Here is a 65740-nt window from a genome sequence, read left to right on the forward strand (position 1 = left end):
AAACTATGCATGACCTTTTGTATAATTCCTGAAGCTTGAAAGCTAGATGTATAGTTGCATACTATTTCCTTGGGATATATTTTTGCATGGGCTGAGTTCTATATTAAATTATATTTATGCTAGTTGGCATTTGTTTGTTACTGTTGTTTACATGGGGAGATTGTTTGTTTTGTTTTTCTCCAATGCCTTTCATTTGATATTGTGACATAATTCTGCTTTAATTGTGCCATACAATTGGAAAACCAGAAGTCTGTGATGGGGAGGAGGGGTTGCATGAAAGCTTATTGAGCATCAAATGTTAAAAAGAGTCACTTACACAACTATTGCTTCCCATGCAGAACCAATACACGTTGTAGAACATTTTGTATTAACTACAATGCAAGGTATTATGCAACATCTGCAATTGTTCCACTCAAGTTTTAAATAAGTTATTAGGGTTGTTTTATTATTATTATTATTAGCTAGACATCAGTTAGCATTTTGGTTATATTAACATAGTTTGTGTTAGCTAGGGTGCAGTTGGCTGTTTTCAAGTTCTCCTCTCTAAAGTCCTCATTGCTATTATTCACACCTTCTTGTATCTCCATATAATCAGACTTACTAATAGTGGAGGCACTTCTGCTTTTCTTTAGGTCAGGGGAAGAAGGGATCTTTGGGCAGCTGGTGACTTGCAAGTATTGAGCTTGCTCCTCTCCTTCTGTCTCACGGTGATAGAAGTAGTTGAAATTGGACACTATAACCGGCACTGGTAAGGCAATTGTTAATACACCTGCAATGGCACACAAGGAACCAACTATTTTCCCACCTATGGTCGTGGGGACCATGTCTCCATAGCCAACTGTTGTCATGGAAACTACGGCCCACCAAAAAGCATCAGGGATGCTGGGAAACTGAGAATCGCTCTCGTCGGCCTCTGCAAAGTAGACAGCACTGGAGAAGAGAATGACACCAATGAAGAGGAAAAATATCAAGAGGCCCAGCTCCCTCATGCTGGCCTTCAGGGTCTGTCCGAGGATCTGCAATCCCTTGGAGTGCCTGGAGAGCTTGAAGATCCTGAAGACCCTCACCAGGCGGATCACTCGGAGGATGGCAAGAGACATTGCCTGCTGACCTTGTTGGCCATCTTCTGGTTTCTCAGCCAGTTCCGTTCCAAGTGTGATGAAGTAGGGGATGATGGCTACAATGTCAATGATGTTCATGATGTTGGTAAAAAAGCCAGCTTTGCTGGGGCAGGCGAAGAATCTCACCAAGAACTCAAAGGAGAACCAAATGATGCAGAGCGTCTCCACTATAAAGAAAGGGTCTGTGAAAGATGTTTGCTGCTGAGACCCCATAGTGCTATTGGAGTAAGAGCTTGGGTTGCTACTGCTGCCATGCATCTCATCATTCTCATCCCGGAACACAGGCAAAGTTTCCAGGCAGAAGCTTACAATTGAGATCAAAATGACCATGACAGAGACAATTGCTATAATCCTGGCTGGCCCAGAGCTTTCTGGATACTCAAACAGCAGCCACACTTGTCTTTGAAACTCATTCTCTGGTAAAGGCCGCTCTTCTTCCTTGATGTAACCTTCATCCTCCCGAAACATCTCCATAGCTTCCTCCCCAAGTTCATAAAACCTTATCTCTTCTGAGAAGATGTCTAAGGGGACATTAACAGGCCTCCTCAATCTGCCACCAGACTGGTAGTAGTACAAAATAGCATCAAAGCTGGGTCTGTTTCGATCAAAGAAATACTCGTTCCGAAGGGGATCAAAATATCTCATTCTCTTTTTAGGGTCTCCTAACAAGGTCTCTGGAAACTGAGCAAGTGTCTTGAGCTGTGTTTCAAACCGCAGTCCCGAGATGTTGATGACCACCCTCTCGCAACATTCATGGTCAGTTTCTGGGTTGTAGGTGTCCTGAGGATGACCAGGCAAAGCTGCTGCTTCATCTGTGGGATCTCCAGTGGCAACTGTCATATTTAGGCCTTTAAGCTAAACTTTTCTGAATGTCTGGTGGTGGGATGAGGTTCAGGGGGACTCTAACACCTGCCAGAAGGGTCTGCGCGTGGGCTTGGAAGTGGCTCATGAAAACGTAGAGAGGATGTAAAGGAAGCCTGTCCAGCTGAAAGAGAGAAACAAATAGCACCATGAGCATTAGCCCCCTCTTTCTTCACAATGTATACAAACATAAATGGGTTGCTTTTAATTTGCATCAAGTGTAGTCTAAAAATACTCCCATCACCCCATGCTATGCCATTTAAGGAAGCGCTAAAAGAAACAAGAATAAATGAAGGGTGCTTTCTCCCTGGCAAACATATCACACAACATAGGTGGGGGTTCTTTCTCCCCCACGGCCAACAGTTTATTCAAAGAACTTCAAAGGCTGCCTAGAGTTTGCTCCTGCCTTGAAGTGTTAAGATTTGCCCATGCGGCACCCGGGACTTGAGCATTCAACTCAAGGAATACCCTGGTGACTCAGAGGTAAACATTAAGCACTCTGTTTCATCAAACAGCATCGTGCACATTTAACATGCTGCATCCCTACCTTAATCTCTTTTGACTTTTGCAGTCCAGTCTCCCTCCCTTTCTTTCTTTCCTTCCTTCCTCCCACCCCTCCTTCTCCGCTGTTTTCTAGTGTGCAAGTGCTTTCCCCTGCTGCATTTCTGTACTGAGGCTCTTCTCTTAACAATTGCCTAAGGAATAAGAGCAAGCAAAAAACAAGGCACACGTTTACCTTGATGGAGGAGAGCTCAGTGTCTCTCACACTGACTCCATGACCTTAGAGAGAAACACAGAGGTTTCCAAGATTCCCATAAGTTCCTCAGGCAATATGGTGAGTCAGAAAGAAAGAAAGAAAGAAAGAAAGAAAGAAAGAAAGAAAGAAAGAAAGAAAGAAAGAAAGAAAGAAAGAAAGAAAGAAAGAAAGAAAGAGGAGGGTGGAGGTTTGCAATGAGGTGGTGACTGGAAAGAATTTTTGGTAGTTCTTGTAGCCCTTTGCTCAGGGCAGTGCCTGTCTGAATTGAAATCCTTCTGTAGGATAGTGGAAAGATGCTATACTCAGCAAAAAACAAACAAACCCTGATGTCCCCAGTGTCCTCAAGAGGTGTGACGTTGCCTGGAAAACCAGCAGTAAGACAGTGCTGGATGGGCTTTAAAACAGCATCTGCAAAGAAGACCAGGAGGGGGGTTGCTTGTTTTTGTCCAAATGTAGCCCTTCCCTCACAGAGCTGCATTGCAAGCTCTAGCTATCTTGGATGAAACAAGGAGAGCAACTGTGGTGGCATAAAAACAGAGCTATATTTCTCTCACGCAGAGACACAAACACACACTCTTACACACACACACAGAGAGAGAGAGAGAGAGAGAGAGAGAGAGAGAGAGCTGTATATTGCTGAGGGTAGAAGTGGTAGTCTACACACCATTCGGCACTTGTGTCGGTCTATGCAGCCTGGCTGGCGCAGGGTCCTCTGCAGTGTGGTCTCCCTCTTGATCTTCCTCCTCTCAGCAAGAGAAACAGTGCAACACGCTCTCTGCCGCGCAGAGCTCATCCAGCTGCGGCCGGGTCCACATCAAAGAAGCTCTGGACTTCATTCCGCATGCAGGACATGTCCTGGAAAGGCTTGGCCCTCCTAAGCACCTGAAGAAGACCCCATGTGGGCTCGAGGTCTCAGCCAGAAGCCCCCGCTGAGATTTCCATGTCCTTAGCACAATGCAGCATTGCCAGCTGTCCAGCCTCTGGCTTGGTCTAAGTGGATGCCCACCTCACTGATAACCACAGGAGACTATTCAGTTCTCTTCTCGGGATACTGCAATTTTTTTGTGGGTTTTTTGCCTTCTTGTTGCTAAGCCCAACCAAAGGATTTTTGCTCCCCAAGAGAGACTCCCTGGCATCCCATCCTCAGCAGTAGACAGCCGCCTTCCTTAACCACTCAGAGTCAGGATTCAAGAACTAAGGGAGGGGAGGCAAATGAAATACCACCTTTTAGTCTTAGTCCTTAAGACAGAGATTTTTGCATGCACCTGACCTGTTATCTTTCTTGATGCCCATCACCATCATCATCCCTTCAGGGTGTGCTTCAGATTCTCCATTCCCTGGATTTTCCCCTTGTCTCCTGTCTCCTAGCCTCCCTTCTCCTTGTGCATTAGAAAAATAGTACAACCCTGACAAAGCTTGCAGCCTTCAACTGCTATACTTAACCCCTTGTTTACCAAGGCAAAATCATAGACGGTTATCATATGCTCCATTCTCTTCCCCCTCCCTCCCTCCCTCTGCCTCCTCCTTCTCCTTTGAATTGCTAAGAGAATCCACCCCCCTTGGGAACGGAGGGTTTTTAAGGCAATATTTCTGAATGCCAAATGGGAGGCATCGTTTACAATCAACCTGATGTGCACAAAATGGAACAAAAACAAAATCTAACCTTGGTTTTTATATTGTCTCTCCCTCCCTCCCTGCCTCCCTCCCTCCCTAATATCACATAAATTCAAGGTGAATCATCAGCAAATGAGAGAGAGAGAGAGAAAATCTTCCAGCAGGTTAATTTTTATTTTGGCATCTTAATAGTGATGGAAATTTTCATTATACAAATGTTATAGTGTCGTCTGTACTTATCATATTTTAAATTCCTCCTCCAGTCTAGGTGCTATTCAATATTTCATGGATCTTTGATCCGCAATTCATAGAAGGACATACATATGTTTGTTTGTACGTGCATGTGTATTCTCATGCATATAGATTTGGCTAACGAAGATGTATTGGGGTCTTTGCAGTGCGTGAACCACATCAGGTAAATGCCTGCAGGGGTGCGGCGAATGGATGAAATCAATCACTGGACAGGCATGAGGCAGGCCACACACTACAGCAATGCTCAGCATAATCTCCAGAGGCAGTGAGGTGCACGCACCAAGGGAAAGGCTGTGCTTGATTTACCCTTTTCATTCAAAATATGAAGCATCCATTTTCACAGTTTGTGGTAAACCTCTATTTAACTGGGGTGTGGGGGGAGGTGAGCAGCGGCTTACAATTGGTTCTGCAGTTAGGCATGCAGCGAATACATAACAAGCTTTCTGTGCTGTGGCGCCCCTCCTTACCTGCGAACAGAGGAAGCTAATTTAAAGGAGACAGAGCTTAGGAGACAAAGAGAGAAATGGAGAGAGTGAGCTTTACAATCCCTGATAACAATTCATATTAGTAAAAAAGAAAAGCTTCGGTGACTTTTCTTTGCTTTTCTGAAGCAGTGACTAATTACCATTAAAAAAAACCACTATGGATATTTGCTGCCACTACAACACATGTAATAGTTTTAGTGACCAATGAGCTTGGTAAAAGTGCAAAAATAATTGTTTCTCAGTCAGGAATTTTCCCTGGTCTGCAGTTTCTTTGCAGCAGGTCTGTATAACCTCCCTATGGGTCCATAGTATGGTCAACGACTCACACATGTGTGTTTGTCAGACCATGGCTGAGGTTGCTCCGAGCCTTGCCTTTGAAGGTGTGGATTGCCCCTGTTGGAAAAGATGGCATCTGAGATGGTGGCTGAGAGGTAATATGATGAAAGCTCTGGTTGTAGTGAATGATGCATGATGGTTATACAATTAGAAGTCATCACTTCATCTGGCAGTCATTGAGTGATTAACATGAATGCATGAATGAGTCCTTAGGCCCAACTCCAGAATTCCCAACTCTACCTATTTATTAGGCATAGGCACCTATTTTCTTGTGCAATAGGTACCAGTTTATTCCTGACAATGGCACACATCCTGAAAATACATCTGTTTGCCTGACAGAAAGCCAGCGTTCTGGGTTTTATATCAAGACTAACAACTTGATATCAGGAGGGCTGTGGGACTCACATCTTGTTTGAGGCCTTCTCAAGAGGCATCTGGTGGGTCAACAATGTTGGACTAGAGAGGCCTTTGGCCTAACCCCGCAAGGCTCTCCTTATCTTTTATTAATTTTAGCAGTACACTGCAAATGAAAAAAAATTCTGAAAAAGTCCAAATACATGTTTCAGTGGCAGAAACAATACACCGTTTGAAATAAAGGAAGCAGTCTGGACTTATTTCCACACTTGGACCATGTAAAGGGCATGAGTTTCCCCAAAGAATCCTAGGAACTGTAATTTGCTGAGGGTGCTGGGAATTGTAGCTATGTGAGGGGTGAACTACAGTTCCCATGATTCTTTGGGGGAAGCCATGTGTGGGTGTGACCTTGATCTCAACCCTCTTATGAGGTTGAACAAGGGTGCTTAAATTGCCTCCATTGACTGCTGGGAGGTTTGCAACATTTGTGGTCATTTATATTTAGCTATATGAGGTGACTTCACCTCTCACTTTCATGTTTCAAGTGTCTCCCTACATCAAGGGAATCTTTTCAGCCAGAGGACCACATTCCCTTCTGGGGGTCACATGGGGCAAGAAGCAAATATGGGCACAGCAACAAAAGTCAATTTTATCTTTGTACATATGGCAATTGTGGCCTCTTTAAGAGACATCTCTGAACTGCAGTTGAAGCTCTGCTCCATTATCTGGGTGTGCTTCCCTCCATAGCTCAGTGGGAACCAGGTGGAGTCCTAGTCTTCCCTTTGTAGGAAGTCATCTGCTGAGTTGCTGAGCTTCTGCTTGCCAATAAATACAGCTATGGACATTTTCCCAATTCCTGCTGCTTAAGATGGATTTCTCATTTGCATTTAGTTCATGAGATGATAAATTTACTATCAAATCCATCTTCTCCTTGAATACGAGGGAGTTGCATCAGCCTCTGCATCATCCTGACCATCTTAACATTGGGCAATGCTCCAAAAAAGTGTTGCTTCTATCTTTATTGCATTCCTCTCCCTCTCTCTGCGATAGCCGAAGAATCTCCATATTTGTTGCTGCTCCCGGGGTCTGAAGAAAAACTATGAGATTCTTGGAATGTAACTACCTTTTCGGTAGGATCCTTTTGATTCAACCAGGGATATGCTTTCTCTATTTTTATAATCCCATTCATCGCATTTAAAACTTCTTAATCTTGACAGCTTTTAAGTCCTTTATGTATACATTCAATTCCTTCTGCGTACCTTCTCACCATCGTGCTTTGTGATATGCTATTAGCCCTGTTTCATAATCCTGAACAGCTTTTATTTACCTTCTGTATTTCCATGTTAGAACGCTCAGATAGTAGTAATATTAAGTCCATAGAGCATTTGTTCAAAATAGATGCCCATTTTAAAAAATAAATCCATGTCCTGGTTAAATAAACCTGGATATATTTTTTAAAATCCTCAATCCCCTAGGGATCCTCAATGATTTACACAATAGATTTACAGATTTGGGAGAAATGTAGCATGTATATATCTTTTAGCATCTGCTCTTTTTTCTTTAACTTTCCCCAACTTTGCCAATCTGTATTATTTCCACAATTTGTTATGTTTTGCACTGTGAGAATGATATTTGAGTGGAATATTCCATAAACCTGGGTAACTGCATTTATTGTGTCTAATTATTATGTGTGTGCACAAATTGTACTTACTGCTAATGATCTATCAAAAAAAAAAAAAGCAGCAGCACAGGCAAAGGAATTCTGTTGGCAAGTAAAGTACAGAAAGGGATACATTTTCTCCGGAGTGTGGTGTTATCACTCTTCCCAAGAACACTAGATTAAATGGATGAGATTGAAAACGACTAATTAGTTGAAACAGACTATCATCTGGCATTCGGCCTTCTGATAAGACTTCTGTAAGACCTGCTTGGCAGTGGAACAGTCTCCCTCGGGAAGTGGTGGATTCTCCTACCTTGGAGGTTTTTAAGGAGAGGTTGGATAGTAAGGAATGCTGATATTCCTTCATTGCAGGGGGTTGGACTAGATGGCCTTTGGGGGTCCCTTCCCACTCTACAATTCCATGATTGTATGATATATATTACACTCTGTTGCTTAATTGTAACTGTGTGTGTGTGTGTGTGTTCTTAGCTTTCAATGAAGGACTGTTTTCATATTTTAGATCTGTTGTTGTTTATGCACTCTTGAAGATTCAGGCCTGTCCCAAGAACATCTGGAGCCAAGCCAGGTCAGCTGAATTGGTTGCCTGGAAATGGAGCCAGGGTATGATTGGGATGAAAACACTGCCTCTTGCCACATCCATCACTTTAACTATAATAATTATTATTATTTTATTATTTGTACCTCGCCCATCTGACTGGGTTGCCCCAGCCGCTCTGGGTGGCTTCCAGCAAATCTAAAAGCATGATAAAACATCAAACATTAAAAGGCTACCAATGTGGGGACTTTATTTCCTAAAGCAAGTTCTTTTTCTTCTGTATCTGTTGTGATCTATATTTTACTCCAGATTTATCTTCTATAGATTTTGTTATCTGTTTTGAGAAGCTCCTTGGAGAAAAAGGTGGAATATAAATGCAATAAATATATAAATACCTCCTGAAACAGCCATCCAGATAGGAATGGAACAACTAAAACAGAGTGCCGGTGATTCCCACTTCACAGACAGCCTCAGTAGAAAAAGTGTCACAGTTGATGGTCTTGAAAATACTATTTGGTCCAAGTAGATTGTGGGACTCCTCCAGTTCTCCACCCAGCATAGGTCAGGCTGATCAAAGTTGTTGTCAATCCAAGCAAGACCTGAGCACTGCCAAATTTCTGTTTTTATTTGATTGATTGATTGATTGATTGATTGATTGACTGTTTGTACATTATGACATATGAACGCTCTGAATGAATTGTGCCTGGAAGCAAACTAGGAGCCAGTGCAGCTGCTGTGATGTGTTCCTCCTAATCCCTGATCCCAGTTAACAGCCTAACAACTATATTTTCATTCCACTGAAGTTTCTGGACAGTCTTCAAAGATAGTCCCAAGTTTAAGATATTACAGCAGTCTAGCCAGCCTCTCTTTGTTCAGAAGGGGTTGCAGTTGGCATGCCAGCTTCAGCTGGTAGAAAGAGAAGCAATGCTAGTCTTGAAGGGATCCTGGGGGAAATACCTTCCAAGGTCCCCCTCCCTCCCTCTCCTCCAGGTCACTCGTTTTCATCTTTCACTCTTCTCCTAGGCTCCTTCCTACTTGTTGCCTGGTAACTGGGTGGGAGAGAGAATTTCATTCCCTACCTAGCATCTGGTAGGCAGCAGGTAATGCAGCAGGGGGGTTAGCAGGCCCCTTTTACTTTCTTCTAAGAAAGCAAGTAAGAGGAGACTCATCCCCACCCCAGGTTCATGGCTAGTACATGGAAGGAAGGAGGGCACCCAAAAGTCTCTGTGGAAAAAAGCTTTGGTGAAATCAACAGGAACCAATTCCTGTCTTACTACTTGCCCACTTCCATGTCAGTCTCCCCCTTCCTCCCCTGATTCAAATGTGTGGCAGAGGCAGACGGGGCCACTACTGCAGCAGGCACGAGGGGTGAACCAATTGTACCTTCTCTCCATTTCTTGTTTCCCAAGCATAATAATAATGATAAAAATAAATAATAATAAATTTATATCCCACCCATCTGGCTGGGTTTTCCAGTTCTCAACATTTCAACATCCATTTGCAATTTTTTCAGGCCTCATGAAAATTCATCCACATTTTAGTGAGAATTTATTATAATAGATACATTTTTGCACCCAGTTTTGGCTAAAATTACATTTTTGTAAAGCATCTTTCCCTCGTGTAATGTGTTTTGTATGAAATTTTCACTAATATATTCATTTAATAAATGCATATGTATTTCTGCAAGTAGATAAATAGGTACCGCTCCGGCGGGAAGGTAAATAGCGTTTCTGTGCACTGCTCTGGTTCGCCAGAAGTGGCTTAGTCATGCTGGTCACATGACCCGGAAGCTGTACGCCAGCTCCCTCGGCCAATATAGTGAAATGAGCGCTGCAACCCTAGAGTCGGACATGACCGGACCTAATGGTCGGAGGTCCCTTTACCTTATTTCTGTACACATTGCTTCACTAGGGACCTATGTTGCAAAGATTGGAGAAGCATGAACTTTGAAGGATGGGACTGTATTTCAGTTCACAAATAGTTTCAGAAAAGGCAAATTCTGTCAGTTTGTCTTTAAATGCAAACAGAATTAAATTTCTCCCTTAGGCCTACCAACCACACACTCACCATCTTCATTTCCCAGAGTTCCAAGCAGGCTCAGAGGTATAGTGCTCTGGGAAACAAAGATGGAGGTCTGAGTGACTGGAGTTTCACTCTGTTCCCCACTCACTCTGGTTATTTTTAAAGGAAAGACATTACGGATGACTGCTACTAACAAAGGCCAGCCATTTCCACCCCTGCACCCTGTGCAGGGGCCCAGACCTGTGGCCCATCACCCAGCCCAAGTAGTGCCACTGGGTGAAAACAAAACTGTGTGCCAAGGAGACAACGTTTGCATTCAGTGGCAAAGGGATAAATGAGAACCATCAAGTTGCAAATCTGATCCCTCAAGGAGAGTGGAGACCCATGTAGAAGAGCTTGGACACCTCCTTCCTAGATAGCCAAGCCAGCCACTGAGAAGCACATCCATCTTGCCTGCAACAAACTTCAGTTTATTGGCTCTTGTCCAATCAATTACCAAGTCCAGGCATCAATTTAGCACTTCTGCTGCCTCACCAAATCCAATGAAAGGAGAAATTTTCAAGCAGAGAGATTGTTCAAAGGGGGGTGGCAAGGAAGAACTGACACTTTTTATTAGAAAAAGAAATTTAGCTTACGTCGCTCAAAAATTATTCCATTGCAATTTACTATTTTTAAAATCCTGAACCACAGAAAGTCAAAAAAGGCAACACTTTAACTTGGAACCATAGGCTGTAGCAACATTGATGCCCCTCCCCCCTTTATTTTGCCTTCTCAAACAAGGACCTTTAGGAGAGAGTTGTGGTTGACTGGCAAGTTGACTCAGATTTCTTATTCAAAAGAACTAAGCTGCCATTTCTGGGTTCAGCCTCTTCACATGTTTCAGCCCTTTAGAAATAACTTGCTTCTCAAACTCAGTTTCTGTGGGGACCAAACTATGCATTACATAAGGTGTATTCATTCAGTCAGTCAGTCAAGCTGCACATGCTGAAATTCCCTCTTCTACACAACTATAACATTGTTTGTAAGAGTGCTGCCTGCCTATTTTTGCCCCCCCAACTGTTTGCCACCTTAGTATCTATATGGTTTCACTTTTCAGCAGCTACAAGGTCATGGGAACACACCTGGATACAGGGCCATCTCATCCATGAGGCAGACTGAGGCAGCTGCCTCAGGCAGCGGAATTCAAGAGGTGCCTTTGTGGGTGTCCTCTCCACACACACACACACACAGAGAGAGAGAGAGAGAGAGAGAGAGAGAGCCTCCAGAGAAGTAGCTGTGGCAGCTTCTAGTGAGATCTTGCAGTGGGCTAGAGTCCACTTCATTACATACATGAGGTGTAGGAATCGGGGGGAGAGGGAATTGGATTCAGTTTGCATTTAAATGTGAACCTACCTAATTCACACTTCCTGAACAATACAAGGACCTAAACAGAGCCATCCCTGAAAATTCACATTTTCCAAATTTTGTAATGCAGTTCTCCTGCTGAGTAACGTGCACAAAAATGCATATACTGTGCTAGTGTCCATAAAAATGCATCTATTAGGGAAAAGAACAGACAAGATGCATTGTTATTTTAAATGAAAGAAAAGTGCATTTTAGGTAAAATTGCATACAAACTCGTGAATATTCAAAAAGATCCACATTAAAATGCTGGTGAATTTTCATAAGGATTTATTTTAAAAATCACAAACTGATGTGGAAATGTGGAGAACTGAATTTAAGGTTGGGAAAAATGAGAGAGAAACCAAAAGGGACAGATTTGTCCATCTCTAATGAAGTGGGGGATGAACCCAAGTATGTCAGCTATATCTGTGCACACACGAGGCTGTAGAGGAAAAGGGGGGGAAATATTCTAGGGAGTAAGGTTGAAGGGGGATGAAATGCCAAAAGCACAGACAATGACAATTACTGTAAAGCTTAAATGTATGTTAAAAAATGTACAGTGATCTTTCACAAAGCAGTGTTGATAATAACACAAACATCCAGGGATAACCTATTATCTCAATTCAGGCCTCAGGTTAAACTATGGAACTTCTTGTGATTTAGTTGTAATTCAGCAGCTTCATGCTGGAGTCTCCCTTGGAAGTTTTTTCAAGAAAGCCCACGCTAACATCAGTAACAGGACATCCTGGGAAGCTGAAATGTTCTCCCACTGGTTTCTGACTATTGCACTTTCTAAAGTCTGATTTGTGGCTATTTATTCTTTTTGTGCCCAACCTGTTGTCGAACAAGAGCTCTGGATCAAAGTACAGATATTAGACGTGTCAAGAAACTGCCTGAATGAGACCATTTCGATTTCAGGCAGCTTATTTTGGCACAATCACTGCCTGTACTCTACTGAAACTTTGCAAGGTGGCTGTTTCATATATACCAGCTCAAGGTGCATGTTGGACTCAGCTGTTGGCTTCCTCTCCACCAGCAGGATTCGTATGGAAGGGGGCAATCCATAGGGAATACTGATGCGCACAAAGCAACAAGCAACAGAGAATGCCCACATTGCAGGAGCAGCTCCAAATAGCTTCCTCATGGCGACCTTATTGTGGAGAAGCCACCTTAATGTGCAATTTTTGAAGCTCCCTAGGGTCTTCTCCAAAGGGAGTCAATGTATAATAACAATTTAGAAAGCAATTTCATGCAGGCCTGAGTGAACTAAATAAAGGAGGAAATGTACTGCTGAATCCAAAGCAAGCTGGGCATTACACACTTGTAGTATCCCTCATTTTTGCTTCATGAATGGTGACCGCCATCGCCACCAATTCACTGACACCTCTGCCGGCAGTGGTGAAATTACTATGAAGTCAGCATCACACATGACATTAACATGCCGTAGTCACTATATTTCTCAGCCTGGTTCTCACCCCAAGAAAATATTAAAAAGTAATGGGGGGGGATGGACCGGTGAAAAAGTTAGCAAGATAAAATTACATATATATCCTGCTTTATTTAATAAACATGACTGTATAAATGATACACTCTTTCCATATGCATTCAGGAGCCGTTTTACTATATAGGATTGCATTTAAAACATCCACTGAACAGCTTTTTGTGTGGCCTGGGTCTCAAATGCATTGCAAGGAGGAACAGAAGGTGCTCAGGACTGGTTATCTGACATACTGTACACACTTTTGCATTGTTAACATTCATTTGCCACTTCCAAGAACTGTTTCTCCAAGAACTGTTTAAAGGTCTGTTTATGAGCCACACTGGAGTTATACTTTGTTTGTTTGTTTGTTTTCCTTTTTCTCAGCTCACATGAGTGGCTTACTGGCATGAGAAGTGTCATTTATGATCCTGAAGGTAGCAGAGAAAGGGACTAGCCTAAAAAAATAAAATATGAAGCTGCCATGGGCTCAAACAGCTACATGAATGAGCCTGGAGACATTGTATGCATAATTGGCTTACAGGACTTTGCAAGGTACTGGCTTGTGTGCAATGCTGCCCTCTTCTGGAATCTGATAGCCTCTTCATATAAATCACTCCTCACCCTCAGTGAATCTCATTGTGCAATTTTCAATACACCGTTTGCACGGTTTGAGTCCCAAACCTTCATCTCTGGGATGGAAGCTCAAAGCTATTCCAAAAGCAACTGTTATTAAGGTCTTCACCTCCGCCAGATTTGGGGGGGGGGGAGATTCTCATGGATACATATACATTGTTGTTCATCCACCAAAATAGGAACTATCCGTAATACAGATGTTTCCTACTGGATTCCACATTGTCACCTTTTTTCTGACATGGCTTTTGTTCCATTAACTACTGTGTGACCAGCAGAAACCCAATTGGTACTGTTTCAGTATGCTGGGGAAAAGCTTTGCCTGCTAATGTTTCCATTTTTTCAGCAGTGGTTTAAATGCACAGGAGCCCCTGCACAGAAAATAGTTGGCAGCTGTTAAATCTGATTCCTGCTCATGGGCTTGCTTCAAGTGGCTGGCCATTTCTTATGAAATGTACTCCAGGTGCTTGCCCTCATAAGTCCAAATGCATAGGCATGGAAACAAACGGTGTAGTAGAGGTCTTGAGCAGTAGCCTGGATAAAACAATTCTGAGGATGTCAGGCAAGCAGGAGACCATACGATAAAGATATCACGAGGAGGCTACAAGTTTGGACACCTCAGCATTTATTCTGCATTCTAAAAGCACTTATGAGCTCTTGGCACCAAAATATCTGAACAAAGCAATATATACAGTCTTGTATTCACACCCCAAGGTGCTTAGAGGAGACAAAGTGTTCCACTAAATCTCCTTTGTGGCTGAGGAGATCATAAGTGAGAGCATCTGCATAAGTTAACATTCCACTAGGGCCTGTGTCAAGACAGTCCCAAGCCCTAGTCCAGCATCTTAAACCCAAAACACCACCAACTGAGACAATTGCATTTTTTGAAACAGCCATTCATGGCTCAACATAGTTTGCAGATTTTTGGTTATACTATTCTATGGCAGGCTTATACTGTTGTTGTTGTTTTACATTTTATTTAAGTTTTTCAGTAAATGACCATTAACAAAACTAGCAAGTAAACAGTGTTTTGTTTTGCGCACGTGCCTTTGCTGTTTATTTCTTTATTTAAATTTATATCCTGCTCGTCCTCCCAAAGCAAAACAATACAATTAAAAATAAAATGAATAGAAACATTTAAAAACACAAAGAACATCAAAAAACATTTCCGTTGTTTTCTAATGCCTCCTGAATGTTAATAATGAGGGAGACACCTGCCCAGGGTGTCTCATTTCTGCCTGTCATGCTTTTATTAAAGGAAAAGCATCTATCGGGGCAAGGGGAGGGGATGGCGGTTCAGCTTCCAGAATTGTATGTGTACGTGTTGTTTCCTATTCTCTGGCACTGGAATTTTTTATTTTAAAAAAATATTGTTTTAAACTGACCAGATGGTAACCCTACCTGGAGATTTGACTTACTTGCTCATAAAGCAGAAGATGAAACTAAGAGATGCTTAGAGGCATATGATGTTGCATAGCAGCAGGCTAAAGGGCAAAACTGAAATATACAGGTCATCAGACATCACCAGACCAGAGCCACAGGTTTTCTCCCAGTTTTTTTTCCATGGGAAATCAACAAATATTGATTCTTTGCCCCCAAACAAACAAACAAAAACCCCAGTTTGTTCTGTTTCTTTATGATTTACCATGAAGCATAAGCACTCAATGATTGTTTTAAGTGAAAAGGTTATTTGTCAGAAATTATCTTCTCATGAGTTTAGATTGTGATGGTTTAGTGTTTTAAATGGCCAATCCTAAAATATATTCTTGGCTAGCCCTGAGTAAGTACAGATGGAAGGAATACTCAGCAGAATCTAATGTGAAGCACTTTGAACTCATGGAAGCTCTGTATAAATGTTAAGTGCTATTACATTTTACACTTGCAAATATAACGATCATCCCTCTGGAGATCTTATGATGAAAGGTGGTATATGAATTGTTGTTGTTGTTGTTGTTGTTGTTGTTGTTGTTGTTATTCCTGTATCTTTATATGGAAATACACGAATTGTCTGAATTGAGAAGACGTGACTCCACTGTACTGAAATCCAAATGACTCCAAAATGAAATCTCCGGAGTGGATAGATCTTTTGTTATTTTCGTAACAAACCAGGGTAGGCCTGTTCATCCCATGCATTGATGAACTATGGGCAATGTGGCTCAATACAGTCTTCTCTGAATAGTCCCACTTGACACTTATTTAGTACTTTCAAGTGTTCAAAGTACTTTGCATATGTTTTCCTTGCAATGCTTGCAACAACCCTGTAGGGAATTACTATTATCCATTTCATCATGGATTTGAAGGAGAGAGAGAGGATTATCTAATATTAGGGAAGAAGCAAGGTCTGAACTGGGGGTCTTGCTGATTCATAGCTCTACCACAATAACAAGAGCAACAGCAACTTATAATGCACCTGAAACTTTCTCGATGCTATTCAAACATTTTCTTAAAGCGAAAAGTCAGTCCTTGTGCACATGCTTGCAATCAAATAGACATGATACAGAAGCGGGAAATAATAATAATAATAATAATAATAATAATAATAATAATAATAATAATAATAATAATAATAATTTATTATTTCTACCCCACCCATCTGGCTGGGTTTCCCCAGCCACTCAGCACAGCTTCCAACAAAAGATTTAAAATACATTAAAACATCAGTCATTAAAAACTTCCCTAAACAGGGCTGCCTTCAGATGTCTTCTAAATGTCATAAAGTTGCTTATTTCTTTGACATCTGAGGGGAGGGCATTCCACAGGGCAGGGGCCACTACCCAAAAGGCCCTCTGTCTGGTTCCCTGTAACTTGGCTTCTCGCAGTGAGGGAACCGCCAGAAGGCCCTTGACGCTGGACCTCAGTGTCTGGGCAGAACGATGGGGGTGGAGATGCTCCTTCAGGTATACTGGGCCAAGGCCATTTAGGGCTTTAAAGGTCAGCACCAACACTTTGAATTGTGCTCAGAAACACAGAGGAAAGAGGAAAACAAGCACTAAAGCAGAGCTCTTCCTGGCAGAGAGGAAGACGCAGCTTCTTCTTCTGTGGCTGATGGATGGACTCAGCCTGATCCTCTCCTTGCCACAATCTATTTCCTGGGAGGAAAGGGGTTCATCTTCCCATAGTGCAGAAAGTGTGATATTTTCATTCACAGGGGAGATGGCAATTCAACAGAAGCAATTTTAGCTAACCACTTTTGCACAGCAGGAAAATGGTATACGCCTTATATGTGTTGCCTTATATATGGTCAAATCAGATGGCTTGTCCATTCAGCCCAGTGCTGCTGACTCTGACGGACAGGCAGAAGTCTCCCATAACACCTGATTCCTGGACCTTTAAATTAGAGAAACCAGGGATTCGATCTGGGACCTTGTGTGTTCATAGCATGTGCTTCACCACTGAGCTATGACTCTTCCCTGGTGTGGTATGAGGGTTTCTTTTTAAAAATATAACTCCAGGATTCAGATGATTAAGATGTGAGAGCCTGCCTTGCTAAATGCTTCTGTTTTTCACACATCCCTTATAGTTTTTATATATAAAATGTGTGCGGCTCCTGTCTATTTGAGCATGCTGCAGATGGTCTTCAGCAAAGTGTCTCTTCCAATTTCTTTCCATCAGCCACATAAACAAATGATAAGAATAGCAAAACCCGTCTATTTTTAGTCAGAGACAGCAAAGTCTTCTGTTATCAATATGAATACCAAACAGAACTAAGCCATGAACCTAAGCGAGAATTAAATCAAATTCTCCTTCCAACGCAAGTCCATCAGCTGAAGTCAGTCATCAACAGTCAACACCTGGACAGCAGACTGAGCAGGCCCAAAAGCTGCATGGCCCTCCCACGATGGTGAGATGTGTTGTATTTCTATGTAAATTAGAGTGATTTATTTTTAAATTTGCATCTACAGTGGTACCTCAGGTTAATAACTTAATTTGTTCCGGAGCACCGTTCTTAACCTGAAACTGCTCCTAACTTGAGGTACCACTTTAGCTAATGGGGCCTCCCGCTGCCACTGCGCCGCCACCATGCGATTTCTGTTCTCATCCTGCAGCAAAGTTCTTAACCTGAGGCACTATTTCTGGGTTAGTGGTGTCTGTAACCTGAAGCGTCTGTAACCTGAAGCGTCTGTAACCCAAGGTATCACTGTATATATTAATGCAGACCTTATCCTCTTTTGAGTTTTTTGGGTGATGAGGCAGCAGCCACCCTGCTTGCCTCTATCTATGGATGCAGAGAGAGAGAGATAGACCCGGGAACTTTGTGGATTGGGCCCAGTGTGAAGAAACAGCAGGGTTCCATCAGATTGAAAAGTAGCCCCAGTGGTATGTAGTGGCGGAGGAAGCCTCTTGGGCACCTGGAGTGGCATGCACCATAGGGGCAGGGCAAGCAGCACCCATAGGGATGGGACAGGGTGCGCAGTACCCATAGGGCCAGGGGCACCATGGGGCCTTGGCCTCCCTACACTTGGGGGGGAGGCAGTGGGCGTACAGCATGGAGCCTGCAGGCTCCTAAGGCGTGTGGCTCGGGCACGCTGCAGGCCCAATGGTGAGTGCCATCTGCCATTTTGTCACCCCCCTCAGTGGGGACACCCAGGGTGGACCACACCTACTGCACCTCCCCTTGCTACACCCCTGGTGGTATGGTATGAAGTGCATTCCCTGCTGAAATATGAGAGGGCCCATCCAGATCACTTTTCTGCCAGCTTTTGCAGATGTGCCTGTTTACCCAGGCATTCCTTCGATTTCTCTGTCTGAGTTTCCTGTTTTCAATTGCAGTATTGTTTTAATGGCACGGTTTTAGTGTGCCTTTTCAGCGAGGAGGCATTGCCATTATACTCACTGGTGCAGAGTGCTGCCATTTTGTGCTAGCACCCATGTCATTTTTGCAAAAAGGGGGAGAGGGAGAGAGAGAGAGAGAGAGAGAGAGAGAGAGAGAGAGAGAGAGAGAGAGTTTTAATTAGGGATTTTTTTTGTTTGTTTCTGCAACTTAGTTTTATACAGTGGAACCTCGGGTTGCGGACGTAATCCGTGACGGAGGTGTTAGGGTGTGAAACCTAAGACGCTGGCAAGTTAGCAATGTCATGTGACTTTAAGTAGTCAAGCTCGTTAAGTTGTTAAGTTGCTCAGTATATAAAGAGTGTTTGTTTTCTCTGCCTGTGGGGCGTGAAGCAAAAATGTCCGAAAGCTCCGGAGGTGTTTCTGTTATCTTTCTGCAATAAACCTGTCTTTGGAAAGACAGGCTTCCCTGTGTCGTTATTTCTTTGCTGCTGAGACTCTGAAGCTTGTACTGCAACAAGAATCTCTGCACTGGACTTAATTAATACTCTGCAAAGAGAGCTGTTGCTGGTGGCGCAGCGGAAGCGTTTACTGGACCAGTACACAAACTCTCTTAGGTTATGGATCCTTCTACGTTTCTACAGCTGTATTGTGTGCAGAGAAAGTGAAAGCAGCTTTCGGATGAGAGAAGACCGGCTTGGTCGTAAATCCAGCTCTTAAAGGCTTCAGAGGAGGCTGGAGGCGTCTGAAAAGTGAGTAAGACAAATCCCAAGGGGAAAGAGAAGCAAGGGCACACAGAGGGAGTAGCAGCAGACCCCAAGAATGGCAGTGGAAAATTTCCAGGTTCCCTTTACAAAGTTGAACTCTGCTAATTACGTGCAGTGGTCTAAGAGGGCTCAAGTCTGGTTGGAAGCCAAAGAAGTGTGGGCTGACTATGTCCAGAGGCGAAAGCCGTTTGTGGCTGTTGCAGCAGATGCCACAGCAGAGCAACAGGCTGCTGCACATGCTCAGAACAGGGAACATGATAAAATGGACACTAAAGCTAGATGCATGTTGATGGTATCGATAGACGATTCCCAATTACCTCATGTGGAAAATTTAAGGTCTGCATTTGAAATTTGGGAAGCTCTTAGACGAATTCACCATAGAGCCATGCCCGGAGAGAAGGTGAACATTATACGTGCTTTGTATGAATTGAAACTGAAGCCAGGGGATAGTGTGGTTGAACACACGTCACAGATGACTGAGTATTTCAACCGACTGTCATCTTTAGGTGTGAATTTTCCTGAAAATATTAAAGTTTATACTCTGCTTAGCAGCCTGCATGCAGGGTTTGAAAACTTAGTACTAACTTTACAAGTTTTGCCAGAGGACCAGCTGAATATGAATTATGTGACTGGTAGATTGTGTGAGCAAGAATATCAACATCATCGAAAACGTATTGATAATTCAAATACCCCAAGGGTTGGATGTTCAGATAATTCCCAGCGTGGGGAAACTAGCAGGCAGAGCTGTAAGGAAGCCTCACAAGTGTCTGCTATGGCCAGCAAGTCATGTTTTCGATGTGGCAGCAGGTTTCATTTGATAGCAAAGTGTCCAGAAAAGCAACAGGAATTTCAACAGTCCAAGGCCAGTTTCCGGAGTTACAGGGGAAGACGACGTGAGAACTACAAGAATCAACGATCCAGAGGGGGAGCAGGTGCTGATAAGGGACTATCTGCAATGGCAGCACAAAAGAGTCCTAAAAGGAGCCAACAAACTTTGAAGTGGATAATTGACAGTGGAGCAAGTCACAGTTTAGTTCCAGCGACATCTAGTGGCCGCTTGATGAACTGCAAGACATTGCCAGTTGCAAAAACCGTGACTATAGCAGACAATAGTAAACGAGAAATGAACCTTAAAGGCACAATTTATGTTAACTGTTTGCAAACTAACCTTCCTGTTTTTGTTCTTCCAGGAATGAAGAATGGACTTTTGAGTGTGTCATGCCTGGTAAAAAGTGGTTTTAAGGTTGAGTTTGAAAATGATGTGTGCACCATTTCGAAACAGGGAAAGGAGCTAGTTAAAATTCCCTGTGAGGATGGGCTTTTTGTTTTGGTTGAAGAGCAGTTAGCAGCAGGTAGATGTTCAACAGGTGAAGCGCAAGCTAAGTGTGTAAATAAGGCTCCTCATACAGGTTGTGCACATCTGCTACACAGAAGGTTAGCTCATATATGCTTTAAGTATGTAAGCAAGATGCCAGATTTAGCTGAGGGGTGTAACATTAAACCCTGTCCAAATTTTCTGGATTGTTGTGCTTGTAAACATGCTAAGGTTAAGACATGTAACTATCCTAGATCTGATAGAGTAAGCAAGAAACCCTTTGAACTTGTGCACACAGACGTGTGTGGCCCTATGCCAGTCAAATCGCTTGGAGGTGCGAGATTTATGCAAATTTTGGTGGATGACTTTTCAAGGGCTAGTTGGGTTTTCTTTCTGAAAGAAAAATCACAAGCAGCTTCCATCCTGATGGATTGGATTGAAGAAGTCGAATGTAAATTTGACACCAGGGTACGTAAAATACAATCAGATCGTGGTGGGGAATTTGTGAACCACACGCTGGAGACGTGGTTAAAAAGGAAAGGTATAGTTCATAGACTTACCAATCCCTATTCACCACAGGAGAATGCAGTTGCCGAAAGAAAATTTCGAACATTACAGGAAGCCATTGCTGCTTTGCTGTTTGATTCTGGACTTCCACAGCGTTTTTGGGCTGAGGCTGCACTGTATGCGAATTATACTTTTAACAGAGTGTACAATAGCACAGTAGGCAACACTCCTTACTTCATGCTATTTGGGAAAAAACCAAAAATTGATCATCTAAGAGTTTTTGGATGTCGTGCTTATGTGCTGGTGCCTAGGGCACAACGTAGGAAAGGCGATCCTAGGTCTAAAGAAATGTTTTTCTGTGGTTACCAAGCAAACACAAAAGGTTGGAGATCTGGTCTGTAAAACATGAGATGGGGGGTTGCAGCTTTGGACTTCCATGTCCATCTGACTGTAGTCTGCACAACTACCTATGGTTGGCTTTTTGACCACTGAGCCTGGAATTCCCTTGCTCCAACAGTCCACCCAATTCCTTCCTTTCACATCTTGAGGAAACAACATAAAAGTAATGCCTTTGAGACAGCTGGGTTTGCTAGAGTTTTTCAGGAAGTCTGGCACGTAAACTTTTCTTTGATGTTCAGAGTCTATCACTAATTGTAATTAAAAGTGGGGGAGAAATGAGATTTAGTTTGGATTCAAAGGCTAATTCACACTTTCTGAAAAAGCGAAACACAGCCATCCTTCAAAATCTGCATTTCTCTGAATTTTGCAATGCTGTTCTCCAGCCAAGTCATATGTACAAACAAACAAAAAGCATATACTGGGGTAAAAGGTCCATAAAAATGCATTTATTAGTGGGGGAAAACACGCAAAAATCTGTTACAATGGGCAAAATTGCTTTGCGAAAGTGTGTGGAAGAGGCAAAAATACAGAATTAATGTGTGTATTAGGAGAATTTTGCACTAAAATGCTGCTGAATTTTCAACAAGATCTTTAAAAATAAATTCACAAACCGGGGTGGAAATGCAGAGAAGTGGACTGAAGAGCAAGAAAATGAGAAACAGAGAGAAGCCAACATTGTCAGGTTTGCTCATCCGTAATGGTGATGGGGCCTGAAAGGATTTTCTCCCAGTCTAGTGCTCCTGGGAATGAGACTCTCCTTCTCTGTTATGGTATGGCACCACGTAACTGGTCTCTGGCCTAAGCATTCTGCCCCACCTTCAGGGAAATCCTTGCTTGCCTCCTGTCACCTCTGGCAAAGCTCACCTTTTCTACTGCTTTTTCTAACATGGATGCCATAGCTAATTTATCAGGAGTCCTGTTTGGGCTGTGTGCATGTTCAAATCCTCTCCTGGCCTGCACTTCTGTTATTTTCTTATATTCCGTGGATGGCTTAGAATCCATTATTCTAGGGGTTGCTAAGTGTTCTCTAGAAGGCCCTTTGAGGCACACAATGTCAACTGTACTTTCAGTATCATTTCCCATTACATTTTCTTGTTTTGTTTGTTTACAGTTTCATCTCATCCCTCCCCCCCCCCTTTTTTTTTGCTTTCTGTAGGAGATGTTCCAGTTGTCATGGTAACCTCTCTCTTCTCTCCCCCCGCCCAGATGTTTTCATACATTTCTTTGTGGTCTCTCTATATATAGCCATGTAGTTTCCCCCTAACCCTGCTCTGCAATGATAATAAGACCTGACTAGGAAGGAAACTGTCTTTTCTTACTCTTAGCCAGCCACTTCCATTAGAAAGTAGAGCATCACAAGCTTTCCTATGTAGTTGATCATATGAATCTTCCCAAATTCTGTCCTTCTCACCAGGAACAGTTGACCTGATGGGTCTTTAGTTTTTGTTTGATGGATCTGTAGAGCGATTTAGACAGTTTGTTGGCTTTTCATACATTGAAGAATGGGCTTTCTGACTAGGTAGCCCATTGAGCTCAGTGATTTGGATCATCTCAATGCTATTTGTGGTTGAATTGTTACAATGTTGACATTTCCCTGTGGGCAGGGTTTTTATGCAGCCAGAACTTGGCAGAACTCAGTTTTGGCACATCCCAGATGGGCACCATTGCCCTTCTAAGAGAATGTGTGCAAGAGAATGTGTGTGGTAGTCACAATCAGCATGCTTAGGGAATGATGATTGTGCTGATTATGACTACAAAATTGTGGATTCATTCTGTCATGCACCTCCCATAATCCTTGATTAAAAGATTAAAGGAAACAACCATGCATCTACCAACAGTCGTATTAAGAATTAAGTCTAAATTTGAATTTTCTGGGAGATGTATCTCCTTTTTCCCATACCTCACTTTGAGACCTGATTGGCCAGAGACCTTTGTGACCTTTCTGCCACTCTCTGGTGGGGAAATCATATTATAATGCCTATCAGTAGTTTACTGCCTATGTTCTTTGTCATTTAATGCCCCTTCCATCCAGCCCTTCCCTTAATGACATCACCCACATCTCTTTCCTATAGCTAAGTATGCCCTCAGTCCCCATGTTGTTCAGTCCTCAAGTATCTCACTCACTGGACTGCTCCACACACCCCTTGCCTTAGCCTGCTCCGAACCAGCGGATACCTGTAGAAGCCAAACTTCCTCAGCTTTGCTAAACCCTTGCCTTTTCTTGCTGATTCTCATCTGGTAGGGGTCATATTGGCTATACCTGCATTAGAACATCACAGAGAACAACTGAGGCATATATACATATCAATTTCTGTATTAACACAAGGAATGGGTGCCTGACTGTGAGGTCCTCACTCTGCATACACATTTATACACCAGCATCATCATTCTCATCACAGCAGCCCCTCCCTCCTGTCTTGGGTCAATCCATTTAATGCATCACCTTTACTCCACTGTTTTTTCATGCTTCATCCAACATGCTTTTCAGACCCAATGCAGAATCCACAAGCAGTCTTTGCACCTTGCTATAGCACCCAACTACAAACACACCTGTTTCTAATAGTTCCTGGGAAGGTCAAAATTGCACACCTTGAATGATGTGTTCTGCATCTGCTGAGGAAAGAGGCCAGAGTTTGCAAGCATCACAACAGGTGCTTACAAGTCTATTGGCAACGCATTGTTTGCCCCGGTTCAGCTCAGCTATGTAGGTGTTTGTGCTGTGATTAGCCTTGATAGTGCTGCAACCCTAAGCAGCTTCCCTGGTCAACAGGTTGCTTACAACATGACCATACAGGCCCATTGAGTGTCCTGGGAATATTCCCTGGTTCCCTATAGCCTTGTGAATCTGGAACATTCAATTATTCATCCAGTATCTCTGTTGTGCGTACATGCCAATTCTACCTGGTAAGGTTGTCACACAAAGCCTGATTTTTCACCATTGTGGCTTTTTTTCTACACTGTTCCTAACACAGAAAATTTGGCAATAACGTGCAAAATATGAAATGTTTTTTATTGAGCTTTGTGTATGAAATTATTTGACAATTTGAAATTCTACTGCAAAACATTCAGAAAAAAAGAATTTCAATGTGTTTGTTTGTGTTTGTTTGTTTGTTTGTTTGTTTGTTTACAAAAAAACTATCACACAATCCAACATTGACTGAAACTGAAAACAAGAACCATATAACTATGGAATCTACTGTAAAACTGTATGTACAATTTGTACAGTAGTACACCACAGTTTGTTTTCATGTTACAGCGATGTCAAATACTATTTAATCCACAGTGCCAAAAATGAAGGTTGATGCAATAATGCACACCAGGAAATGGTTTGATTTTACATTGTGATTCACAATTCTGATGTTTCAAGAAGATTCTGCTAGTGTTTTCCCATGACCAATTATCCAATCAGTGACTGCTTTGTGAGCCTTCTTCATTAGCTGCACATCTTCAGAAGGCTATTGTTCAAGAGTAGATCATTTCCAAAAAAAGTGTGCCATTAATATTAGATGACGAATGACACTTTGCAGTGTTTAAAAATATCTTACAATCATTTCCATAATAATAAAGAAACACAGTAAAACCTTCTGCATATGAGATATAACTCAAGAGGTAGAAGAACTATTATAAAATACCTTACAATGTGGAAAGCAATTGGTAAGTTTCCATTTGGTTTATGTTCTCAGTGATGACTTGCTCTAGAAAAAGCTCCAGGACTTCTCATTTCCAGGGTGCATTCCTTTTTAATGTAGGTGACATAACGAGGAAGTAAAATGACCCAAATTACAAATGGTCAGTTAGCTGGCATTTAGAAGACCTGCATTTAAACCCTGAATGCCCATAGTGCCTAACTACTCATTATGCATGGCGGTTGCTGTCTTCACTTCAAAGTTCAGCATGAACCTACCTAATCTGTAAAAGGGACGCGGGTGTGCTGTGGGTAAAACCTCAGTGCCTAGGACTTGCCGATCGTATGGTCAGCGGTTCGAATCCCCTCGGCGGGGTGAGCTCCCGTCGTTCGGTCCCAGCTCCTGCCCACCTAGCAGTTTGAAAGCACTCTGAAGTGCAAGTAGATAAATAGGTACCACTTTATAGCAGGAAGGTAAACGGCGTTTCCATGTGCTGCGCTGGTGCAGGCTCGCCAGAGCAGCTTCGTCACACTGGCCACGTGACCTGGAAGTGTCTTCGGACGGCACCGGCTCACGGCCTATAGAGCGAGATGAGCACGCAACCCTAGAGTCGGACACGACTGGCCCGTACGGGCAGGGGTACCTTTACCTTTTTACCTAATCTGCAATTCCTGAAACACTATTCGAAACAAAACACAGCTGTCCTTTGAAATTTGCACTTCTCTGAATGTTGGTATGCAGTCCTGCAAAATATGCATACCAAGAGAAAAGTAAACTAGGGGAAAGTGAAAACCCAAAAATGAATTTTGGTACATTATTTTCATTAACATATGGATTTGTGTGCATATGCTTTGGTTGGCTGGAGCACTGCATTGCAAAATTTGGAGACGTGTGAATTTCAGAGATGCCTTGCATTCCGGTTTGCATATTGATTCAGGAAGTCTGAATTCAGCAGGTTCTAATGAAAATACAAACCAAATGAATTTCTTCCCTCATCACAAATGTACCATACTATGAATCTAAAGCAGAGAGGGGAAGAGACACAGGGCTGCTGTTTTCTCTGGCAGCAACATCTATTTCCAGACTCAGTTCTCTCTAAAATGGAAAAACCCAGCCTTCCTCATGCTCTCAGTCTATGATAGTTCGGCTAAATGGCTATAGCATTATATATTTGACCTGAAGGGAGCTTGGATCAAGTCTTGTCCCTTTTATAGCACCATAGACCCATTGCTAAGTGGGGGCTCAGAGTCTGCTAAGAAGGAAATGCATCTCTTTTAAATGCATCTGGCTTAGTGGATCCAAAATCTTCCAATGCAGAGACAGGTGAGTCAAAGATGACTTTTATTCTGGCTTTGTCAGGGTCATTGCAAGCTGGAACTAATGCCCACAGTTCTAATAATGACTGCAAAAACTATCCTGGGGTTTGCAGCCAATTATTAATCAGTGACCTAAGAGACATCTTACCTTACACGTTAGCCCTATTGGCTGGGTCTGATGGGAGTTGAAGGCCAACAACATCTGGAGAGCTGCAGGCTCCCCATTCCTTGATGCAAAGTGATGCCTGATAAATGATGCTGCAGAAAGCTGAAAAGTAATAGATTGCTTACAGATTTTTAGATCTGGTCATCATAAACAGCAAAAGAATTGGTAAATCTGCTCCCAGATTCTAGTACCTCAAAACGCAGATAGAAAACTTGGGAGAAGACGAGATCAGAATACTTTTGCTTGGCATCTAATTTCTTGTGCGCAGGGAATATTTTTGGATGGAAGAGTTTCCAGTTGTGTGACACACAAACAAGCACACACACAGTTTATATTGATACAGTTTAGACAAAGGTTTGCCATTTCATCTGCTGCTTGTGGGGAAACAGACCCTTAAATTGCTGTTACAGATAGGTAGCCGTGTTGGTCTGCCATAATCAAAATAAAAAAATTCCTTCCAGTAGCACCTTAAAGACCAACTAAGTTAGTTCTTGGTATGAGCTTTCGTGTGCATGCACACTTCTTCAGATACCCTTAAATTGCTTCTTCTTCAGATACCCTTAAATTGCTGGCATCTTCCATGAAGGTCTCCATCTCTCACTGAATTTCACTGGGATTGGGCACCTGCCCTCCTGCAAATCCTATCCACAATATATGACATCATCCTTTTCAGAAGCAGCATCATTTTAGGATGGAATACTATAAGAAACACAAAGAGGCATCCTCGCTAATAACACTTTATGCAGCCAAACAAATAAATAGATCAATAATCTCATATTCAGTCTCCAGCATTTCAAGGTGGGGTTGAAAAAGACCACTGGAAAGCAGTGATCAGCATAAGCCATCATGAGCTAGATGGACCAAAGGTCTGATGTAGGTTAAGGCAGCTTCCTATGTTCCTTGGTTCAAAGGGCAGCATGGAAACTTCTATATGTGTACCTTCCAAGCCCAGCACCCCCTTCTTACTACAGCTTGCTGAAACGCTGTTCCCAAAAGCTGGGGGGGGGCCTCAGAAGTGGCCTTGAACATAAGGAGCCTGCAGTTATACCAGAAAATCATGGGGTTTGGCTACTAGGCATGCCCTATGTTGTTGTTGCTTTAGTAGTTGGCTGCAGTGTCTTCTTTCTATGGGCATACATGTAAGCTGCAACATATTGGTTGCAATGTATTCCTGCCTTGTATACAAGCATGTATTTCTCTTTCACACCACTTCCTCTCAGCTTTCAGAAACAGGCCTCTGACCCAGCACACAGCTCACACCCACAGATTTTCTCAGCTTCTTGAACGTGCCAGTCCCACCCAAACAAGTCCGCCCACTGACATTGTCACAAGGCCCTGCCTATTTTCAGCTTTTAGGCTCATTCTCTTTAAAAAGCCCCCCAGTCGGTTATGTTCTCTTGGGCAGTCCCTGTCTCCAAATGCCAGCGTTCTCCAAACTACACAGGTGGCATTTGGTCTGTAGAGAACAGGACACTTATTTTGCCAGGGAAAACTTAGCAATTCAGGTAGGAAGAGGAAGAGAGAGAGTGAGTGAGACCTGAGAGGTCATTTGGATGAATACATTAAGAAGTCTGAAAAGACTGGCTGTTAAGCAAGTTGTTCAATTGTTATCAGACCCCGCAGTTATATATCTGCATGCTTTTATAAGATTTTTGACAGTGGGATCAAGGACACAAAGGTGCTTCAGCATGCTTAAATAATAGCAACCCCTTGCAATTACAACCCAGAAGATTTAAAAAAAAAATCATGTATGTAAAGCAGGGTTGTGATTCTCCAGAAGTTATTGGAATACAACTCCCATCAGTCCCAGTTAGCATGGCTAATGGTCAGGGGTGATGGTAGCTGCAGTTCAACATCTTCTGAAGGACACAAAGTTGGAGAAGTCCAGATGTTATTATCACCTTCATGTTCATTAATTATATTTACATCCCACCTTTCTTCCAATGAACTAAGGGCAGTGTATATGGCTCTCTCCCTCCCCATTTTATCCTCACAGCATCTTGAGGCAGCTTAGGCTGAGAGACAGTAACAGGCACAAGGTCACCCACTGAGCTGCATGGCTGAGTGTTCCTCCATAGTTTCTGTTCTTTTCATTGAGGCTGCAAAATACAGTACAACGTCCCAATGGACTGTGTCTTTAGGCCACTGCTCGGAAATCCACCAAGACAGAACACTTTGATTTAAGCAGATTTACTGCCATTAACTCAATGGGATTAGCCTGTAGTTGAATTTCTGAATTGCCTTTCGTGATACTCTTAACATCAGCCCCCATTCCCTGCTTTGTTTACCATCTAGGTTGATGAAGAGTTCTACAGAACTTAAAAACCTGCACACTGTCGTGTGACATTTTAGTTGGCCTCATTAAGATATTGCCCTTATTTTTCTTAAAATATACTGTGTTCTTTGTAGCCTGCTATGCTGTGCTTTGAAATTACCTGATAAAGATGGATGTACAGTCTGTGAAGCCTTAGCTCTAAGCAGAAAAGCTGATTATTTCCTGTTCTCCTGACGTACAATATGTCAAAATAGGGACAAAATAGTTCTTTATTGAAAACAGAATAGCCCCTAACCTGCCCTCCACAAAAACAGCGTGTTGTCTCTACAAAAGAAAAGTTTTCTGCTTGCTGTGCTGCTATAGACACTGCTCAGGTATAACTTTTGCTTCTAGAAGTGGTTGGCAAATGCAATCTATACTGAACCTCTGCAAAAACAGCTGATATGGCAGGAGTAAAAACTGATGTAAAGCTTTTAAAGTAATGCAATGCGCAACTTCAGGGGACTCAGAATCAGATCCCATCTGTATCCAATGCCAGAGAAGACAAAATGCTTCCTAACAGCATTTCAAGGGCACCTTGGGGAGTGCAATAGTATCTTGGTTAACACAAAAAAGGTTGGATTATACAGCACGATCCTATGCATGTTTACTCAAAATAAGATCCCATTGAGTTCAATGGGGGCTTACTCCTAGGGAAGTGTTTACCCCATTGCAACATGGTGTAAGAGAAGAAAGACTTAACACATGTTGTGATCATGTAAAGCATGAAGTGGGAGAAATAAGATTCCATATGATGACTCTCCCTTCATGTATCTGCTCAGCATAAGAACCAGTGTTGTGTCATGGTTAGGGCACTCGACTAGGACTAGGCAGACCTGGGTCAGATACCTACTCAGCTATGAAGCTCACTGGGTGACCTTGGACTAGTGTCTCCTACCTCCTATTATGATGATCAAATGGAGGTGAGGGAGGGGGAGCATGTAGTTCTTGGAGGAAGGACATGATAAAAAGGAATGCATAAATAATCTGTGCATAGTACACTTCCCCGCTGTGGAAGGATGTGTGGATCCAGAATTGGCCTCCATAGTCACTTATGGACTCACTGTTAAGACCGTGTTCATGGAAGACAATCTTGCTCGGCTATGAGTGAAAGAAGAAAGAAGGAGGAGAAGGAGGAGGAGGAGAACACACATCTAGGCTCTGTAAGCATGATCAATGGATTTGCTCCTGATCACTCATGCTATTTGAATGTGCATAGATATTTTGCTGAACATGCATAGGGAAGATGGCAGAGCCATGAGCTGTGAACTTGTCCTGCTTCTATTCATTTTTATTTTAAATGGCTTTAATATCCACACAGATCAACTATGCACCTGGAATAACCAACTACAAACTTGAGAAAACACAGCTCGGCAGTTTTCTTCATTGCATATTGACTTTGCATAAGGCCTTTAATAAAAAGGGCAGAGCAAATGTTCAGGTCAATGCAAGAAACAGGAAAAGGCATAGAAAATGAACACCCTCAAGTCACCCCCATGACCAAAAGTAGAATTTCATAGTAGCTGGTATTTCAACAAGCACTGGAAATGTTTTTTGCAAGAACTCATCCGATTAACAATTTTCTGATTTTTATCTGCACGGTGAAACACATCAGACAATCTACAGAGTACACATTTCACATTTCTTGATGCATTGATGTTTATTAACAGTGTTGATTCTCTTATATTTAGCACATGGTTAAAAAGCTTAGTACAGAATCCATCAAGCTCAATGGAAGTTTTGCACTGACTACAAAGATGTCGTCTGTCATTTAACTACCACTTCTTATGCTGCACTTCAAATATTGGTGGTTTAGGAGAACAAATACCAATTTCAAAAGTCAAATACCAATTTCAAATCCTTCAGCTGGCATTGAACTTTGGCAAAGAAATTCAAAGCTACGCATTTTAATTCTGAATATCTAACCTTGGAACTAGCTTTAGCATATTCCAAAAGGAACATTGTTTACCTGACCCGTGTACCATTTCATCCTCTTGTTCCTAGGTGACCCTTCCAGATATTTTGCATGAAGAATACACAATTGGGCTGCCCATCAACTGGAGGAATCTAGATTATTATTTTCAGTGAACACATTTTCCTAGAAAATAACTTTTCCCTGCATTCAGATGGCAGTATTGAGCTGTTGAGAAAATGCAATGCAGGCACAACCATGTGCTGGAGGAGTGGAAACCCTTGCCAGGTCTAAAAACACATGCAAAAGTGCCCCATTATTGAGTCTTTATTTGGGAAAATGATAGAACTAATGTCTTTTTAGCTCTGGTGCTTATTTAATCACCATATTCATCTTGGTAATTTTGGCACTTCCAAAACCTGCTGTGCTTTAAATTTCTAGCATATCACTAATGGCAAAATGAATTGTGCTGCAGTTTTAGAAGTCATAATCTTCAAAGAGAGAGCATGGGGTTGAGGATCTTTGAGATCTGTCTACTAAATAACAAATTTGTTGTGGCAGGAGGGCTAATTCTGAGACTGTTCACTCCTTTGGGAATCATTTCATTTTCTCTAACTAGGCACTGGTTGTCAACAATTTTTGACAAAGTTCCTCCTTTCTTCTTTCTCTTTCCTCACATTTGTCATCTTCAGGTCAGGGGGCACTGGGTGGGGGGTCTGTTTGCCTAAGAAATGTTGAACCTGTCATTTGCTACTAATGATGCTTCAGTGATTTGTGTCACTCTCCTGTCAAAACATAATAAAATGTTAATATAAAAACATATGGGCTTAGGTGTTGTGTGTTAATGTTGTGAGCACCTGCCAGGTGCCACCTCTGACGTCCCATTGGAGAGACTTTCCCTCCCACTGCCAAGCACTACTGTGCTCATCTCTCTTAATATGTGCAGATTTTGGCTATCCTTTCCTGCAGCAAGGCAACTCTAACCCTCCCAGTACAAAAGGGCAAGAACAAACCCAAACTGGAACTAGGTGGAGCAACAGCTTCAAGATTATCCTTGTGCAAACAAAACATCTTCTGGAAAGGTCCACCAATAGAAGGTTATCACTGGAACAAAGAAATACACTTTGTTTCACTACTGCTGCATACTAAGGTACCCATTTTGGTCCCTTCAGAGCAGCTTGGGTGTGAAATGCATGCCTGTTGCACTCCCTGTTGCTTCAGTTCATAATTTAACATTGCTGGCTATACATTAGCAACTAGCTGTTAGGGCTGGGCGATATCTGGTTTTCTACATCAATACATCACCAGCTAAACATAGCCATATACCAATATACTGATATAATGTCTGAAATAAGGATGGAGTTATGTAGAGGCATTGGCTGGCTTCAAGCTTCTTCCCACGTTGTGATTTTTGCATAGCGCATGCACACACATCGTGATTCATGATATACTGCCAGGTCAAAATTATGAAACCAATATCATGATATGGACTTCAAACCAGTTTTAGACGATCTATCAATATTATCACCCAGCCCTACTAGCTGTAAAAGACTGGAACCCTATATAAACAATTCTCTGTTGCTCCCCTCAGCTGTAATGGCACTACGCCCTACTTGTTTTCAAGCGAGCTTGCACTAGAGCAGAGCTCAGCTGACCATAATGATATGTGCTCATTGACAACACTTGGTAATTGCCCATGGAGCTCACTATCATGACCACAACCAGTAAGACTCTATATGACCCTCAAAGTGGCTCTAGAGACTTGTGCTATGCTTTAACCAGATGCTCTTAATTCTTCTCAACTTGGTGATAAGCCTGTGGTTGTTAAGCAATCTGTCCATATCTCTTTTATTATACCTTTATACATGGATATTAATGAAATACAGGCTGCAGTCCAATACACATTTACTGGAAATCCCACTGAATTCAATGGGACTAACCTCTGAGTAAACATGCAAAGAATTGCACTTAGAATTTAAGAGGAGATATGTATTTCTTTGCTAACAAACACATATGCCTTTCAGTATCCTTATTTAAATAAATGCTTCAAAACAAGGCACAAAATTTAAACTTAACAGTTCAGAAAATCCTTTGAGGATTCGTTTAAATCAGCATCACTTCTCCTCGTACACAAAGGCTAAAATAAGTAGGAAAGCTTTTTGTAACAAAGGTACCACTTTATAAATAACACTGAAGGGGGGGGGGACTCATTTTAAAAAAACACAGAATGATGATTCATTTCTCATCACAGCCCAAAATAAAACTGTACAAAACAGATGAATATTTTACAATCAACACATTTGGAATGTTTATTAGCAGCTCATTTGAAGTTTGTTCTTAGTCACTGAAGCTTGCATGAGATTTTATAAAGGCAGAAATAACATCCACATAATTGTGCCCCTTTCCCCCAGCTTTGATCTTTCTTTTAATATTGCGTTTGGTTTTATCTTACAACATGAAAGATGTTCATTTCTACATAATGCACTTGTCAGAAAACACAGAGAGATAGAACTTGTTATACAACTACAAGTTAAAATACTGAGACACAAGAGGGCAGACCATCCTTCAGTTCGGTGCACGATGCTATAGTATAATTAGTGACTTCTTCCTGGTGTCTGTGGTTCTTTTTAGTAAGTATTTAAGAGGTTGATGGCATTCTGTTGCACTTATTGAGACATCTTCTGTTATCTGTTGAGCAGAATAAATGAAAGCATTCAGTGTACATTCAAGTACGGAATGGTGTCACATTTTTAAAGGCAGAATCAAATCCTTCTTGTACAGTGTTTGCATTTCAGAAAATTTGCAATTTCATGTCCTAAAAATAAAAGTAAGAAGCAGGATAGCTAAATTCAGCACTCCACATGACACCCGGCAAATTCTGAGTGTACCTTTGGTTTGTTATTTGGGGGAGAAGGAGAGGAATTTGTCCAAAGACCTCCTATGCCAGCAGAACTTGAGCTACACTGCCACCTTGAAATGTACACTGTCAGAACACGCCAGTTTTTCAAGCAGAACGCTAGCAGCTGGCTGAGCTGTCCACTGGTGAAAATATGCCAGTGCAACAGCCAAAATAGGGTACGGTTGTAGGCAGGACAATCCACAGCTATGCCCCGCACTAACAGCACAGTTGTATACCAGCCCCAGAGCTGAAACAAAGAATTTCCCTCTGACTGGCTTTTCCGGCTCTTTTCAGAGAAACAGGTGCACTTCGCACAAAACAGAATGCACAAAGTCGAACTTGAACATACTGAAAGTACTTGTCTGTTTAGAACCCCAACAGGAACCTCATATTGGGACCCCAGACATGAACACCCAACTCTATTACAAGAAAGCACTCCACACAGGTAAGCTATGGAAGGGGGACACACGCCCTGAAATGGACAACTGTGTTTCCCATGCCTCCTCCTCCCACACCTTTTGCTATATGCGTCATGCCCAACTGTGTTCCTCTAACACTTTCCCCACCCCTAACAGTGGAGAGCAGGGTCTCCCACGCAGAGAGGAGGCATGCGAGTTTTGCAGTACGCTTCTCCAAGTTTCTAGTGCTGTAATATGAAACCACCTGGGTGAGGGGGTTTTCTGGACGAGACCCAAGACAACGCTTGAAGGAAGATAGGCAGGTCATTTGGTGATGCTCACTCTGTCTTTAGGCCAGGAGGAAAGAGGATGGAGAGGAGAGGAGCAAAACAGAGCTGCATGAGAAAGCAGCATGCTTTATAGTTCCCATGGGAGGGACCCTTGGGAACCCAACTGCTGATGGAAACTGATTGTTGCTGTATGGATACTTCAGCTTTCATATTCAGTAAGGGATGGTGCTGCCTAGTCACTCGTAAGACAAAACAATGCATTATATGACAGAGCAGGGTTGCCTATGGAGTACATATTATTTACTTTTGCCTCACTGTTGTCTCAGGTGAGATGGGTTTTCCAAGATTCTAGAATAGTACAAAAACCAGCTGAACTTAGATTAGTATGAGATGGGAGACTCAGTCAATTTCAGTTTCTCATTTTCTCCAATCTTAAATTCAATCCTCCATATTTCCACATCAGTTTGCCATTTTTTAAAGTCTTCGTGAAAATTCATAAGCTTCACAGTGGGAATTTCACCAGACACATTTCTATGCAAATTTTCTTAATACTGTATACACATTTTTTTTTTCCTAAAGCAACTTTCCCTAATACACGTTTGTAGGTTATTTTCACTGATACATTCATTTTATGCACATTTTACTGCACTGTATGCATTTTCATGCACATTACCTGTCTGGAAAACTGCACTGCAAAAATCAGGAAAGTGCAAAGCAATGGATAGCTGTGTTTCATTTGCGTCTTGTTTCAGAAACTGTGATTAGGGATGTTCATGTTGAAATGCAAACTGAATCAGATTTTTCCCCATCCCTAGGTTAGTGAACACGCAAGTAGTGATTCTTCTTTCAAACGACCTTCAACACTTGGGTGGTTGCCATTCACTGCATTCGGACAGTCACTGTAAGAAGGAAGCTTGGTCCTCTCCTGGCTACTATCCATCCTACTCTAGGGAGGCCCATCTGACACTTTCAGAACTGCTAAAACAATTCATTTAGCACAGCGGTTCTCAACCTGTGGGTCCCCAGATGTTGTTGGACTACAACTCCCAGCTCTGGCCTTGCTAGCTAGGGGTGAAGGGAGTTGTAGTTGAACAACATCTGGGGACCCACAGGTTGAGAAAGGCTGATTTAGCCACTTAGGATCAAATATTCATTTCAGGTACTAATAGACTCTCCTTTCATATAACCTAGGGACGCGGTTGGCGCTGTGGGTTAAACCACAGAGCCTAGGACTTGCCGATCAGAAGGTTGGCGGTTCGAATCCCCACAACGGGGTGAGCTCCCATTGCTCGGTCCCTGCTCCTGCCAACCTAGCAGTTTGAAAGCATGTCAAAGTGCAAGTAGAAAAATAGGTACCTTCTGGCAGGAAGGTAAACGGCGTTTCCGTGTGCTGCTCTGGTTCGCCAGAAGCAGCTTAGTCATGCTGGCCACATGACCCGGAAGCTGTACACCGGCTCCCTTGGCCAATAAAGCGAGATGAGCGCCACAACCCCAGAGTCAGTCACGACTGGACCTAATGGTCAGGGGTCCCTTTACCTTTTCATATAACACTACACCCCCCCCCCTCTTTCTGTTGCAACTGTTCTTTTTGAACAAGTTATGCAGTTGGGTGGGGCAGAGCCACAGAACAGTCCTGCCACCACTGGCATCGCTACAGTTTATATGGATGTGGCTGGGCCAGGACGGCAACAAGGCTGGGGCTGTGTGGACACACTGGCAGGAATGCCAGATTAGCTCCTCCAGAACATCCGCAAAGTTCCAACCTGACCCCCACCCCTGCCCTGCCCCAGCTGCAGCGATGTTGGGGAGAGCAGTTCCAGCACTCTGCACCATCACACCAGCCACTAGCTTTAAAAAAAAATGAAATGTACAAGTTGTAGTGGCAGGGAACTCTAAATGCACTTCTAGTTCTTTCCTTTCTTCCTTTGCAGCTGCCCAGCTTGAGTTCAAGCCAAACTGCAAAGGAAGATCCATGCTAAAAACAGGGATTGGCTGCAGGAGGAAGTTCCCAATTAGCAATTCTCTCCTGCAGCCAATCCCTTTGGGCTTGCTGTCAGCACCACTCACTAGCCAAATGACACATTATTATTCTTGTTCCTTCTTCCTCCTCTTCTTCTTTTAATGCACTTGGTTAGATTGTTGGGCTACAATCATATAGACTAGGGTTCAAATATCTGCTCAACCCAAGGTAACCTTGGGCCAGTCACAATCTCTCTGCCTAACCAACCTCACAAGTTTGTTGTGAGGATAAAATGGGGAGGAACAGAACCATGTACACCACCTTGAGCTACTTGGAGGAAAGGTGAAATAGAAGTGAATGCAATAAATATAAACAAATATAAACAACTACAGGCCCTGATCCAGAATATGTTTCTGATCTGAATCAGGAGCGAGTTTCAGACTGGGGCCCTGCAGCTGCTTTTTCTCCAAAATAAACATGGTCAGGTTAAGTAATTTAAGCACATCTGCTACACCGGCTGCCCACAGACCATCTCGCCAGAGTGGTACATGCTCTGGTTGTCTCCCGCTTGGATTACTGCAATGAGCTTTACGTGGGTCTATCTTTGAAGGTGACTCAGAGACTACAACTAATACAAAACGCGGCAGCTAGACTGGTGACTGGGAGTGGCCACCAAGACCATATAACACTGGTCCTAAAGGATCTTCACTGTTTCCCAGTACAGTGGTACCTTGGTTCTCAAACGCCTTGGTACTTGAAACCCAAAAACTGCAAACCCGGAAGTGTTTCAGTTTGTGAACTTTTTTGGAAGCCAAACGTGCCCCAGCCTTGTTGCCGTCCTGTCCAAGCCACATCCATATAAACTGTAGCGATGCCAGTGGTGGCAGGACTGTTCTGTGGCTCTGCCCCTCCCAACTGCATAACTTGTTCAAAAAGAACAGTTGCAACAGAAAGAGGGGGGTGTAGTGTTATATATATATATATATTGCTGGAAGCCACCCAGAGTGGCTAGGGAAACCCAGCCAGATGGGCAGGATATGAACAATAAAATAATAATAATAATAATAATAATAATAATAATAATAATAATAATAATAATAAAATAATAATAATAATAATTTACATTTTTTTAAAAAAAAAGTATGACTAACACCATGTGCACATGTAGACAATACTGAACTAGATGGAACACTGGTCTGACTGGATACAAAGCAGCCTTCTATGGCACATATGTCTAAAAACTAAATACTATTTTCTTCGCTAGAACACTGCACTTGCCAGCTCCTCTTCATCTATCAATGTAGGCTATTTAAAACAAAAAACCCTTAACTTTTTTTTTACTTTTTTAAAGAAGTGCCAGACTGACAGTTCTAGAAGGTGAGGAAATGCACATGTGAGTACAAGATAGACAAGTTAGGAAGATGTGATGATGTCTCCTTCAACCCTAGTCTGATATTCTGGGATTTTAACATATGATGAGAACTCCAAAGTTAGACTTCAGGTGCACAGAGAAGATGACAGAAAGTGGAACTGATCAGAGTGGGGGGGGGCAGAGACTTGTAGCCAACCAAATCATTGCGTAAAGTGAATTACTTCCACTTGCACAGCAGAATTTCCCCTCCCTCTCCAACACCAACACACACACACCCTGCACACACAAAACCACACTGCTCCACCCTAAGATCTTGCTCTGGAGGGTAAGGAGAATCTCTAGAATAGATGTGGGGGTGCAAAGTGCCTGAAAAGGGAGGGGAGGGGAGGTTCCATTGCACAAGAGAAAGTTTTTCCCACTCATGCAGTGACTTAGGCTGTGCACACATTACCAGCTGAAAACGCAGCTAGGTTGTTCTTTTCCACAATTTGGATGGAAGCTGGTTTGGAGGGAAGCACAGCTAAACACAGTATTTCATAAGAGACAACAGGACAGATACAGGATAAATATGGATTGTGGCTGAGGTTATGCGTAGACTGTTTCCCAAACCAGCACTGGGAGCAAACTGAATGAAGAGTAAACAGCAGTGCGTACCCAGCTGTCATTTTAAAACATTAAGTGGTTTATAAATGCTTTAAATAAATAGTTGGATACAACGCAGAGAGATTCTTTTTGAAATGTGGGGTAGAGAAGCTCTCAAGTGAAGAGCTGTAAGTAAGTAGAATCTAAGTAGAAGAGGGGAAAGGACACAGCAAAGCAGGGGAACGTTCAAATGTGTGGCTGTCCATTTCTCCGCTACTACACACCAGTGTTCCTGGAACTACAGATGTCTGTAGGAGCCAAGGACCTGTCCAAGTGAAATACAGCTGGCCTTAATAAACTCTCAAGGCTCTTCAATTTTATTTTAAGAAGGCAGGAGTACATAGGTTCTAAGCTGTAAAGTCAAGATGACAGCATGTTCCACAAGTGCCACAGCTGAAGTCTGCTTCCCTTCAAATATCTAAACGTTCTCCCCCAAAAGCTATTATCATACTATACACTGGGAGATTATGGTTCTGAGCTAAGTAGCATGTAAAAATGGTGTCATTACATATTCATAAGCATATTTTAGAGGGGTTAATTGTAAAGCCAGATGTTTCCATTTTTATTTAGAGATGACAGCAGAGGGCTAATAAAGATCAATTACCCATCTGTCCACAATTCCAAAACAGTCAACCATGTATTATTATTTTTAAAAAATAAAAAAGAGCTGAAAGCACCTTCAGGCTCTCCAGTTATCTGAATCAAGTATTTGCTATTAACAGTGAAATCAACAGGTTTTATTAATTCATGTAGAGCAAATTCAAATTTGAGCTTTCAGCCCAGGAATGGAACATTACTATTTTTGACTCTCCATTTTTTAACTTCCTCAGAACCTTACATTAGTTTTTTGGAAAGCAAAGCTGGATGGAGAAGCTGGCTTTGCGATTCCTATTAATTTCATCAATCAGACTGAAAGAGAACCTATTCCACCACTACTTTAAGATTGTGAAACTTGCTTATTTCAACAAAGTCTCTTTAACAAAATCCTTCCTCAAAAAAGATTATGAGATCCAACCAGGCTAGCAACAAACCAAATCTTAGATCAGGCAAGAAATCCTATCCAAAGTAACAGCAGGAATACAGTACAGAGCAACCTGTAACAGAACTCACTGCCACTGTCCCCAACATTCTGGTAGTTTTGGTGTTGAATGCCAAGTTGGTCTTTAATAAAACCATGCTGATTCATGGATGAATGGGCCACCCTGGGTATATCACTGAGACCACTGTGAGGGAGGTGGGTCATAACTGATGCAGCTCTACCTACCCAGGTACTCAGTTTGACATCAGCCCAGACTGGGAGCAGCAGGGAGGTGTTGCTGTACACAGGAGTTCACTTCCCCTGAGCGGAGGGAGACGGAAGGATCTGCAGGTTTGGGATACTGTTGGTGTACCACCCATCCTGCTGCTCAGCAGCCTCCCTGACTGAACTTGTCTTGGGTGAAGTGTTGAACCAAGAATGAACTTGTATTGGGTGTGGAACCCAGAATGGTGATTTTGGGTGACTTCAACATCCAAGCTGAGGAAACCTCAAGTCCAGTTTTGGTGTTCATGGCCTCCATGGTAACTATGGGCCTGTCTCAGATGAACATCAGTGCAACACATGGAGCAGGATATACCCTTGATTTTGTATTTGAGCCATGTGGAGAGCAGGGCGGTCTGGAAATAGATCACATGGATATCACCCCATTGTTATGGTCAGGCCACTTCCTGGTGAAGTTTCTGAGTAGCTGTGGTCAATGTATAGAGATAGACCAGGTGCAGGCTGGAGCGTAAGTGGCGTTAATCTCACTCCGGAGCCAACCAAGCACATGTTCAGACTCATAATCAGGCCTACCACTTGACTGTGGAGACAGCGAAGAGATCCTACTTCACTGCCTTCATTGCATCCGTTCTTACCTTCAGGGACATGTTCTGAAAGCAGCACTAATAATAGAAATAAAAATCCAAAATCTTCAGTTCTGCACTTCAATAGATCATTAGCATGATAATCAGAAGTTGAACAGAAAGTAGGAAGCACTTTCTGATTTTGCAATGTCAACCATACATTGGCTCAGCATAATGATAAAGCACAGCATTATGCTTATTATATCTTGAGAAATGCAATTTAACTGCGAAATCAGCCATGTGTGATCATTTGGGGGAGGGGAACCAATGCAGTTCTCTGTACCTGATCCTCTACTATGACTCTACAAATGTTGTTGGACTCCAACTCTCTCATCAGCCCCAGCCAGCATAGCCAATGAATGAAAGGAGCTGTAATCCAACAACTGGAGAGTCACAGGTTCTCCACCCCAATCTACTGTTTCCTGATAGCATCTTCAGAAAATACATTTTCTATTACAGAGATTAATCTTCATGTCAGTAAAGCAAGTCTGTGTGATGTGCAATGACCTCACAGTAAGAAACCACCACAAGCATCAGCTTCCCAATAAATATATAATAGAAGGTGAAAAAGATACTTACAGCAACACATTTTAGGGTACACACTTTTCCTATCCCACCCTGAAGCAGGATAGCCCAAGTCCAAATCCACACAGCATCAAGATCATTAAGGGAACCTGGGCTAGCCACCATTTCTCTGTATAACTTTTGGGCAGTTATGTGTGATTTCACTTTCAATACAATTGACACCTGCAGAAGTTTTGGGGTGTGACATATTGCTTCATTTCCAATCAGTGCATGTCTCATAACTTCCTGTTGAAATCTTGTAACTGTTTATACCACAAATAGACGGGTGTTCCACTTTTCTTGCAAGAGTGCCCCTCCAGACAGCAATAATGCAACAGCATTGGGGTAGTATCACAGAACAACTATTAAAGTGGAATGATGTCCAGACACTACAGTATAAATGCACCACTAATGCACTATTATTGCATCAGGTCACTTCCAAACAACTTGTCTAATGAGCATTTGTTCTGATTTGTTTGTGGGGATATTACATGAAGTTCCATCAAGCAGGCATTGTTCTACACTTTCTGTGCATTTTCCCATCACTTTCCTTACTGCAAAAAATCCTGTCTTTTGTGGAAGCAGGTTTGTTTCACAAGAGCTCCAAATCTACTTTAATAGTGCAGGCTGGGATATGACTGAATCCCACCCAAAAACATTGATAGTCTGGAAATGGTCCTCCCTAGATACATGGGACAGACATGTTACTGAATGCACCCACAAGTAATCACAAGTTTACAGATGCACCTAGCACAGAAAATCCACTTTAACAAAGAAACAAACTTTTCAGAGTTAGGAAAGTGATTGGAAATACACTGAAAAATGTGGAATGAATGGTCAACGGGAAGACATATAAACACCCCTTAAACAAATCAGGATGAATGCTCATTGTCATATAACTACCATGCAAACAAACAGAATGACCAGATAATCTAACCTTCACACAAGCTTTGTGAAAGTAAATCAGGATGAATGCTCAATAAATAGGTAATATGGAGGAACCCTCAGAGAGATATGTCAATACTGAGTGTGTTTTAATTTCAATATAGTTTAGACATGAGTTTTGCTAGATAGTTAAGAGTCAGGACATGTAAATGTATGTATCTGTATGAAATCCGCATAAACAAATGTATAGTGCAAATTTAGGTCTCTAAGTGAGTTCACACTGGTTCTAACATTGTGTTTTGCTGCATCCTCCACTGCCCTGTAAGCAATGTGGTCCTTAATAAATACAAATTGAAAAAAGAGGTCAAGAGATAGGAGATCTGGAGCCTTGTGGGACTCATGGTTAAGTGCCCCTTCAGTGTCCCACAAGGATCCAGATCTCCTATCGCTTGACCTCCTTTTACAGCAGGGTTCAGTCAGGATCCCACCCAGGGCAGGTAGAAACAGGTCAGTAAAGAAGGAGCAGATCTTGTAGGACTTTATGCATTTTGTTCTTATGGGTGAGAAGCATAGTTATATCGACTGGCAAGCTGAACACAAAAGCTTTCCACAGTTCAGCCTGTTACAAGACAAGTTACATTTACTTGAGCATGTATCTCGATTCATAAAACAAAGATGAAATGACAAAGACTAGAGGGGTATTTTCATGCATGAATGTTTGGCAGTGTGTTACTATGGGGCTTACTGGAACCCAAAATCCAAGGATTGGGCATAAATGTCCATCACAGTAGGATTGGTAAAATTAGTGGCAAAGCAGCATTAAGCTCACAGAAGTCTAACCAAATAGTCACATAAGAAATAAGGGGTGTTTTTTTTAAGAGCCACAATCCATTGCACAGTTTCCCCTTTTCCTATCAGTATAACACTTTGTGCAGACCAAGTCTGTGCACATTTACTCAGAAGTAAGACCCACTGAAGTCGCAGGGGCCAACTCCCAAATACATGTGCACAGGATTACAGGCAGAGAAAAGCAACAGTATTAGACAGCTGGGGGTTTATACTTGAAATGGAAATGCTTTAACTTTTGCCTGAGGCAAAATCAGGGTGCATATTCATCTCTCAAGACCGCCACTTCATTGCACCATGAAAGAAAAGGTGGAGCACCAGATGGAAATGTTTTAGGGTTGCTGGCAGCACAACGCTTTGGAAGAGGGACTGATTTGCATTCAGTTCTCATCCAATTCTGAAATCTAAACGTATTTTCACCACCGTGTGCAGCCTGCCAAACAGGAGCCATGCTTAAGGTACCTGTTTTAACCTCTTTTTTGCACTTTCAATTTAATAGCATTGGCAACAAGCTGAAGATGTGTGAAGCTGCCAGCAGGATGTATGGCGAAAGGTGAGCAAGATGACTCAAGGGATGAATCTGCACTGACATTGTCCTCATATGATCTCAGTGAAAACAAGCAGGTCACAATTTATTTGATTATCTAGTCATACAGACCTCGCAGATCTACCATTTTTTTATTAAATATCTGCAGAGAGAAAAATACCAAAGGTCAAAAGAGCAAGAGGAAGAATCTGCAGATGTCTAAAGAGGGCCTCATACTGATCCCCAAAGGAGTCATTAGCAGAAATCTTACAACTAGACACAGAGGGAAACAAGTTATGCTACACTTCATTATCTCTTTTCATATGTAATAACCTAGCCACGTCTGAGTGCATTGGCTCCCAATCTATGAAGCCTTTACTATGAATATATGTAGATTTAACTACAGAGTCTGAACACTGATGAGGGTGGGGAGTGACCAACTTGATAGCCTTAATGGTATAGGTAAGCATATTCAGGGTAGGTAATTATGAATGGAATTTACATATTAGGTATCCAAAGCTCACCCTAGTCCATTGGATTTTTATTGGTATCAGTTGGCTTCACCCAGAGATGTGCAGGGAATCTAAAAGTATGTAGGTTACCACCTGTGACCTGGGTCTATGCCCATCCTGCCTAGTAGAAACTGCCTAGGGATATTAATACACCTTTCAGGGAGGGAAGGACGCCAGGTGGCCTGTAGTTGTCTGGCTCCTACTCAATAAACGAAACCGAAATGCAAATTTCCCCAGCCAGTTACTGCCTCATTTTTAACCTTCCCCTTTTGTAGAATAATGTCAAGTGAACAATTAGTTTTCAGCTTCATCTTTTTCTGGATACTATCAGATTTCTGGATTGTTTAGCTTGGACTAGGGCATTTGCAGCCTTGCTCAGCAAGCAATCTTTATCTATTGTTTGATACAGGTAACAGTAGAACTCTATTCATCCTGTGATATTTTCCTGCTATATTCATATTATTCAACACAGGATACTGGGCAACTACAATATCTGGTGCAGGGGTGGGGAATCTGTGGCCCTCCTGATGTTGTTGGACTCCAACTCCCATCAGCACCAGCCAGCATAGCCAATATCAGGAATGATGGTTGTGGTAGTCTAACAATATGTGGAGGGACACAGACTTCCCACACCTGATATAGTGAGACCATCCTTGACTGGTTCTACTTGTTCTTCTCAACAAGGTCCCAGCAGGTGATTGTGGGGATTTCCCTTATCACTTCCCTCTGGCGACACCAGATTGATCTTGACCCTTCCTGCTCATACACATATGTAAAGCCACTTGGCACCATCATGTGAAGACTTGGGTTGCTTCCAGATGACCCTAAACATTCATCCTGATTTGTTTGCACAAAGTTTAAATGGCATCAGCTATTTACTGATCAATCATTCTGATTTGTTTGCAAGGTTGTTAAGACAGCACTGCATCAATCAAATGCATCAAGCTTTCCAGCAATTTCACCTGGCAAGAAGGTTGTGAACCTTTCTATGAGATGTTGACTTGGCACTCATCAACAATTAGCCATGCTTCTGTAACCTCAAACAAAGGCTCTGTAACGTTATCTGTGATGGGCTGCCCCTTATGACTATGAAAAATTCAGCTACAGCAGAATAAACCAGCATAAAATGCAACATTGGGTTGTGTCAATGTCTCATCACCTGCAATGGCTTTCTATTGTTTTTCAGGTACCACTCAAATTGCAAGTTTTCTATAAAAAAAATTCTAAACAGGCTGGACCAAACACACCCTAAGAACCACCACCCATTCATTTTCTTCACCAGTTTCCAATATCAATTGCCTCTTTGTAGTGCCATATATGCACTACATCAGACACATACCCCAAATCTAGAGACTCCATCCATCTGGGGACTATAACACATGAGCATCTTTTGAAAGTTCTGTCAGAACCCTTAATCTGAGCTAATGGAAAGTTGCATAGTTCCTTGCATAGATAGAAAGCATCAATAAGGACAACTGTGTAGCCTTCCCCAACGTGGTACTTATCCTTGATACCTAACAACTTCCATCAGTCCCAGCCAGCATGCCTAATGGTCAGGGATCACAAGAGTTGTGGAGGTACAACATATGGAGGGAACAAAGAGAGAGAAGCCTAACGGTCATTATCATCTTCAGAGTCCTTTAAGTGCCTCCTAAAATTAGGCCAGGTTTCGTAAACTGAAGGGCAGCACGTATCTACAATAAATGAATAAATGAGCAAATGACCTCATTATGTCACCTAAACCAGTATGCACACAGCTTTTGCACTGCTCAGTATCAGACATAAAAAGCAGACCACAGTGACTCCTCCTGCGTAAGCTGTCATGGCACTCTGCATAGGAGACCTGCATGAAGAAGCCAGAGGAGATCTCAGGAGGAAGGTTTCAGTCTCAATGGAGAGGATCAATGCCTCCATTCAAGACAAAGTGTGTTTGCATTGCTGTGAATGTGAGGAGAGACAGCATTTTTCAGGGGAAAGTGGGGAGAGGCACATGCACAAAGGAAAATGAATGCTACAACAGTAGACCCATGGCAGAAAGTATTGTGAGCTGCTTAGCAGGTCATTGGGAAGGAGCAAAACAGAGGGGAAACCAAAATCCAGAGAGATGTGAATATGATCTTTACCAGGCACAGCCTACATTTTATGTATCTAGCCAGCAGACAGGGGGAAACAACAAGACCAGAACCCATAGCTACACTTTGACCACCAAGCCAAAGGTGTGCACAGAGTAACTTATGGAGGGCCCTTTGTAGTCTCCTATGACATGCCACTTACTCCTCTCAAGCACCCCAATGCACAGGAAGGCTCCTAGTCATGTGGACCAAAGGAGCACTATGTGCATCCATAACCCAATGGAAAAGCACAGATGCAGCATGCCAAAGCCTTCAGAGTCACTACTAGCTACAGAATCCCAGGAGAAATGGTTGCGAAGAACCATAGACAAACCAAGACAGAGCAATGAGATATCCAGTTAATGTCATTTGCACAGACCAATCATTTCTCTGTCAGTTTAATTCATACTCCAGAACACTTCTCATTTTGCCAGGCCTACTTCATCCCATTCAGAAATATATTCATTTCGACAACTGCTGCATGTGTTGGTTAGTGTCCCGTGTGACCTTGTGATCAGTTTGACCCACAGCCACCCCTGCATTCCCTCTCTCCGTGCAGCCCAGTTGGTAGGTTTTTCATTACAAAGAAAGTCAGGTAGAGGAGGCAACCCATTCACCATTACTAGTACTTCTATTTCAAAGCTATAGGCAAGATGCTGATCCACAGTCCTACTGTGTTGTTGTAGCAAGGAACTCACTGTTCCCTTGACTAGTTTGTGTGCCTCTCTTGGGAGACAACTGAGCAGAGCAAAAATTGGAGGGTGATGGTTCCCTACCTGCCAACCGTCATGAGAAAACAGACAAAGCTGAAACACAGCTTCACAACATCCCAGCTTTTATTAAACCATATCAGTGGCAGGTATAAGTTCTGACAGCAACACAGAAGAATCAAGGCTGTTGTCTTTGCGTTCTTGCAGGATTTCTGTATGCTTGAAAACTGCAAGAGAAAGAAGAGTAATAGATGCAGGTTTCCTTATCACTATTCATGCTGGCTACCCCTGTTTACATTATGGGCTATCACACCTGATGGAAAAGCTGTAGGCACCAAGACGGAAGCCCAACAAAGGCATATCTGCCTTCAACTAGTTGTTGCTGTTGCTGCTGCTTGCTGCAGGTGCCATTTGTGGTCTGCATGATACTAGGAATGGGAATCATCCTTGCCTCTCAGAATATGGAATGGCTGCCTTGTTGCCTACAGGGAGACAAGTAATGAATAACAGGGATCAGCAGCAACTGATAGATCCAGTGACTAAGTGCCATTATGGGTAGGTGAGTGAGCAGAGGCAACAAAAGATGCTATCACTAGGTGCTATTTCACCCTGCATGCCTCACCTCAGCTTCCCATTCTCCCACTGGCAGGCCACTCTCCCACTCTATGTTTGGAGGCTTCTCCTGTAGGGGAAGACAATGCAGTCATTGCAAGAACACTCACCTGTCCATTGTAGGGACTGGAATGTTTGTCTGCAGTTTGCAGCTTCTTTTGTTCTGTATGCTCTGGCTGTACTGGAGTGGAGAAAATACATCATGAGTGTTTTGCCAGCTGTAGCAATAGACAGAGATAAGTGCCTAGCATTCAGTAGCAAAGCTGGCTGTTATCCACTGCACTCATTGGTGCTTTGTGGAAGCTCACCAACATCTGGAATAAACAGAAGTCCCCTTTCTACACTGTGTATATTTATCCTGTGTCCCACAGCTGTCTGCTGTGAAGGGAAGCTTGTAAAGTTAAATGTTTCTCAGGGATTGATGGGAGACACTCTTGAGGCCATGGGTGGCCATCACTTTTATTGGAAAAGTTGGAGAAGAAGTGTAGGCATCATATGATGAAACATAATGCCCCCCTCCCTGGTGACCCCCAACAACCACCTGACCTTGCCTACCTCTTATGGGGTGCTTTTTCCTTGCAGCTCTGGTTGCAGGCTTAGAGTTGAAGTTTGCATCTGGAGTCCCAAGGCATAGGAATTCTGAGAAGACAAGTGTTGCTCATCAGTCCTTCATATCTTCTTTGTTATCCTTGACTTTGGGGTGTGCGTTGTTTGTGAACAGTGCTCATTTCGTGCCATTCATTTCATTCATTGGATCATTTATTTACTGCTTTTTGGCCCCAAAAGAAGCCCCTGGATTGACTTACAACAAAAACTATTAAGACACAGTGATATGTCCCCACCTGTTGGTCCCTAGTTCTCTAGACAGTGATGGAGATCCATGCTATAGTTTTGATACATGAGATCTGTGTTCAGTGGCTGGGGCAAAAGGCCAAACTGTGCATTATGTGGGAGGACCATGATTCGATCTGATTTTTGTTCTTACTGAAATGCAGCCATGTGGAGTGGAGAGCTACAAATTTCTTTGCAGCAGCACAGGGAAGGATGGAATATTAAACTATTTCCCCCATACTCTTTTCCTAATCAAAATTGCCCCCTGGCCCTCTTCCCAGGGAAACAGTAACCTAGGAAAGGAGTTTATGGCTATAAAAATGGGGCCCCAGTTTCAGTATCTTTTTGCCTTTGCCACTACTGTGACACCCTCTGTGCTGAGAATGCAGGGTATATATTTAATAGTAAAATCAGCATTAAACAAACAGGAAAATAACAGACCAACTGGCTTGAAAATATTGGTCTTTGTAATACAGTACTTTGCAGGTATGCTACTAAAGAGGAAGAAACAGCCACTTAGGTGGCACTATTTTAAAAAGATCGCTCCTTTCATTTGGGAATAGGGCCATCATTGACAGTGATACTCTGTCACCATTGGGTTGACTTTTTGATGTCCACCAGAAACAATAGCTTGGAATTTCTCACCCTGATAATCACGAACAGATTAAAAAAAAAACACAAACATGCAAAGGATCTCCTTTTGAAGTAAGAGCCTTCTCTATGCTTACAATACGTATGGCTTCTGTGTAATAGATCTTTCCTTTGGAATACATGGATTCATATGTTCTGGGTGCAAGTAAAAAAAATTGAAGCAATGTCATCTTCTCAAAGTCCTCATTCTCACCTTGTGGGTGAAGCAAAAACCCTGAACATAAAATGAGAATAATGCACATCACTTATTCCTAGAGCTGGGAGTTCCTAGTCATCTTAATGGCCTAGATCCAAAGAACAATGCAATTAGTTCTGCCAATCATATCTCCCCATGCTGCGTGGCCTCTTTTGGAACCAAGGAGAAATTTCCAAAGTAGTTTGGGGCGCATGGGACTTGCAATGAAATGTTGCACCATGGAGAGCTCCTGTTCACTGTTCCAGCCCTACCTTCCTCCATTATTTTCCATTTCTCCCTCACCTCATCCCTACTGACCAGGCAAACTCGGCCCTCCAGATGATTTGGGACTACAATTCCCATCATCCCTGACCACTGGTCCTGTTAGCTAGGGATAATGGGAGTTGTAGTCCCAAAACATCTGAAGGGCTGAGTTTGCCTATGCCTACCTACTGACGTGCTCTGGTCCATGGGGTCACGAAGAGTCGGACACGACTAAACGACTAAACAACAACAACAACCTACTGACAGTCAACAATCTATGCACACTGCACACTTCTAGTCCTTGGACTGTTTTGGATATTCTCCCCACCATCACCACCACCTTTACAGCTTTTTCTCAAAAACAAAATTTGGGTTGTATCCAACGTAGGATTTCTGCTCGTGCAACAGAACATTCCCTCATCTCCATCCCCAGATGTGTTCTAGAGGTTCCCTCAACCCTGCCCCAGAGATCTGGGAGGGGTGGGAAGCTCTGTTGCACAAGCACAAATCCTTGCACTAATGGAATGATTGGACTGGATACCACCCACTGTACTTTTGTAAACCTTTGGGTTCCCCTAAGTGCCGTAATAGCTCCTGTGTTTTCATGGATGGTGCCATTTTGGCTACATAAAGCAATGGCACTCATGCCTAAACATCTGAAATAGAGGGAACGATATGGGGCGGGGAGAGAGAGAGAGACTGCTGCTCAGAGAAAATCTCACAGTCCCATTAGGCATGCCTAAGCCCTAGGATGCACCCAAAGTGACTCTCTGGATCCTGGCCAAAGAGTTCTTGCTTTGTGATAATATTCCACACACATCAAAATTAGGATTTAACCATTTCAACCAATAAGCAAAAGAAGAAAGCAATATTCCTATAGTGCTCCCCCTTCCCTCTTATCCTTTCTCTCCAGACAAACTTGCAAGCTGAAATTCACACAGACAACACTATTATGACCGATTTCGCTGGCACAGCTCTACACCCGACGCTAATTAGCCCAGTTCTCAGCTGGTGAAAATTACAAGGCTCAATTGCAGCTCCATATAGTGCCACAAATAACTGTGGGCTTGGCCAATAAATTTATCATAGTGTGCTGAATTTAGTGGCTGAAAATAATAGTAGACGGGAATGTTGAATGGGATCAAGTAAGATCGCCACACACAGATCTTAGTTTCATACAAAAAACATAAAATTGTATGCTAGTAGAGCTCTGAATCTCATAAAATGTACACACATACCACAAATAGAAGTATCCCCATTCAATTGCTACTATATTTGCTGAAAACAATTTTAAGAAAATTAAATTGGCTGAATGTCTGGTGTCTTTGGGCATTATCTACCACACATTTTGCTTTACCAAGGTTTAAGGTGGCTTGAAAGTCACTGAATCAGGACCTCACAGCTGGCATGAGTAACTAACTTGCAGCTCTATAGATTCATTTTGATAAGTGGAATCAAGTTACAGAAAGCAATGCACTAGTGGCTAATATTGCAACACATACTGAATTCCAATAGCTATATAGAGATATCCTGATATTTACTCTGGAAGTCACTTGGATTGAAATCAGTAGAAATGCTTCGGAGCAGGTAGCTTTACTGCAATTCTAAAAATGCAGGAAACAAAACTCTTTCAGAAATTAAGCATTTAAAAAATAAAATAATAGGAAGTAAAATGAGACTTGATCTTAAAACTAAGGGGTTAGAAATGTCTGATTATTCAAAGATGGTATATTTTATACACCATAAGCAAGAATAACACTTCTTGCAGCAGCAAACAGCTCACCTGTGTCTGTCTGATATTCCACAGCCCCAGTTGTGTGTATACGAGTATACATTCCCCAGATGATTTGAATATTTCTCAGCCCAACACTTTTGGATTCATCTGCATCTATTTCCCCAGATTTTCATCCTTCTGTAATAAATGCTTTTGGTCTTGTTCTTCAGTGCCATACGTGTTTTGAAAGTGGAGCTGCCATTTGTGTCAGGAGGGGTGTTTTGCATAAAACTAGGTCATGCGCCATGATTTAATGTATCATTTCATCAAAAGAAGCAGAGATGGTGTCATCTTTATAAATCTTCTATGCAGCTTTGTAGGTAGCATATATAGACTTTTCAATTATCAGGCACCAAATTGTAAGGGAGGGTTTGAAGCTTGCTTTTATATGGAACAGATGTTATGATTCTTTTAGGATGTGCAGAACAACAAAAACTATTCCATATCATCCTTTTTCCCCTTCTTCTATAGGCTCCAGAACTTTTAGAATTCTGCACATCTAAAAATGGTGCATATAGAATAATGCCTAGTTTCCACACCTAAATCTCTCTGGGATTAATGGTGTGTGTGTGTGTGATCAGAGCAGCGGCTTTTCTGCGGAACCACAGAAGTTCGAACCATCTGGAAGGGTTACTATGGAAACAGCAAAGGACTGGGGGAGGGAGGGAATGGATGCCATGACAACCTTTGGGAGTTTCCCAGGAAACCAAAGTTGCTATGGAAACTGCATCACTCAGGTCCAAATTAGTAACTTCCGCTGCAAGGCGTGTTTGCCACTTTAATCTTCTTGTGATAGATGCAACCGCTTATCTTAAATGCATTGGCAATGGATGGAAATGCCCCCTTTGTTTCTAAGGTTTGGATGGGTTTCAACTGAGGCTACAGTCACTGTGAAAAGCCCATCAGTGACTTACCAGAAGCCTAAAACTTCATGATATGCAGAAAGCCAAACACTCAGGATATGATCCAGTTAGACAATTGTTCAACCTTGTGATGTAGGAAGAAGTATTTTCCACTATATTGTGCAGGTAGAATTTTGAATTCAAGGAAGCAATTCTGTAGTTCTGTGGATCAAAGAAATCCAAACTTACAATGAAGACTTTCCCCTCGCTATATCAAAACAATTATACGTATGCCTAGGGCAAATTCAGACTGCACACAGGCTTTAACCTGGCATTAACAAAAGCAAAACTGTACCCTCGTATGACACGCATTAGATGATGTGAGCATCATTTTGCAGCGTGATGGCAGAGATGCTTTGTGAAATTTCAGTGCCTATATTTTCTACTCACTGCAACACACTTGCATCCGCGTTTCTTTCACTTCATAACTTTCATTCCAACAAGTGCACACATTCAAGGAAAGGAAAATCAACAAATGAGCTGCTCTTTGCTAAATTTCCCAGCAAACCCCCCAAAGCCCTGCAACAAACAGCACAGAACAAAAACCTGTTTCTAGAAGAAGCAGCCCAGACTTCTTTGTATCCTCTTATCTATCTGCTTTCTTAACATCTGCTTAGTTGTTTGGTTTTTTACCTTCTAAAAATGCCCATCTTCAGAAAGAAGGATCAGAAAAGTACATGTATTAAACAAGAGCACAAAGAATGACGATGGTGCATGTTCCTCACAATACTGATTACGGAGACCTTCTGTAATATTTTTATATATCCTTGAAAGGTGTCTTTTAAACATCCGTAAAGATCTTTTTAATATTCACACAGTTTGGATTGTTTGTGGCTGTACAGTTGCCTGTTTTGAAGGCAGCCTGTTTGAATGCACTGTTGCTGATGCCTCCCTCTTCTATCACCATGTACTCTGACTTGCTGAGAGTGGAATTGCTCCGAGCTTTCCTCAGCTCCTCAGTGGAGGAGAGATGCTGGCAGCTTCCTACATGCATATACTGGGCTTGTTCTTCACCTTCCGTTTCTCGGTGATAAAAGTAGTTAAAGTTGGAGACTATCACGGGCACAGGCAAGGCAATGGTCAGCACCCCAGCTATGGCACAGAGAGACCCTACTATTTTGCCCCCAATAGTGACTGGGTGCATGTCACCATAACCCACTGTAGTCATGGTCACTACAGCCCACCAAAAGGCATCAGGGATACTGCTGAAGCTGGACGTGGGATCATCAGCCTCTGCAAAGTAGACAGCACTGGAAAAGAGGATAACTCCAATGAAGAGGAAGAAAATGAGCAAGCCCAGCTCCCTCATGCTGGCCTTGAGGGTCTGCCCCAAGATCTGCAACCCCTTGGAGTGCCGAGAGAGCTTGAATATACGGAAGACTCTGACTAACCGGATGACCCTGAGAATGGCCAGAGACATCGCTTGTTGACCATTGCCCTGCCTCTCGGCCAGCTCAGTGCCCAAGGTGATGAAATAAGGAATAATAGCCACAATGTCAATTATGTTCATAATGTTCTTGGAGAAGGTGGGTTTGCTGGGACAAGCAAAGAAACGGACAAGCAGCTCAAAGGAGAACCAGATAATGCACAGAGTCTCCACCACAAAAAAAGGATCAGTGAAAGAAGACACCATGGAGGTTGCTGGAGAAGAGGAATTTAGGAAGATATCTGCCACGAAAGGTCCACCACTGGTCCCAAATGTCCCTGTGGTGCTGTCATAGTCACGGTCATCTCTGAACTCAGGCAAGGTTTCCAGGCAGAAAATGACAATGGAGATGAGGATAACTAAGACTGAGACGATCGCAATGCCCCGAGCTGGTCCAGAGCTCTCCGGGTACTCAAAGAGGAGCCACACCTGGCGCTGGAACTCCTTCTCGGGCAGAGGTCTCTGCTCTTCACGGATGAAACCTTCATCTTCTCGGAATTTCTCCATGGCCTCCTCGCCCAACTGGTAGAAGCGGATTTCTTCCGAGAAGATGTCAATGGGGACGTTGACAGGGCGCCGGATGCGGCCTCCGGACTGGTAGTAGTATAGGATGGCATCGAAGCTGGGTCGGTTGCGGTCAAAGAAATACTCGTTGCGGAGGGGGTCAAAGTAGCGCATCCTCTTGCGGGGGTCCCCCAGCAGGGTCTCGGGGAACTGGGCGAGCGTCTTGAGCTGGGTCTCGAAGCGCAGCCCAGAGATGTTGATCACCACCCGCTCGCAACACTCGTGCTCCCCGGCGTCCCCCCCACTGCCCACCTGGTGATGCCCAGGGGGAGGCAGGGTGTGGGCCATGGAGGGGTGGTCGTAGCGCTCCCCTCCCAGCAGGGCATGGGGGTGCTGGGTCTCCTCGAGCAGAGGGTCCTCTCCCCCCACCACGGTCATGCCCCCCTCCAGCTCCCCGTCGCCCACGTCCTCCTCGACGCCCTCCTCGTCGTCTTCCTGCCCTTCCCCGGGCCCCGAGAGCGCGCCTTCGGGGAAGAACTGCTCACTGTAGCCCAAGTTGTGGTGGCTGCTGCCCACGGCGACGACGCCCGCGACGACGACGCCAGCGCCGCCGCCGCCGCTGCTGCCGCCCCTCGGGTGCCTGCCGGAGGACAGGGCGGCCGGCGAGCGCAGCAGGCTCAGGTGCTCGTCCATGGAGGTGGCGGCAGAGCCGAGGGGAGGCTGCCTCCCCGGCCGACCAAGCGACACCTCAGGCAGAGCGCCAGAGTGACCCTCCCGGCTGCACCCGCCGCCGCCGTCGCTCTGAGGTGCCCGCCCGACGCGGCTCAAAAAATCCGCCCCCAGCCCGGACGCCGCCTCTCGCCCTCCTCAGTCACTCGCTCCGCGCCGTCGCCGCCCACGCCGTCGCCCTCCCGCCAGAGCGCCGAGGAGGAGGGCGAGGGGAGCGGACGCTTCTGGAACGAGGGAGGGGTCTCCCCGCTTCCCCCACCTGTGAGAGCCCAGAGCTGCTGCTGCAGCAGCAACAACAACAGCGAGAGAGAGAGAGCGCGCACTCGGCTGCTGGACGCTGCCAGCGAGCAACACGTTACGCGCGGGGGGAAGTTTGCAAGAGCGCCTCGCCCTCCCCGCGGCTGCAAAGCCGCTGCGTCGCGCGCTTAACCTTGGAGTAACTCCCCGTCAGCGCTACGAGGCGTACTTTCAAGAGGCAGGTTCCCGCGCATCGGCCTCTTCAGGAGCATTTCCCCTCCGCCAAAAAAAAACCACACGCGCACACACGCCTGGGCTCTGAAATAACGTCAAGGTTTAGTGCTGGAACATAGGGAATAATGGCTTTCTCGTATCGTGAGGAGCAGAGGCTCGGGCGTGCGTTTGGCTGTGTTGTTGACGCCAGCCAGTTTGCTGCCCCGGGGTTGTTGTTGCAGCGGGCAACCCTGTGCTGGTCAGGATCCCGCCGGCCACTGTGCAAGCTTGGTGAGAGATGCGGCTCCTCCTGGTGCAGGGCGCGTCTTCTGCAGTGATCCGAGGGGCTCACTTCCAGGGCCACAAGGAGCCGCGCTCTCTGGACCCCTTGCTCAAAGCACTCTGGGCTCACATCCACACCGTGCATTTAAAGTACATGGCTTCCCCCAAACGGATCTGGGGGTGGCATTCCACCCCTTGCAGAGCTATAATTCCCAGCACCCTTGACAAACTACACTTTGGGAGAAGCCATGTGGTGCAGAGGTGACCAGGTTCTCCTTGTACTGCTTGCCTTCACCTGGCAAATGCTTATCCATTCCCTTTGTCATTATCCCCCAAAAAAGCAATGTCTGGTGTTGTTTGTGCAGTGGGGCTGGTCCTGTCTGCATGCTGTTATCCCAAATACATTTATTCATTTACATCAGAAGAGACCCTCTAGTTCAGACCAAAGGCCCACATAGTCCAGCATCCTGTTCTCACAACCACCAGCCAGATTCCTATTGGAAGCACACAAGCAGGAGCTTACTTCAATAGCATTCTCCACACTTGATATTTCTAGCAACTGGGATTCAGAGGCATACTGAGAGCCAGTGTGGTGTAGTGGTTAAGAGCGATAGACTTGTAATCTGGGGAACCGGGTTCGCGTCTCCGCTCCTCCACATGCAGCTGCTGAGTGACCTTGGGCCAGTCACACTTCTCTGAAGTCTCTCAGCCCCACTCACCTCACAGAGTGTTTGTTGTGGGGGAGGAAGGGAAAGGAGAATGTTAGCCAGTTTGAGACTCCTTTGGGTAGTGATAAAGCAGGATATCAAATCCAAGCTCTTCTTCTTCTTCTTCTTCTTCTTCTTCTTCTGCTTCTGCTTCCAACAGTGGAGATAGAAGGTAACCAAAGTGACTACTGGGAGTGAGTGCCATGGTTTAACCAGATGTTGTGTGAAGTACTTTATTTTGCCTAGCCTGAATCTTCCAACATTGGGCTTCATTTGATGGTCCCAGGTTCTAGTATGAGAGGGGGAGAAAGATTTCTCCTTTTCCACACAATGCATAACCTTGTACACCTCTATCATATGACCGCTTACCTTTTCTTTAAACTAAAAAGCCAGAAAGGTAACCTTTCCTCATAGAGGAGTTGGGTCATTTTGGTCATCCTTTTCTGAAACTTTTCCAGAGCTACAATACCCATTTTGAGGTACGGCACCCAGAACTGTACACAGTATTCAGAGAGTGGTCACACCATAGATTTGTATGATATTGACAGTTCTATTTTAATTCCCTTTCCTAATGATCCCTGCTAACATGGAATCTGCTTTTTTCAGAGCTTAGGAGAAGGAAAACTCTGATCCTAAACCTCCTCTGCCTTGCAGGACATCTTTGAGAGAAGAAAAGGCTAAGGAGTAAACCCTACACAAATCTGGAGTGGAGTCCCTAAGATGGTTGGACGGTGCCTTGTACATTTCCCTCCAGCAACTCCTTCAGCCAAGCTCGTGCCAAATGTATCGTTCTGCTTTCCTTTGGGCCAGAGGGAAGTCTTGTTATCTGGGCAGCCCAGGACCTCCCCACACACTGCCCCAGGAAGGTCACTTGAGGGCTGCAAACACAGCAGTTTGAGTTCACGCCCTGAGGCACATGTCATTGTCTCTTGAGATGTCAACAACAACAACACATGGGTCAGCATCTTCTTTGAGCTATCCACTACGGCCCCACAATCTTATTCCTGAGAATGAGACTCACTAGCATATATGTGAAATTAAGATATTTTGACCAAGCATGCATCACTTTACACTTGCAAATTACATTTGCCATTTTAATTCCCATTCAGCCAATTTAGAGAGATCATTTTGGATCTCCTCGCACTTCCTTTTTGTTCTGAACAATTCGCTATCATCACCAAATCTGGCTATCTCACCACTCACCCCAACAGTAAATCATTTATGACTGCTCTGTATTGCTGTTCTGGGTTTTTTTATTCATATTTCAAAACTGAGATAAAAAATTTTATTTAAAAAATCTAGAGCATTTATAAACTAATTAAAAAGCACAGCCTCCAGTACCAATCCCCCAATACCACTTTCAACATCCCTCCATTGGAAGAATGTATGCTCATTCCTCTTCTCATTCCTGTTCCATAACCAGTTACAGAAACATAAATGGATCTCTCCTCTTATCCCATAGCTGCTAAACTTACTCACTAGACCTTGCTGGAATTCCAAATCTTCAAAGACGTATCAGCCACAGAAATTGGGTTTGAATAATACAATCACAGTTAAATCTGGGACCTCAGAGACCATCTTGGCCACCCCTCTCAAAGTAAGAAATCTGCAGGATCAATGGTCATAAATCTCTACTTTAAAATCACTAATGAAGGAAAGTTTTTAACTGGGTACATTCATGCCTTTCCTCTGTTCGTAGGGATGTAAATGTTGGCACTCCCTATGTAAATGGCCAGTACAGAAATTAAAATTAAGGTTTTAACCACTTGCTGCTGAACATTAGCTGTGCAGTCGAGCTGCCTGTGCTATTTAATGTATAGATTCAAAGTGTATGCATTAATTCAGTTGTGTACACTATTATATTTTTGTTCTGAGAACTGCCCTGAGACCACCAGGTATAAGGCACTGTATAAATTCAATAAATAATAATAATATTTGGCTAAGAACATGTGAGGGAAGGGCAATAGCTCAGTGATAGGCTGCATGCTTTGCGTGCAAAAGGTCCAAGGTTCAATCTCTGGCAGATTACTTTCTGAAACCCTGGAGAGTTGAAGCCTGTCAGGGTAGACTACATTGAGCAAGTGGACTAATAGTCTGCATTGGTATACTGCAGCTTCTTATATTCCGCCTCATACATACATGGAGCAGTAAGGTGCAGCTGGTCATGCCTACCTGATGCAATACACATATATGTTATCATGTAACATGCACATTTAGTCATTTCAGTTGTACCAGTGTACTCTTACACAAATAAATGGCTGCTGCTGCTGCTGTTACTACTAATACTACTACACCATAGGAACCACCCCTTAGAACTAAGTGACTTTGGTGTTGCCCCAGCTTCTGCCAACCTAGCAGTTCAAAAGCACACCAGTGCAAGTAGATAAATAGGTACCGCTGCAGCGGAAAGGTAAATGGTGTTTCCGTGCGCTCTGGTTTCTGTCACAGTGTCACATTGCGCCAGAAGCAGTTTAGTCATTCTGGCCACATGATCTGGAAAGCTGTCTGTGGACAAACGCCCGCTTCCTCAGCCTGAAGTGAGATGAGCGCTGCAACCCCATACAGTGGTACCTCAGGTTACAGGCGCTTCGGGTTACAAACTCCGCTAACCAGGAAGTGGTTGCTCCACGTTAAGAACTTTGCCCCAGGATAAGAACGGAAATTGCGTGCCAGTGGCGCAGCAGCAGTGAGAGGCCCCATTAGCGAAAGCATGCCTCAGGTTAAGAACAGCTTCAGGTTAAGAATGGACCTCCAGAAAAAATTAAGTTCTTAACCCGAGGTACCACTATAGTCAGATTCGACTGAACTTAACTGTCCAGGGCTCCTTTACCTTTACCTTTTTCTTCACTACCTAATGTTATTACAGTATAATACTTTTTTCCCATTTTCTGTGTGGTGAATTATTTCCCCAAGCAGTCACTCTACACCTCAATGTGCTTCACACATTTTTTTTTCTGCATACAAAGATGCCAGGGGTGCCCATAGGAAGCTCAGTGGGTGATGAGGTAGGGGGCAAAGTTCATTTCTGTAAGTGCAAGCTTTGTCCCATGTATTAGACTTTTAAATGAAAAGGGAAAGAATCTGGTGGGGGTGTAAGACCAGAACAGCATGTGGATATTTATACATATTTATATAGCCAACAAATTGTTTTCTGAGTATAGAAAAAATCAAGGGGACTCAAAATTATGGGAACATGGAATCATGAGGCTTTATCGCGGGATTCATTGCTACAAGCAGCAGAATAAGCAAGCGCTTAGCACACAGAGAATGCTTGGGCAAGATTTTTAAATAGAAAGTTGATGAACATGAACAAATGTCTAGCAATGAAGAACCCAGGATCAAGACAGGTAATAATTTTAGGGAACCAAATTTGCTTAGCTGTCTGGAACAGCAAGGCAAAGAATGGAACAAGGTTATTACCAAGGGGAAGACTAAAATATTTAGGGAGCCAGTCAGAAGGAAACACCCCAATTTGAATGGTGGCAGAAAAAGGAAATAAAAGACTGTGGTTGGGTGGAGACAGACAGGAGGCACTAGAGGAAGAAGGAATTGCATAAGTACAGGGGTGGTTAGGGGAGAAGACCTGGGATGAAGGAACTAATGAGAGAGAACCTAAGCAGGCACAGGAGAAAGGATAGATGAGAAGGACAAAACTCAGCAAGATGGGATGAGTAAGCTGGCAAAAATGGGCTTTATATGTGTTCATAATTGTTGTGTATTTTTATGTTTCCTTTGTACTGTATTTCTGATTCTTTGGTCTGTTGTAGCTCTAGATTAATGAAACTTTCAACTATTTTGAACTTGTCTGATCTATCACTGCATGGGTCAGATGATCAGAAAACCACAATGGACTCCAGGTTCACAGTAGGATCTCTGCTGGAAAGTGTTGGAGTCACAATGTAAAATATCTCACAAAAAGTCCTACAGGGGGCAGGCAGTTAGTTGCCTGGGGGTTGCTTGTCCCCCCACCTCCTCTGGTGCCACATATGAAGAAACTCCCATGTGGACATGCCCTCATCCCTTGGAGAGATGGTCCGTCCATCTTGACAACAGTAGAAATCAGGTCCCAGTCAAGTCAGACCGGAAGGTAGAAGGCGCCATTCTTCTCGCCCCCCATTAAGATGGAAGGCAATATGTGCTCACACAGTGGTTTCCTGGCTAATGCAAAGACACAGCTTCATGCACTTAGTCACTGAATAAGAGGCTTAATCTCTTCCTTAATTTGTGTGTCCTAGTTTCTTATACTGAATATGAATATTGCATTATTGCGTTTTTTCAGTCTTGTTTCTGTTTCTATGCAGGAGTAGTCATTTTCTGGGCGAGTCAAATGGAAACTCTTTAAACTACAATCCTATAAAAACTTACTTGGAAGTAAGTCCAGTTGAGCAAAGTCAGACATACACTCAAGTGTGGATGTATAGCAGGGATGTCCAACATGTCGATCGTGATCTACTGGTTGATCCCTGCAAGGTTTTGGTAGATTGCGGTCGATCGCTGACCCCCTTCCAGCCCCGGCCCCTCTCCCTGCGCCAGTGGTGTTAAGCACACAAAAGCAACTATATACATTATGTAGCAAAGCAGAATGAGCAAAATGTAACTGTCAGTATATTGTTGCTAGAGGCATAAATTACAAAATAAACAATTCCAAAACACTATGAAAAATAGCTTTTCTGTATGCTCAGTAATATTTACAATTTTAAAAACTAGATGTTTCCAACCTTTTATCTAGTCTAAGAGGAAGATCATCCTAAGGCTGTAACAGTAACCATAATACTTTACCCCTGAACAATGAGATTTGTTGACTGAACAATATCAGCTTCTCCCCCCCTCTCAAATTACACAGTGTTATTTAGCTAGATGACTCCATTGACATTGATGGGAGCAGCCTAGCTAAATCCCATTCATCTCTTTAGATATATAGAAAGTTACAACTCAGAGTACAAGGAGATCCATTTTAATATTCTAAAAGTATGATTACAGTATGGGATTATGCTGGGCAAACAATGTTAATTCATATTTCCACATAATGGAGATCATATTATAGGACTATTACAATAGCAACAAAGGATATGCAGTAAGTCTGCAGAGCTCCTGTTACATGTCATTATTTTATCATAAGATACAAGATCATGTTTGCAAAGCAAAGGGAATCTCTAATCTGCAGCTTTGCACTAGTTGAAAGGTTCGTACAAATGTGGAACACCTCACATAAAGCTGAAATACATTATGCTGAACTTGAAGCAATGGTCACACAAATCTTTTGAAATATTATTACAGTGCTGCTTGGACCACAATATCAGTGCACATTCAAAAAGGACATTGTTCGGGAATCATTCTTTTATGCCCAGATGAAAAGGTGACAGAATTCTTTTGTAAATGACAGGTAAGATGGGCAACAAATTCAGTAGATAAATTGTGTCATCATTTTCACTTTTTTTTCCTGTGTAGTGGGTGTGAATCTACTCAGTTCTGGAGAAAGCTACAGCCACAAAGTAAGGGTCTAATTTTAAACAGACTGTGGGGAATCTCTCACAGGGGCAGGATAATTCTCCAGTGAAGCTTGCTTTAAACACTTTTGGAAATGCATTATTGCATGTATAGTTAAGGAAAGTATGTTATGAGTGGTACTCATATGTAAGAATGGCGTATAAAAGGAAAGGGAAGGGAAAGGGGGAATTTTGCTTGTTCTTCTCATAGACTTTCCTATTGGGCATCGATTCCAGAGATGGGCTACCAGGAGCTCATGAAATCTGAAACAGCAGCTGCAGGATTGCACATCAAGTTTCCTCTTTTGCTGCTGCTGCTTTGCAAGAGCAGTTGTATGCTTCAGTTTCTTGTATAAAGCACCAACCTGCTATCATCGTTAGACAGGCATGCCTAACAGCAGATGATTCAGTGTGCTTCCAACATCTTTCATGTCATTATCAAGGACATTCAGATGGCACATGAGAATAGACTGTGGCTTTGAAATAAAATTATTCTCTTCTTAGTGAAAGGCAAGGAGAATACGGGCTTTGTCTCTTAGAACAATTTTATCCATTATTCAAAAATCTTTGCAACCTTTAATTTATTAGATCAATGAGCATCATAACAGAGATGTGTATCATCCAGTCTTGGTTTGCAGAAGCATGATGAGAAAGCTCTAGAGAGCAACTGATTAAAAAGAATGTACTGGGGGGGTGTTTAAGACATTTTTAGTGATAATGAGAAGCAGAATTGCAGCCAAGAAATAATGCAATTCTGTCCTCAGTTTACACTAATTGAACAAGACAGAATTGTGATTGTCACTAAATCCCCTATGCCAGTGCAACTCCTAAGTTACATGGCATAGTAGTGACTGAGGATGGATTCAGTTTACATTTATGTTGATGTGCTAAGATTCAAACTAGAAATTGGAGAGATCAATTATGTTCTATTGAAGTGATGTTCTGGAACATCCCTTGAAAACTGAGAGGTTTCAGTCGTACATAAGATTTCACTATGAACAACTATCTGGTCATAGCAGGCTTTACATATTAGGGTATTATAGGTTTTGGGGATAGCCAGGGAAACCGATGATAGAAATAAATGTGTCCTGTCTCATACATTTAAAAAACTGAGTCTCATGGAATCAACAAGTTTTCTTAAAATATGGACAGAAACCATAAGAAGTGATTTTAAAAGATTTGCCTCTGCAAAGAGAAACATAAACTCTAATTAGGCACAAGTAACAAAACAAAAAAAGAAAGCCCAAAACTTTATTGCCCAGATGACTCAAGAAGAATGAAAACAACGATCAAAATCAAGTCTACAGTAGTACCTCGGGTTAAGTACTTAATTTGTTCCAGAGGTCCATACTTAACCTGAAACTGTTCTTAACCTGAAGCACCACTTTAGCTAATGGGGCCTCCTGCTGCTGCTGCGCCGCCAGAGCACGATTTCTGTTCTCATCCTGAAGCAAAGTTCTTAACCTGAAGCACTATTTCTGGGTTAGTGGAGTCTGTAACCTGAAGCATTTGTAACCTGAAGCGTATGTAACCCGAGGTACCACTGTATATCTATATATTAAAGGGTCAAGGGACCCCTGACCGTTAGGTCCAGCCAGTGGCGTAGCGTGGGTTGTCAGCACCCGGGGCAAGGCAAGTAATTTGCGCCCCCTAACCCGTGGATTTTAGCACTCGAGCCAGGTAGGGGCAGAGAGCTGCGAGTGCGAGCGCCCCCCCAGATGTTGCGCCCGGTGCGGCCGCCCCCCCTGCACCCCCCACGCTACGCCACTGGGTCCAGCCATGGACGACTCTGGGGTTGCAGCACTCATCGCGCTTTATTGGCCAAGGGAGCATACATTAAAGAGCAGTAAATCCTAAGCAGGCCAAAGTGGGTTAATTTGTTGGCTAAATCTTTGTCATTAATGAATCAATTGATGTAGTTGACAGTCTGCCCTAGCTTTTTATAACCTTCAGGGCTGCAAACAGTCAATTAATTCAGTGGGTCACATTATTATTTGCAGATTTTGAATGTGAATTTTAATTGAATCTTAATCAGTGCTGCTTCATAAACGTGTTCCATGCAGCTGATGTTGTAAACAATGTGGATAGTTTGTTTCAGGCTACACGTTGAAGATGATTTTCCAAATTGTAATTGATTTGTCTGTATTATTTAGCAAAATTAAACTTATCATCTGTAACAAGACAGTATAGAGATTTTAACCCATTAACAAACCAATTGAAAGCATCACAACTAACAGGAAAGGTAATCCGATGGTCCTGCCACAATGGGAGGGGGTAGTATGTGAGGATAAATCGTCAGGCCTCGTATCACATCCATGGCTGAAGATGATATGTGCTGGGGCCCATCACCAAGGATGACACCTCCCAGGGCTTCTGCTCTGCGTCAGGTTCCAAAGTAATTGGACCACCTCAGGCTGCAAAGTATCTTGGAGTGATCCTGCCTTTCACTACCTCCTCACCTCCACAAAATTTCTAGTTGCAAGCCTGAGAGACAGGGAGGCTATCCTGAACTTATACAAGTTGGGAGGTGGGATGTAAACAATATAGGGTGGGGCACTGGGGATGCTGAAACAGAGGATCACTCAAAATCTGGTGGAATTCCACACAAGATTTGACAATTTTCCCTTCCCCATTCAAGCTTCCTGCCTGCCCCCACCCCAGAGTTGCATCCTCAGGGTAGCTGAAGCTAGATCATACTAGGGGGTAGGCAAAGATCTGTTGGTACATCACGGTTCTCTTCACCACATATCCAGACCATAATTCAACCCATTTTTATTGTGCCATACTGCCAGCTCACTTCTGGAAGTTTTGTAGCATGTGAAATACAGATGCATGTGATTTTCCCTCATGCTGGCCCTCAGTGCAGAAACCGAGTTTTCTCCCAGCACAGATAAAGCCATCAGTCAGTTGGGCCAAACAATCACTGATTCAAATTTCAACCCTTTGTACCCTGTACTATTCATTTTCCCATAGTCTTTTCAACAACCTCAGAGGGTGTGATGATTGATGTCATTACTAAGAAGTGCCAGAAACATTCCCTCTCATCGCATTATCAGAAACTTATCACTATCAAAGAACCCATCAGACTGAGGAAAATGTAATGGGGAAGGTCATAAATATTTATTTTGCCTAGGCAGGAAAGAGTTACACCTAGATTGTCAACAAAAATGTGGCCTTAATTGTAGAACTTAATTTCCAAGAGTCATGCATGCATTAGCCAATTAAGGAAGGAAGAAGCAGGGAAACAGATCAAACTTCAATAATGAATTTGGAACAACGACACAAACATTTTTATTTAACCATTTTCTCTGGGAATTAAAGCCATATTAGGAGGTCATACACAATCCAGACTATTCTTCCTTCCCCAGATCTTGCATTAGACCTTCTGTGCTGCTTTCCACAATCATTTATTCAGTGTTTAATGTTTTGAGGCCACTCATTTCCTTCCTATGCCTGAGTTGTTATCAAAGACAGACATCCCCCATTTTATGTTTCTCCTTCTGGAAATCCTATTAGTCATATATCACCAAACATTGGATTGATTTGACACAGTGGTATATCTGAAAATAATGATGCTGTCTGTTTTAGTCCTCTTGTTCCCATTCTGCTTTCTGAAAACTGCATTGTTTCAATTTTTTACACTCATGATCTAAATATATCCTCTCTTTGTGCAGATGTGATGTGACCCTGTCCCAGTATTGTATGCAGAGGAGAGTGTAAGATGCAGGCTGTGGCCATTCCTAAGCCTAGGAGACAAGCTGAGATGTTCATGTAATTGCATATCCTGATGTCTTTGGTTAAAAGCGGGTGCAGTAGGGAGAATTTGGTTTGGTACCATGGTATTGGGGGAAGAAGAGTTAACCCTGCCTGGTCTTTCTCCATACTGTTTTTTATTATTTAGATCATTCCTCTCTCCAAGAGACAGCTATCATACAAGTCCCTGTCTTTCTCTGCCACCATGGTTAATAGCAGCTTTGAGTGTGATCTAAACTGGGGACAAGACACTGGAGGCAGAGTGTTAAAATTTATATCCAAGCAGCGCAGGCCCAGTTTAAATTGCCCATCCTCACACAAAAATGTTGGGAGATCTGATCATGGATCAGAGGATCTCCCATGTTAATTGTGTTGCGGTAAAGAATCCTTACTCCCACTTAAGTGTCTTCCGCAGGAAGAAGACTTCCTGGAGCTCAAGAGAGAGAAAACACATCATATCCTCCCAGTTGACTTCACTCTTGTTTTCTTCTTGTAACCATTGCCCCTGGGAACTGGCAGAGAAAAAGAAATTCAGATTTATGTAGCTGGTATGGTGAAATATGTATGCAGATCAAAGACTATAAAGACTGAAATAATACAAAAACAGCACTTATAGCACATGGGAGAGAAAGTTAAGTGAAAAGATTAGCTGTTAGTCCTCTCCCCTCAAGTCTGGTGGCCTGTCCTCCTTTCAAAAAGATAATGATAACAAAGTTAGTGACCGCCTACAAAATCCTGATGAGCATGATGCTTTCTCATTCCTTCATGTTGCATTTACCCAGGTCGCAGTTAGGTTTGCATCTGCATGGGAAGAGCATGACTTCTGCACTGAGATGAGATCCCTGTCTATGGCAGTGTGCCTCTTTAAATGCCACACATTATTAAGACAGACAGCCCCAGCCCCTAGCACAGGCTCCACTGCCTAGCCAAATGCCAATATGTTGCAACCATACATCAGTTCTAAGTACTTTCTCTCTAACTGGGCATCAGCT

General features: G+C 43.0%; 2 protein-coding genes across 9 annotated transcripts in view; both read right to left on the minus strand.

The window, feature by feature from the left end:
* Positions 1 to 4146, minus strand: part of LOC310709766 (potassium voltage-gated channel subfamily A member 2) — a 10176-nt gene extending 6030 nt beyond the window's left edge. Inside the window, exons 1-2 of one of the 3 annotated variants that reach the window (XM_083509804.1) lie at positions 4010 to 4146; positions 1 to 2106 (exon numbers count right to left, since the gene is read on the minus strand). The exon at positions 1 to 2106 is cut by the window's left edge and continues 6030 nt beyond it. In XM_083509804.1, the coding sequence (XP_083365930.1) occupies positions 462 to 1961 (1500 nt within the window). In that variant the 5' untranslated portion in view covers positions 1962 to 2106; positions 4010 to 4146 and the 3' untranslated portion in view covers positions 1 to 461. Of the gene's footprint in view, positions 2107 to 2718; positions 2826 to 3403 lie in introns of those variants that run through there. The other 2 variants (XM_083509803.1, XM_083509805.1) reach the window with 2 other exon arrangements.
* Positions 4147 to 30332: 26186 nt separating this feature from the next.
* On the minus strand, positions 30333 to 54531 carry LOC310709610 (potassium voltage-gated channel subfamily A member 3-like). 6 transcript variants are annotated; one of them, XM_083509487.1, is made up of 6 exons: positions 52045 to 54531; positions 50519 to 51573; positions 47370 to 47453; positions 46925 to 46990; positions 46516 to 46684; positions 46311 to 46429 (listed from the first exon to the last, which is right to left on the minus strand). In XM_083509487.1, exon 1 carries the CDS (start codon positions 54032 to 54034, stop codon positions 52193 to 52195), a length of 1842 nt encoding a protein of 613 aa, XP_083365613.1. In that variant the 5' UTR covers positions 54035 to 54531; the 3' UTR covers positions 46311 to 46429; positions 46516 to 46684; positions 46925 to 46990; positions 47370 to 47453; positions 50519 to 51573; positions 52045 to 52192. The 6 variants fall into 6 exon arrangements, with proteins under 6 accessions (XP_083365614.1, XP_083365615.1, XP_083365613.1 ...); XM_083509485.1 differs by having other exon boundaries at positions 46925 to 46995; XM_083509486.1 differs by lacking the exon at positions 46516 to 46684.
* Between the last annotated feature and the right edge of the window lie 11209 nt (positions 54532 to 65740).

The sequence above is a fragment of the Podarcis liolepis genome, assembly GCF_965112155.1.
Source record: "Podarcis liolepis genome assembly, chromosome: 6".
Lineage (NCBI taxonomy): Eukaryota > Metazoa > Chordata > Lepidosauria > Squamata > Lacertidae > Podarcis > Podarcis liolepis.

Bases quoted from the DNA above. Each gene is read 5' to 3' on its own strand.
- LOC310709610 (XM_083509489.1), bottom strand. From the start codon at position 54,034: ATGGACGAGCACCTGAGCCTGCTGCGCTCGCCGGCCGCCCTGTCCTCC.